This window comes from Pseudorasbora parva, chromosome 17 (assembly GCF_024679245.1).
Source record: "Pseudorasbora parva isolate DD20220531a chromosome 17, ASM2467924v1, whole genome shotgun sequence".
In the NCBI taxonomy this organism is placed as follows: domain Eukaryota; kingdom Metazoa; phylum Chordata; class Actinopteri; order Cypriniformes; family Gobionidae; genus Pseudorasbora; species Pseudorasbora parva.
The window spans coordinates 31,386,603-31,454,966 of NC_090188.1; the positions used below are offsets into that span (position 1 = coordinate 31,386,603).

Here is a 68,364-nt window from a genome sequence, read left to right on the forward strand (position 1 = left end):
CTCTGACAACTACTAAAATACTCTACCATTGTGATGGCACATACATATTTATATATACTAGTTTATATAAAAAAAACTAGTTTATAAAAATAGCTTTTAAAAATAGTTTATGTGCATGGCATGTGCATCCTAAGCAACACAACCCTTGACTGCCCTCGGCTGCTTGAATTTTGAATCATTGACCACTAGGTGGAGACATATTTATAATAATCATAATTTGAATGTATCCCTCACTGTCAGCTTACGAGCAATCACATCTGAAGAAGTATTGACTCTCAGTATGCAAACCAAGTGCTGTAGCAGTGACTTAAACTACGGTAAAAGTAAAGTGAAATAAAAGAACCAGACATGTCTATAATGATGATAATCTACACTAAATCAGTGGATCTCAATCCATACCACACAATTTATACCCAATAAAATTATTTGTTTGGAATAATTAGAAATATGTATATCTAAAAATAGCCAAATACTAAGCCATGTCTTGATTTTCTAGTTGTGTTAGCTCAATTTAAATGCTTGTTTTAACTTATTTTAAATAAGTTTTAAGTCATCCTGAGATCACTTTGAAAGTCTGTTGAGGCCCTCTAATGGGCCCTGGCCTCTTTGGTCAGAACCACTGGTCTAAATAGAACCATATCAAGGGGCTAGTGCACTCCATCTATTATTTTTTTCCAAAAAAAAAAAAAAGGTTTTAAAGAATTGTACTAAAAAATATTGTGACAATAAGCACTCATCATGAATGCAGTAAGTTTATGCACAAGGGTATTGTGTACCCACCTCATGCTGGCCGGCATATTAAGATCATAATACAAAGCAGCAGTGCATTCTAACAAAATAAACTATTTGCCAAGCTACATACAAATGTGTATATACATGTTCATTAAAGGGGGGGGGGGGGGGGGGGTGACATGATGTTTCATGCATACTGAGCTTTTTACACTGTTAAAGACTTGGATTCCGATCCTAAACATAGACAAAGTTTCAAAAACTAATATTGGACGTTTGATAGAGTATTTCTGTGTCAAAAATACTCCTTCCTGTTTCTCACAAGTTTCAGAGAGATTTTTTCGAGTATGGCTCGGCTTGACGTTAAAAGACCGGAAGGTCCTTGTATGGGCCGTACGGGCTCTTCTCCCGGTAGGGTGCGTGCACGCGTGATTAGAGCGAGATAGGAAATGCACGCCGTAAACACTCACTGAGGTGCAGATCCAGTCATCGTTATAGTCCGCGCCGCGCTCCACTTTATTCCTATGGGTGACATCAAGTGACTTCAACGCTTTAGCACAGCATTCCGGGAAGGCAGCTCTGCATTTGAACCGATTTGAACGCAGAAATGACGAATGGAAGCTTCACAACATTGCTTCTGTCGCGTTGCAAAGTGGATTTCCACGGTCACTGCTGTCAGGACTTTACCAAATCTTACCAAAGAAGTATGTTTTTGACGGAGCGGTCCCAGCGATAAAGGTTCGGTCCTGCTTTGGAAGCGGCCGGTGAGTAAAACTGCTTCAAATGTCTGTGCTGTTGGCTATCGTCACGTGAGTAAACATCAGGAAACGTCACGATCGCGTGCTTCGTCATTCAAATGCGCTAACGGACTCCATTGTTGTTCTATGTATGACGTTACACTAGTCTGACGTGCAAAACCGTTTCGCTTGCTACTGCTAAGGTTTAGTTGCATACAATAGTCCATAAACCGAATCATGTCCTCATAAACTGCGAGTAAACGCACATAAATGTTGACAGGACACTAAATACAGTACATACCACAGAGACGGACGTCCTGCTGTTGCTGTTTCTCCTGTTCAATTTATTTCAGCCTCAGATTTGATTCTGGATCATATCTATTAGCTGAGATAGCCATGAGTTTCTCCACGCTTGAGGACGTCACCGCTTTGCGCTCTCGTCATTATTTAGCTCCGCCCACACGATACGCCTCCAGGCGGTCGTTTTTTTCCGGAAAGACTCGGTACAGCCCATATTTCTTTTATAAATATAATAAAACTAAAGACTTTTCGGAGATATGAAGGATACAATACTACTCTATAGGTGCTCAAGATTTACATGAGATTGACTGAAACTGAGTGCCCCCCCCCCCCCCCCCCCCTTACCCGTGAAATGGACAGGCGATGTTTTTTGGTGCCATCCAATGATACGGAAGCGCCGAAGCTTGTGTCAAAAACAAACAACATATTTCACATTAAAGGGATAGTTCAACCCAAAATTAGCCCATGCTTTACTCACCCTCAAGTCATCCTAGGTGTATGTGACATTCTCCTTTCAGATTAATATAAGAGGAGTTATATTAAAAAAGCCCTGGCTAATCCAATCTTTATATTAGCAGGGGTTTTTGATGGGTTTTCTGTTTTTGAAGTCCATAAAAATGTATCTGTCCGTAAAATAGCATGCTCCACACGACTCTGGGTGGTAAATACAGGCCTTCTGAAGCAAACCAATGCATTTGTGTAAGAAAAATTATGCATATTTAAATCCAACTGGGGAAAAGTGTTGAAAGTACTTTCTCTGAGTTCAAGATGCGTACGCGATGTCTGACCAGCGTAACTGGTCACATAAGCCTTTGAACTGCAGAGGCACCTTCAACCCTTTTCCCATAAACTGAATACGGAATGCAATCGGCTGAAACTTTACTTTATATAGTTTTAAATATGAATATTTTTCTTACACAAACGCATCAATTCACTTCAGAAGGCATTTATTAACCTCCTGGAGCCGTGTGGCACAGTTATTTGACAGACAGATACCTTTTTATGGACTTCAAAAACAGCGAGCAACTGTCCCTGCCATTATAAAGCTTGGATTAGCCAGGACTTTATTCGTCTGAAAGAAGAATGTCATATGCACCTGGGCTAATTTTCATTTTTGGGTGAACTACTATAGCTTTAAAACACTGTATCGGAACATGATTTGTTTTGCCAAAATCATGTGATCTATGACTTCCAAAGCTTCATTCATCCCCACTTTCTCCTGACCCTGACCCTGACCCTGACCCCTAATCTAACCTCAAAAGCATGTGATCTATGACGTCCAAAGCTTTGTTCACCTCCACTTTCAAATGAAAACTACCTAACTGCTTCAGTATCTGGTTAAAAAGAAGCAAATTATAAGTTGTTTATGAAGCCCAAATGAACTTTGCCTATATGAAATAATCGAATGACTGAGGCAGAGTTAAAATAAATCACAGATTTAATTTTATAATTTATGTTTCAATGTTACTTATTTTAGTTCCAGTACACTGACACAAATTAATTACTTTGACAATGACCATTATTTATAAGCAATACAATAAAATATATGTTGTGTAACGGAACACAGCGCTTTGGTGCTATTCATTTTTATGACCATATTTATACTACATATTTATGTACAATGTGTTTTAAAGCTTCATGCAACACTTTTAAACACATGAATCAATTTTGTGTTTCATTTGACAGGAGAGCTTCACAAAGCTTCATTTATCCATCACTACCATCCAGCATTATCAAGCCACCTTCCAGGGGTTAGTCACATGGCATTTACGGCTCATGTGATTGGTTCAAAAACACCTGTATCCAGATATCATTGACTACATCCAAATATGCAAACTTCCCTAAAACATTCAACAATGAAGGTTTTTCAATGGCATTGACAGTTCCGTGAAGAACATTTATCCTCCACGGAACATTTCCATTCCACAAAAGCTTCTTTATAACAGAAAAGATTTCTGTGGATTACTAAAACATTATTTACACTAAGAAAAAAATAGTTATGAATTTTTCAATAATTTTTCAAACTGAAATAAAAGTTGGCATTGCTGCCTTTGTAATAAGGCAGGATTGCCTTTTTGTTTTTAACAGTGGCTTGGATTAGGCAAAAAATGATGGCTGAAATCACAGACTTCCTTACTGTATGTAGGTGAAAAACATGTCAAATGAGCAGAATATCCAAATTTTAGAAAATTAATACTCATGATAATTCATACTACTCAATCATACAGTATAACACTTATTTGATCTGTCACAAAGTAATTATTTCAAAAGAATTACCTACTCAGGATGCAGCAAATATGTGAAAATATTAATGTATCCAAATCCATTGATATTAATGGTAATGCTAACATGCTGCTTTCTACTGGCCCTGTACCAACTAGAATGGTTCAGGGATGATGTCAAAACCCGGAAGACTAATTCACCCCCGGTTCCCTTGAGTTTATTCTATGGGATTTTATAATGGGGTTTTTCAATGTATGGTTAAAATAAGGTCTGTGGTAAACATAAATTTAACATTTTTAAATTTTTACATTTTGTTCTACGACGTAAATTGCACACATTTACAGAGCTTCTTTCTCATGCCCCCTGCTGGATCCTACATGGTGTTAACACAAAATCCACCTATAGCTATACTAACAATGCTAGGTTATTAGCACATCTTTCACATCTTTTAGCACATACAGAGTATTCAGTCCTTCCACGTACTATCCCATAATTCCTCTCAGCTCTCAGAGGAAGCCTCCTGGCTCGTCTCTATGGCATGGGCAGAAAAACGACTCTGTCCCGATTCCACCCTATAATCAGTGCTTTTAACAGCTCTCATTTTCTGCTGTATATATAACTGTAATTGTCAGGCAATACTCCCATGGCAATGCATATGTTCTGCCGTTTGCAGTAAATTTAAGAGCAGAACTGTGAGGGACCAGACAAATTTACTGACACACACACACACACACACACACACACACACACACACACACACACACACACACACACACACACACACACACACACACACACACACACACACACACACACACACACACACACACACACACACACACACACACACACACACACACACTATAACACAAATGCTAAAGTATGACTAAATCATGTAAGATAAATATATGTTTGCAGAGGGAAATCACAAAAATCCAACATTTATTTATATTAAATATATAAGTAACTGTAAAAAATATAGGATCAATAAGTTATGAAAACATATGTTTTTAAGGTAATTTAACTCATCAAAATAAGGTAAGCAATTTAACCTTTTTATTTAAGTTATAGAAGTTATACAATAGTTTAAATTGTAAAGTCATTTGTTGAAATGACTTGTACTTTTAAGTTGCTTTAACTTAAAAATGTAAGGCAGCAACTAAACTTATTTTTTAAGTTGAAATAAGTTTTTTTACATTGTATAAATGAGTAAATACAATTCAAAAAGATATATAATTCATATGACATATGAATATGAACATATGAAGTAGGCCTACATATGAATAAAGCCAGAACACATTACACTTTTTACAACATTTTCTTGATAATATATTACTTGACTTTTTAAAGACTTTTCTTTATAATTTGATTAAAACATACATATTTAATTTTAATGTTTGTGGTCATTCTGTATTAAACTTTTCTTTCCATGCAGTGAACATAACTAAGCCACAAAAATGACTGTAGAACTGTCATACACTCTCATAAAATGATCACACATCTGCTGATCAAATATAGTGTGTCTTGTGTAGAATAGACACATGCATTGATGTGAGGGCTGGACTGTGATATGTCTCATGAGTGTGAAATGCTTTCAGTTAGACAGATAATGTGAATGTGCACAATGTTGTGAATTTTTTTTCTGGAAAAATGTCTTGTTTGCCATCTCAGCCTGCCTTCTGAAAATCAGGGTCCATATTATTAAAGCTTCTAAGAATCCTCCCAGAAAGCTCCTAATGTACCTTAAAAATCTTTTATGTAGGAATCTTATCTAATGAGGGATCAGGACCAATCTAAAAAGCAAAAAAACAAATTACAAAAACTTTTGTCTTAGTGAGGAGGTGGGACAGTCTTTTGAAGACCGTGATTGGTTGGTTGTCCAAGAAGGAAAAAAAGCACTTAAGTATAGGGTCTATATAAACCTTTACTTTGAAATTACAGGCGTAATTTTTCCTCTTTCACCGTACCGTGTGTTGTCACAAGCCACAGGGTTTAATGTGGATTTCTCTGTGCATGTCTTTTTTAAAGGGGTGATGAATTGAGAAATCAACTTTCCCTTGAGCTTTTGATATATAAAAGGTCATGATAATATAAGATTATCCTGTAAGTTTCAGAGCTGAAACCTTTCTTGTTAGTCAAAGAAAAGCTTTTATGGACACCAGGCCCAGAAAACAATCATGAGCTTCATTCTTACGTCATAGCGCTACGAAACACACCTCTACAGAAGTGTAATTCAGTAGCCCCGCCCACCGACTCATAGAGCTGATCAGTCGATCACAAGCCAGCAGCAATAAACATGTGGAAGAAGATAGCAAGTAAGATATTGTGGAAGAACACAGTCGCTGCATAAGCTTCCTTCGGATGATAATATTAGGAATGTGTGATACTATATTTATTTTTAATGAAGTTCCAGCACATGTGGGGAAGACCGTTTGTGTGTTCGCTTAATTTCACTGCGGAATCGTTTGTAAACAAGTCTCAAGAGTGGGATTTGCAGACACAATGCTGTGCCTTCTATATTAAATCCGACATGAATGGTGCAACAAACTTATGTGAGTAAAAAGTATTTTTTTATGTGTAATAGTAGTCCTGTACCAGACCAAAAAGTACGCCCATCAGCAGAAATTCTTTCTTGATCTGGGCGCACACGTGCGTGTGTGTGTGTGTGTGTGTGTGTGTGTGTGTGTGTGTGTGTGTGTGTGTGTGTGTGTGTGTGTGTGTGTGTGTGTGTGTGTGTGTGTGTGTGTGTGTGTGTGTGTGTGTGTGCGTGAGCTCGTGGTTCTGCAAGCGTGCTGTGAGCGTCTCGGCTGCGTGCCGTGTCCGTTTTTATTTCAGCTCCCATGCTAACGGGTTGGAGCTTGCACATTTCCTGCATGACAGGCTAAAAATAGGAGAGACAACTGTACATCAATAGCAGCAGCAGCGCCGTGTCAGACACGAGACAGAGAAAACGCCACCCAACCACCCCGCGGCTGACATGCAACAGAAACGCCACGCTCGCAGTGTGTCTCCAGCATTGTATCGACCGATCGCGCGGGCCATGTAATACAATCGCGGGTGGATGAGAAATAAATCATTGTGTTTATTTGATAAAGACAAGTTGCAGTTGCCGCTTTCAAAATAATCCCTCCCTCGCTTATTACTTATTAGTTATGTTTTTGAATGAAAAAAACATGAATGTCATTAGTTGACCTCAGACAACATTATAAAAAAAAGAAAAAAAGAAGCCAGTTCATGACACCTTTAATGTTTTTTTTTACTGTCATAGAATAATGGCATGGCAGAAAAAATACATTGCTTTAGTTTTGGTTAAGCTTGAGTGAAAAATAAGTTAAAGCCGCACTTGGCTACTTTTGCTCTCGGGGTCCCCCCACAGTTTGGAAAAAATAATGTCCTCAACTACTGTCGTAAGAGCTGTCATCCTACAACAGGGGATGCCATCGCGCGTGCATTTGTTGACATGACAACCCTGATAGCCCTGAACTAGCGATGCGCGGGTCGTCTCATAACCCGTGGACCCCGTATGTCTATTTAATGGTCGCGGGTGCGCGGCGGGTTGTAAAAATACATAAAGTGGTGCGGTGCGGGCCAAATAACTTCATAAAAGCGTCCCGCGGGTCGGTGCAGCACTAACAGTTCCCCTGAACACTGCAGGAGGATTTTAGAGTTCTTCTGGTGTCGGTGTGAAATGTCTTCATCCCAGGTAACGTTACAGTCAGTGGCATATGTTTCAGCATGTCATATGAATATAATTTCATGGGTTTTATTTTTTTCAAACGCCAAATAATCACGATGCTCACGTTTACAAGCCAGCGTCATTATAGTAGTCTATTGGTTACCGTTTTACAGAATCTATATGATACTTCAGTTCAATGTTTGAGTGGTAGCTCACCGTAACAAGCAGGACAGCATCGGTCGGGCACGCCTCCTTCAGCTCACGCCGACGAGCAAACGCTGGTCACATGTTGATTCTCGTCCTGCCTTTAATCCCATCACTTTTTCATTTCCTCTTATTGCTTTCCTCCAACAAAACCTTTTCTTTCTTATTTGTCTCTGCTGCTTCGGATATGACTATATTATCCAACGAACAAAGTTGGGCTCGCACGTCTGAATGTAAGGAAGTGTGAGTGTTGGTGGAAGTGACGTATATGCCGTAAAGCAGTCGAATTTTGTAGTTCTTTTTTTTTCTCGGGTTACTACCCGAAACCCGAAGTTTAAAAGTACGATTAAAAACGATACAGACCCCATCAGGCTATGGCAGACGTGTCATTCAACCTATTGTAAGTCGATTTATCATCACAAGAGTCTTAAAAAGTATATTATGAAGGTTGAAAAGTTACCTAGTGCTACTTTAAAGCATTTTAAATTTGTATTAACTGTATGTATTTTGTGTAAAAGCAACCAGAAATGTGTTAACTGTATAGCCTACACAGACAAATTTTGTGCTAAATGCGTAAGTTTAGGAAAATTGTTAAAAAAAGTATTGTGGAAAAAAGGGTCATAGAGATTGTAATAAAAACCTATTTTACAAAAGCACAAAGTTTTGTTGTTATTGTGAGTGTACACAAATAAAAGTAGACAAGTTATAGTTTATAATTATGCCTTGCACTTATCTGTATGGCTAAAAATGACAGTATTATGAGTTGTTTCCGCTGTGAGGAAAAACGCGGCTGGCACATTCTCGGCCAGAGGATTGAAGAAAACGTAGCCTATGTTTAAATATTAGACAATTATATTTTTTATTTATTTACAGTTATTTTTTTATTTAATCTACCGGTATGTTAATTATATAAAAAATTGAACAGCACGAGTAAGATAAGCTACATCACAAGATGCGCATATGTCAGCAAATATGGAGTGGGTCATGATTTTGACAACTTCATTTAGTTTTGTTTTTTATAAAGTCTTTTTTTTAGTGAATTTCATTTTGTATAAATTGTATTTTAATTTTGATCAATGTTTCATCAACTAATTGCCAGTATATTTAATATACTGGCAATTAATTGATTGGTGTATGAATGAGTGTATAAATGGGTGAATATGTGAGGCAATATGTAAAGCGCTTTGGATGGCCATAGGGTCTGTTGAAAGCGCTATATAAATGCAGTCCATTTACCATTTAATAAATTAGAACCAAGAATGTTGGGAATGGATTGACGTGTTTTTAAAGATGTTGTTATAACGACATATCTCTTTATTATGACAATTGAGTGGAGGGAAATATGAAATAAAGAACAGCATTTTATTTCAAAATGAAATCTTTTGTAATACTATAAATGTCTTTGAAACAAAAACACAGTCTTTCACAAAAACACATTTATTGATAATGGAGTTCCTGTGCAATGGATCATGAAAAACAGATAAAAGGCAGCTAATGAGACCCGATATGCCATATGTATTCACATTTGAGAACAGTTGTTTGCATTGACCACTCTAACACTCATCACGAAACAGTAACAAGAGTTTTACATCACGTTGTAGTTTCTGGAATGATTTTGGTATTACTTTACCATTTATTTGTGTCCTGGCAGTCAAAGTGATCTTAAAAATAATTTTGAACACACATATTTCATCCCTGAGAGTATTGCAAATTACAAACTACTCCATGAAAACTCCCAGAAAAGTGCACAATTAGCACCAGAGGATAATAATATTATATATAAGCTTGCTGTGAATTATGGACTGAAATCAATGAATGCACCAATATAATATTAATATTAGCATATGGTAACATGAAACTCATAAAAGTATATAGGAGAAATAACATATCAAGAGTAACATGTTGAAAGTAAAGGTACAGAGGCACAGAATAAGTTTGTGATCTTACAAAAACAGTGAAAAGGTAAAGTACATAAAGTTGATATATGCACAGAAAAATGAGCAGATGATTCACTTAAGAAAAATCAACTATTATGGATTATACTTTAAGATAAATAACATGAGGATTTGAGATAAACAGTAGGAACAAATTACATATCAGTTCATCACATGCACAATAACCATTGTTAAACAGCGTCTTGTACTGTGCAAATAATTACAAACATAAAAATGTATACAGTACAGCTAAAAAATGACTTTATAGACTACTTTAAGACCATATGTAATGCTCTGGCCCATAAATGTTATTCACTAAGTTCAAGCTAGAATTGAACTCATCATTAAATGTTGTAGTGAGCTATTCATAGTATTCCTGGCATCCCTTTTATGCTTTACACTACCTTTTCCCCCAGGACATTGTAACAACACACACCTTTTTACTCATAGATGTTAAAAAAAAAGTTTCAAAGTGCAGACTAGACTAAGAAAAAAAAAATCCATTCATCCACAAATCAAAGCTCCAAGATGTTAAAAGAATATTAAAGCATTCAACCATTTAGCAAGCATTTATTAATACTATAAACACTCATTCAGAAAATGTGTTTAGCAATGTATTAAATAAATTAATCTTCAACACACAAAACACCCATTATATTTTAGAGTTCAGGAAAGTCACCGAAACATGAAACAAACAGAAGTGTGTGTTGAAAGATGGTAGTGAATGACCCATTTCTACCAGAATACTGAAGGTCCATCAATAAAGTGCATAACTTAAAAGAATTGAAGTTAGATATAAAACTCATAAATGAACAGAAATAGTGAACAAATTGCATTTGGATGACATAAAATAGATCATATTGGTAATATTAAAGACAGGTAACTTTTTTTGGGGGGGCGGGTCGATGAAAAATGTAAAATTATACAGATGCATTTATTCTATAACAGCATTTATTCTATAATTATTCTATAATTTCTGGAAATAAATATGTGTACATATAGACAATTAAATAATTTTCTAATGCTAGTCATATGGTCTCAAGAAATACAAAAGTTGTATGGTGTTTTATTTTAATCAGATAAACTCACAACAAATGATACTTAGTCTATGAAAACAGCATCCCAGTTACTCAATGGATAATACCTAAGGGATCAGTTCACCCAAAAAAAACAAAAAAAAAAATGCAAATTATAACTTTATTTTCCTACTCCAAACTTTCTTCCTTAGAACACAAAAGGTGGATTTTTTGAGGAATATTCTAGCCACTCTTTCAATATAATGGAAGTGGAAAAAGACTGACTACCAAGCTCTAGGATGACAAATGCACTCTAAAAGTATCATAAAAAAGTATATTTTATGTCATTTGATCCAAAGTGATGTTTTATTGCAGAATTTTGATTTATGGGTGAACTAATCCTCTAATCTTCTATTCTTTCCATTGATTTCCAAACATCTGCTAGACTAAATTCGATTCCATGAGAAAACCATTTAAAGGGGTCATGACATGAGTACATTTGCTTTGATGTTTCGAGGTACAAGAGGGCCCACTAAAACATCCTCCTCATTATAAACAAAGCGTGTATTTAATTAAGCTCCAAAAATGGCTTGTTTGGATGTTGTGGGATTTGTTGCATCACACATTCAAATACATTTGCATATGCTTGCCTCCAGAGCAAGACATTGACGAACAGTTTTACATCATCACCACTGGCGTTCAGCTGCTTGATGGCTGACATTTGCCTGCACTGTGTGCGAGTGTCTCGTCAAAATCAAATTGAACTCATTATAAAATCACTGACGCTGTCTACACTAGATACAGTATACAGATGCACGTTCACTTTCTGACGTATTTCTGACAAACCATAAAGGAGCCACCCCTTAAAAACGGACATATCGATCAGGCATATCATTATGACCACTGACAGGTGAAGTGAATAACATTGATAATCTCTTCATCACGGCACCTGTTAGTGGGTGGGATATAATAGGCAGAAAGTGAGCATTTAATCCTCACAGTTGACGGGTTAGAAGCAGGAAAAATGGGCAAGTGTAAGGATTTAAGCGAGTTTGACAAAGGCCAAATTGTGATGGCTAGAGGATTGGATCAGAGCATCTCCAAAGCTGCAGCTCTTGTGGGGTGTTTCCAGTCTCCAGTGGTCAATGTCTCTCAAAAGTGCCCCAAGGAAGGAACAGAGGTAAACCAGCGACAGGGGGTCATGGGCGGCCAAGGCTCATTGATGTACATGGGGAGTGAAGGCTGGCCCGTATGGTCCGATCAAACAGAAGAGCTACTGTTGCTCAAATTGCTCAAGAAGTAATGCCGGTTCTGATTGAAAGGTGTTCAAATATACGGTGCATCACAGTTTGTTGCGTATGGGGCTGCATAGCCGCAGACCAGTCAGGGTGCCCATGCTGACCCCTGTCCACTGCTGAAAGCATCAGACTGGACCACAGAGCAATGGAAGAAGATGGCCTGGTCTGATGAATAATGTTTTCATCACATGGATGGCGGGGTGCAAGTGTGTGTGTGTCGTTTACCTTGGGAACACATGGCACCAGGATGCAATGTAGGAAGAAGGCAAGCCGGCAGATGTAAAGTGATGCTTTGGGCAATGTTCTGCTGGGAAACCTTTGGTCCTGCCATACATGTGGATGTTACTTTGATACATACCACCTACCTAAGCATTGTTGCAGACCATGCACACCATTTCATGGAAACTGTATTCCCTGGTGGCTGTGGCCTCTTTCAGCAGGATAAAACACCCTGCCACAAGGCAAAAATGGTTCAGGAATGGTTTGAGGAGCACAAGAAGTTTGAGGTGTTGACATGGCCTCCAAATTCCCCAAATCTCAATCCGATCGAGCATATGCGGGATGTGCTGAACAAACAAGTATGTTCCATGGAGGCCCCACCTCACAGCTTATGGGACTTAAAGGGTCTGCTGCTAACATATTGGTACCAGATACCACATCACACCCTCAGGGGTCTAGTGGAGTCCATGCCTCGACAGGCCAGGGCTCGTTCGGCAGGAAATGGGTGACCAACATAATATTAGGAAGATAGTCATAATGTTGTACCTGATCAGTGTATACATATATTAGTGCCGTCAAATCAATTAATCGCAAAAATCAATTATAATCTTCACAAATCACTCACTTCTCGACTGAATAACTTTTCTTTTAATAAGGATTCATCTGTATTATCATTTATGCAGTGAAGAATGTCAAGTGTCTGATAACTTTAATCAATGTCTGTATATTTTCTACCTGTAAGATAAAATATATATAAAAAAATATTTATGTTGTTTCTACGCTAATTTAGAGATTATCTGTGAAATTATTACAATATTAAAAATTATTTAAAAAATGCTAAACTTTAATGTTAGGTGTGATTAATCACGATTAATTACAGACAATTATTTTTTTTAAAATTCTAGCGATTGACAGCACTAATTATAAGTGGACCTCAAGGAATATATGAAAACAATAATATAAACATAAAACCCACATCATGACCCCTTTAAAAATGAAGCAGATCTCTTCCACTCAGTGATGCTACTGGTAGACAGTTCTGAACTCACTTGGGAAGATCTCTTTCTCTTTCACAAAGTTTATTGTCCACAAGGCCACATTTCCAGGATCCATTTAACATCCCCTCCTCTCACCTCTCTTTACTAGGCTCAGATGAAGTTATTGCTGATCTGACGCTGATGTTCAAATAAATCCTCAATTTCAGCGCTGTAGGCATCACCTGTGAAAGAAGAGTGCATCAGACAGGGAATTTAGAAACTAGTGCGCTTGAGCATGCATGCCGTGAATCATTCATTGATATGGGGATCATACCTGCATGGCAGCCATACATAAACACTCTGTGTCCATCATATCTACATCGACAACGCATGACGTTGTTCATAAAGTCTGATTCAGCCATGTCCAGGGACGGATTTACCTCAACCTGACAAAATACACACAAGAATGAATAGAGCTGTTCAGTAATTAGGTCAATTTGTACGACAGCCCAGAAGGATAATTGGGAACCATGAGTTCCCTCAAGAATTGCTGATGGATTTGTAAAAAAAAATTGCAGTTTAAGGTCTTGTACTTCTACACCCTGTACTTCTGGGGACTCGACCGGGTAGTTTTGAGTTCTGTAAAATGGTGGCACTTACGGTTATTATCTTTGATGTTGATGTCTTTTCTTCTCAACATTTTTTTAATGACCCTGCTAGCGAAGTATTATAATTTAGTTGTTTAAAATGTAAATATATCACATTAAAGTGGATGAATGAATATATAAAATTAAATGCCTGAATCAGTGTGCCATATACCATTCACTTTGAGACTACTGTATTGGGTCACTGAAAATGTATTCTTTCCATGATGTTAAAGTTACATGAACACATTTTTTGTTTAACATAACTGATTCATGTATGATCAATATACACAATTAAATGTTTTTCACTTCCAGCCCTTAAAAATTATATATCACTTATAAATGATTACATGCAAAAATTGGTAGTAGTTATTAAAGGGATAGTTCACCTAAAAATGAAAATGTGATGTTTATCTGCTTTCCCCCAGTGCATTCAGCATGTAGGTGTCTTTGTTTCTTCAGTAGAACACAAATGAAGATGACGGCACACTGATATCTCAAGACACAAAACGATCAGTTTGTGCTAGAAATCCAGCCTTACTTATATAATTTTTTTACCTCAAATACAACGCTATATCCAACAGCCTGGAACGTGCTTCACTTCCGATAAGTCAATATACTCACTCTGTCGTCGTGTACGAGATTGACTTCTGGCGTTGGCGTAAACTGCGCCAGATTGTGTATACCAGAAGTGATGTCTTTACACGTAAGCATTGATGGAGTGTGTATATTGACCTTACCGGAAGTGAAGCACATTCCAGGCTGTTGGATATAGCGTTAAATTTGAGGTAAAAAATTATATAAATACTTGATTTCTCACACAAATTGATCGTTTTGTGTCTTAAGATATCAATGTGTTGTCATGAGCCTCAGGGCTCTTTGTGCATGTTGCCTTTTTTATTTATTTTTTGCTCTTATAGAATTGTTACCCTTTTCGCATCATTATATGACTGGCACACAGCAACGGTTGAGGCTAAAAATCTTCATTTGTGTTCTTCTGAAGAAACTAAGACACATACATGTTGGATGCACTGGGGGTAAGCAGTTAAATAACATATTTTCATTTTTGGGTGAAATATCCCTTTAAAAATGATGTGGTTTGGAATTGGAAAAAAAGAAAACTTCCCTTCCTCATTTTGACCCAAAACGAATTCAAAACAAATAGTGTTCATCGGAGTGGTCCAAAGCCGAAGGACGTTTGTCGAACTTAAATAAGAAATAAACACAAAAAATGTACTGAATTCAAGGAGATTTGTGGTTGAAATTTCAAAAAGTAAGAAATCCATCCCTTCCGGGTCAATTTGACCCCCTTAGGAATGATTCAGTATACAGAGAAAAAACTAAAAGATTCAAACGAAAATAATTTTATAATGTCTACATGTGTATCTGAATGTATACGGACGGGAAATTACTTTAGGACCCAGCGGAAAGCTCATTTGCTCCATTGAGTCATGAAATATAATGCCAAAGACACCCAATGTAAGACTTTTGAGCTGAATTAGAAGGGTTATCCGTGTGTATACGAGTTATTTTGAATATTTAAGTTAAAAGAATGTTAAAAAAAAAAAAATCTTACATTTTTATTTATTGGAAAAAGAATCCAATAAATCCAAATCCAAACATTTTAAGAGAAAAAATAATAATAATAATCTTACTGGACAAAAAAATATATAATTTTAGGGTTTCGGGTCATTTTTGATTTGTTACAAAGTGCAAGGAAGGGATATAGACGTTGTTTATAATGCCAACCTGAAATAATACTATTGGTATCTTTTTATCGTGGCATTGTAAAAGTTTCACAGTTGCAGACACGCAGAACCAATAAGGGCGAGAAGCTTGTAAGGAAACGTTATGCAATCAGGTTGCTCATCAAACCACTTTACAAATTGGGTTCACCAAACCAGACTCCCAAATTACTGTTATAAAACGGCAATATAATAATTTAATAGGCCAAAAAGATGCTGTAAGCAGGGTATGAAGAGGGTCAAAAGAGCATCTTTGAGCTCCAGTGCTTTATAAGTTTAATGTGATTATGCCTTCTTGGCTTGAGAACTTTTTAAACGCTGATACAACAGTTTTATTTTAAAAAATAAAAATAATTGTCCTAGTAGCCTAAGGTAATTATTCTGAGCACATTCAAATTGCGAGTCTCACTTAGCTCTTTTTTTGTGCACTTTTAATGACAGTGTGTAACTTTAACTCTGGACTATAGAGATCTGGATCTGTATGAGCATATGTTTGAGAGAAAAAGCGGGCGTAAATTCCTCTGAATCTAATTGACCATGTCTAATAGAGGTGGATATAGCACGCTTTTCTCTTCCAGCAGGGGAATGCTTAGCATTGGGTTATTTTTGGTGTAGAATTAACTCAAGGAAAGAGCAACAGGTTTGCCTGGTTCATGAAGTATAGATGCTTCATTTACACAGCGTCTTTGCTCAGATGGGGTTGGCATGGGATAGCTGGAATCATTCAACATGGTGATGGGAACGCTGACTTTTTTAGTATCACCACGGCTCCTTGCTGTGACATACATAGCAGCAGCCTGATGCCGGTTTGTAATTAGCATCTGCCAAACGTGCTTAAAATACATGCAAATCTATCATGGCGACATTTCGAGCAAATAAATCTTCAAAAAGGTCAATGCTTGAAGGTACACTGTAATTAAAATAAAGCTTCACATCAACCTATATTTTACAACTGGGAAGTATAAAAGGCCACTTGATTGGCCCCTAAAGCGGCTCTTTGATTGGCCGGCGCATGTGAAGCTCAGCTGCGGAAGTGCCTCACAGCGCCCACAGTGATTTAGATGATTAACACGTTCTAAAGTTAATGACAGAGAAAAAAGTGGATAAACTGCATCCTGAAAATGAGAATCTACTCTTGAAAGAATAGTGAAAAATGTTGTGTGCGTGACTGCCGTCTTCAGCAGTTCAGATGTTCTGAATCTTTTCACCTGCATGATGTAGTCTCCAGGTCTCACATCGGTGATGTCTATCCACTGGCAATCGATATCGTGGCGGTACGTGTCCCAGCAACCCACTGAAATGCCTTGATCCCCATAATTGTAACATGAAAAGCGTTTGTGAAGTCCTGAAGATAAGCACAAAGCAGCTATGAGTATTTGCACTCGCAAATCGCATTCGGACAAGGTTTAACATAACTAGTCTTTTACCATCAGGACAGTAGGTGTCTTCCAGACAGAAACTGGCTTTGTGTCCTTCGGCCACTCTGCTTCCGTTGAGTGTGAGGAGGTCATAATGTGTGAACACTTCAATGCTGTGATAATGCCTAAAAATAAAACATAGAAAATCTTTTAAATCATGCAACTTTCGAATATGATATTTAGGATGCATTGAATGCAGATCTGAACGAATTGAACCATAAGAAATCCAAGAAGATGGTGTGGGCGGAAACCTGTAAGATTTAAACTACTTCTTCTCACAGCACGAAATAAAACTGCTCTTACCAGCCGCCTACGGTTCTGCCAGTGCGCAGCGGCGGCTGCACAATGTCATGTTGCAAATAAGACAACATCTGTATTGCAAACCCCTCTATATTGTGGTTGTTGTTGCTGTTTTTATCTTATGTCTACTAGCACAACATCACTGCCATAGAAACCAGTGCAGATATTCCAGAAAACAAAAGAGCTGCATGGACACAGTGTTGATGTCAAATGTTTAGATCAGACTCCAATCGGATACACAAATAATTGGATATGTACTGACAGTGTGAAAATGGCCTAAGTTAAGTGGTCTAAATGTATTTATATGTATATATACAGGTGCTGGTCATATAAATAGAATGTCATCAAAAAGTTTATTTATTTCACTAATTCCATTCAAAAAGGGGAATTTGTATATTATCCAGTATTCATTCATTACACAGACTGATAGTTCAAATGTTTATTTATTTTAATTGTGATGATTATTATTGACAAATAAGAAAATCCCAAATTATCAGAAAATTTGAATATTGTGAAAAGGTTCAATGTTGTAGACACCTGGTGCCACACTCTAATCAACTCAAAACACAGACAAAGGCCTAGATCTGTAGGCTACACAATCATGGGGAAGACTGCTGACTTGACAGTTGTCCAAAATACGACCATTGACACCTTGCACAAGGAGGGCAAGACACAAAAGGTAATTTCAAAAGAGGCTGGCTGTTAACAGAGTTCTGTGTCGAAGCACATTAATAGAGAGGCAAGGGAAGGAAAAGATGAGGTAGAAAAAAGTGTACAAGCAATAGGCGTAACCACACCCTGGAGAGGATTGTGAAACAAAACCCATTCAAAAATGTGGGGGAGATTTACAAAGAGTGGACTGCAGCTGGAGTCAGTGCTTCAAGAACCACTACGCACAGACTTATGCAAGACATGGGTTTCAGCTTTCCCATTCCTTGTGTCAAGCCACTCTTTAACACCTGAACACCAGACAGCATCAGAAGTGTGTTGCCTGGGCTAAAGACAAAAAGGACTGCTGAGTGGTCCAAAGTTATGTTCTCTAAAGAAAGTAAATGTTGCATTTCTTTTGGAAATCATGGTCCCAGATTCTGGGGGAAGATAGGAGAGGCACACAATCCATGTTGCTTGAGGTCCATTGTAAAGTTTACACAGTCAGTGATGGTTTGGGGTGCCATGTCATCTGCTGGTGTTGGTCCACTGTGTTTTCTGAGGTCCAAGGTCAACGCAGTCATATACAAGGAAGTTTTAGAGTACTTCATGCTTCTTGCTGCTGACCAACTTTATGAAGATGCAGATTTCATTTTCCAACAGGACTTGGCAGCTGCACACAGTGCCAAAGCAACCAGTACCTGGTTTAAGGACCATGGTTCCTAATTCCTACCCCGTTCCTAATTGGTCAGCAAACTCGCTTGACCTTAACCTTAAATCTATGGGGTATTGTGAAGAGGAAGATGCGATATGCCAGACCCAACAATGCAGAAGAGCTGAAGGCCACTATCAGAGCAAACTGGGCTCTCATAATACCCGAGCTGTGCCACAGACTGATCGACTCCATTCTACGCCGCATTGCTGCAGTAATTCAGGCAAAAGGAGCCCCAACTAAGTATTGAGTGCTGTATGCTCATCCTTTTCAGTTGGCCAAGATTTCTAAAAATCCTTTCTTTGAATTGGTCTTAAGTAATATTTTAATTTTCTGAGATAATGAATTTGGGATTTTCCTTAGTTGTCAGTATAATCATCACAATTAAAATAAATAAACATTTGAAATGTATCAGTCTGTGTGTGATGAATGAATGAATATAATATACAAGTTTCACTTTTTGAATGGAATTAACTAACTGAAATAAATAAACTTTTTGATAATATTCTAATCATATATGACCAGCACCTGTGTATATATCGTCTATGGATGGTGTATGTAAGACTGAAAAAACTAGTATATGCCGAAATGTCTGAATGAAGAACAAAGACTCTCTGAGAAAATAAGGAAATTAACATCTGAACTGTCCCTCACACACCACTGGAGACGCAAGTCTCACCTCACTATCAGCTAATCTACATCTTTCCCTATTGACTCCCTCTCCCCCAATTCATTCCCTCTCTCATGCTGAGATCACTGAAAATGCATCCAGAATCTCTATATTACAATGTCAATCCACACGATCGAGTATCATATGTGTTTGATATCGTTTGAAATGTCTCAGTGCGACTGGTACAAATATCTCAACTCCACAGAAGTTAACCAAAAGATAATCAATGTTTTAAGAGTTTAAAGATATCTTGTCTTAGTTTGGTGGGTGTGGCTTTCAGCCATTTGGCCTTTACATCAATACAAGTCTTGATCAATGCAAATTCCCATTGTGCACTCGTGTTTACATTTGAAAGAGTTTGTGCATTTGTTTCTGGGTATTTAAGGAAATGTTGCAAAGAGCTCAAGGCTTGACACTTTAAACCGGTCAGCCCGTAATGCTGGATGTCTCGAGATAGCCAGCATTATGTAATTTTCAGAAGTCAGGTATACATTTCATTCTTTACTTCAGAGTATTTGATGTTATATATGGATTACCTTTGAATTGACTATGTAATTGGCTTTATACATTTACCTGACTGTTAAATAAATTGTTACACTTTGATAGATTCTGACTTGCTCTGGAATTATTCAGGTTGGGTATAATTTCAACAAAGGGTTAAACGGAATAATTAAATGTGTAGTTAAACTATTAAAAATGAATGACCAAATAACCAAATGGCATTCTAACCTAAATTCTAAATTATCATTAAATGGAGTCAGATAACGAGGAATTGGAATAAAATCCCCTTTTCCCCGCTGAAAAGACGAACGCGCAGTGACCTTCACCCGCCGATCGTTAGCCTTCATTGGGACGATTTGGGCGGCCTTACAGTGTAGGACCATAAATTGTTCATCCAATCATTGCATTCGGTTTGATTGCAAAAATACGTTGCCCTACCTGCCTGTCAACACATGTATTTTCATACAGCCACCTTTTACAGCTCCTCCTGAACCAAAACAACAAGCTTATGCTGCGTTCATGCCATAACTACTGTAATTTGTAAGTGATGAAAATCTGACGTTACACTCAGAGCAGTTTGAGATTCGAATTTATGCATTGCAATGGCAACACTATCAACACCAGAAGTAATCTGCAGCAGTCAGGTGGTACAGGTCAGAGCTTTTTAAGTTGTTTATGTTCTTGCTTATTGTAATTGCTCCTTGCTGTACACGTCAAGGAGGCGTGGCTTTGGAGAAGCTCTGAAGGGAGGGTGGGATTTTATGCTTTCAAAGCTAGCTTGCTAGTGCTGGCCTAAAACCTCCAAAAATCAAGAATTGTTCTTTCTTTCAAGGTAAACTTGATGCCGGGGTTACACCCCTACTGTTTTCTGAAAAGCCATCCTGGGATTTTTAAGGACCACAGAGACTGAGGACCTTGGTTTAACATTTCATCCGAAGGACGGCGCTCATTGACAGTACAGTGTCCCCATCACTATACTGGGGTGTTAGGACCCACACAGACCACAGGGTGAGCACCTCCTGCTGGCCTCAGTAACACCTCTACCAGCAGCAACCTAGTTTTTCCCAGTTGGTCTCCCATCCAGGTACTGACCAGGCTCAGCTCAGCTCTGCTTAGCTTCAGTGGGAAACCAGTCTTAGGTGATATGGCTGCTGGCCAATAGAAAAGTGCAAAGCACAATATGGCGAAATAAGTCCCGCCTTCTAAATAAAAGAGCCAAAGGAGATTGGTAAAATGTAAGGCTATTTAGGCATAAGAGACAACATTTATGGAAAAGTTCATGTCAGATTTGGTCAGGATTCCCCCATTCAAATAAATAGGACTTGGTCTTGGATGCCTGAATTAGATGCCCAGAGGTGTTGCAAATATTGGTGTCGAGCGAACAGACTTTCTTTGAAAGAGACTTTGATACCACTCATCTACAACACCCTAGAAAAGTTTTTCACAGACTCTTTTCCAGAATATGTAAAAAAGTAGTTGACTTGTATTTCATTCTGGCTTGTGAACATGGGCAGAACAAAGGTTCACTATGGACCACTGTCTAATGACCTCACTGCTCCTACATGAAGGTGTTGGCTGCTACGCTAACACCCTTTACCGGAAGTTGTTGTTATGCTGACAGGGTTACGCTTGCAGAGTTGTTTATTCAGCTCTTCTGAATAGACTGCTTTCAAATGCCAACTTCTCTGGTGTTGTTTTAAAAGATTAATAAAACAGGTCTGGCCTGCAAACACGCAAAGCCCACAACAGAGTGCCTTGTTCCCACAGAATGGGTTTGCAATTATTTTCAGAACACATGTAAAGGGAGTGAAGGTGCTCAAAGCAGCTAATTAATCTGAAAGATGACGGCAAGTGCTGGCCACCCATGACCTGTTTTATAAACAGGAGTGTACGTTTCTTTCATTGCACATTGAAATGACTGACTGAACTGAACTGAAAGGAAAGGAAATGTAAGCACAAATACTCTTCTAGGATGAAATAGTGTCAAACATCAGGGTTGTGCTGTCTGCATTATTTTAGTACTGGAGTTATTAAAAGAAAAATTGTGGAGGAGGCAGCAGACTACTGTGATCTGATCAATGTACTTTACTGGGACTGTACACTGTCACCGACGCAATGCAGACAACTGCTCGTGACTACATCACATTTGTGGATATATGCTGCACTGAAAAAGAGCAAGGGAAACTAAAACACATTTAAATGATTTTTTGATATAACAGGGTTAGTTCACCCAAAAATGACATTGATGTCATTAATGACTCACCCTAATGTTGTTCCACACCCGTAAGACCTCCGTTCATCTTCGGATCAAAGTTTAAGATATTTTATATTTAGTCCGTCAGCGTATCCAAGTGTATGTACACTATACTGTCCATGTCCAGAAAGGTAATAAAAACATCATCAGAATAGTCCATCTGTGACATCAGTTAGTTAGTTAGATTCTCTTGAAGCATTGAAAATACATTTTGGTCCAAAAATAACAAAAACTACGATTTTATTCAGCATTGTCTTCTCTACGCGTTTGTTTTCAAACCTTAAATAAAAGATTCAAATGGTCATGAATCAGCGTATTGATTCATAATTCGGATCGCGTGTCAAACTGTCAAACTGCTGAAATCATGTGACATTAGCGATCCGGATCATGAATCAAAACGCTGATTCATGACCGTTTGAATCTTTATTTGAGGTTTGAAAACAAACGCGGAAGAGAAGACAATGCTGAATAAAGTCTTAGTTTTTGTTATTTTTGGACCAAAATGTATTTTCGATGCTTCAAGAGATTCTAATGAACTAACTGATGTCACAGACGGACTACTTTGATGATGTTTTTATTCCCTTTCTGGACATGGACAGTATAGTGTGCATACACTTGCATACGTTCTCGGACTAAATATAAAATGTCTTAAACTGTGTTCCGAAGATGAACGGAGGTCTTACGGGTGTGGAACAACATTAGGGTGAGTCATTAATGACATCAATTTCATTTATGGGTGAACTAACCCTTTAAGTCATTAAAAAAATAAATAAAAGTCATTTTAAAATTGATTGAAATGAATAAACAGGAAAGAAAAAGAAAACTATAAAATTATATGAAAAAAATTAAGAACAATAATACATTAAAATAATGTTAATACTAATAGCCATATTTATTTCTGAAAAACAGCTATGCAGTATATATATATATATATATATATTATTATATTTGCTGTCAAATCGATTAATCACAATCACATCTAACTTAAGTGTGTGTGTGTGTGTGTGTGTGTGTGTGTGTGTGTGTGTGTGTGTGTGTGTGTCTGTGTGTGTGTGTGTGTGTGTGTGTGCGTATGTGTGTGTGTGTGTGTGTGTGTGTGTGTGTGTGTGTGTGTGTGTGTGTGTGTGTGTGTGTGTGTGTGTGTGTGTGTGTGTGTGTGTGTGTGTGTGTGTGTGTGTGTGTGTGTGTGTAATATCATAAAATGAATACAAGATAATTATTATTAATAATAATAATACACTCAAAAAAATAACTCATTGGACAAACTCAATTTAATTGAGGGCAGGTTTTCCATCCAATAAATATGTGTAGCCCCAAATAATAAAAATCTAATTCATGCAATGAAATGTAATTGAGTTGGTCAAACTCAATTTTAACAAATACAGTTTAAGTTATATTTTTATACTTATAACATTATTTTTTTTTAAATTGTCATACTTTCATCATCATACACAATGTATGTAATGAAAATTTAATAAAAGGGTGATGTAGTGCCTAACATTAACATAGATCCCTCAAGCCCAGCCACCACTCTTCAGCAAAATGGTAACCACAGAATTAAAAACATTACAGAAACTCCTCTAAATGTCCAACATAACTGAACATTAAACACTAGCATTATCTTTTTTCTTTACAGAAAACCATAAATGAACACTTTAATCCCTAAATTTACTCATAATTTAGTCCCTTGCAAAGCATGCTGGGAACTACAGATCCACAACCCAGTTAGTTATGTCAACACAAATATTGCATGTAGTTTTAACACAAATAATACGCTGAAGAGAATAAAAATAACATTAATAAAATAAAATTAAAAAAGGGCTATTTGAGTGCATTACCCACCTGGTTAAACAGGCTTGCTGTTTTTTTTTTTTTTGTTTGTTTTTTACTGAAACATCAGTGGCACAAATGTTTTGTGAATTTATACTGAATTTTTTTTTTTTTAAATTGGGGTCTAGTTTCCATTACGCATCATACTGTTTTCTCAGCAAGGACATCTTTTTATAAAACAAGATGACCAAACATTTCAGTTTTCCCAGCAGCTCTCTGACTGCTGGTTCATTCTGTATAAACATTAAAACAGAAGAAAGAAGCAAACCCCCACCTGTGGCACTGGTGCCAGGTCCAGGACTCTCTTGAGGCACGTGGACGAAAGTCGGCTCTGCCCAAGTTCATGATACGAGAGGAGAAACGCAGAAGGCGCCGGTGCCCGTACGGCCACTGCATACGGCTGGCAGAGGAGGAGAGACAGTTCTCCTCATGTGCACAGGTGAGCAGGTGCAGAGGCCGGTCTTCCAGGTAAGCGCTCTCCTGCACGAGCTGTGCATCCAAAACCAGGTCAGGTGCCGCTAAAACAAGATGCGGATTCATTCAATTCGATCATTCAACACAGAAAAAAATGATAACCTGCATCAGAATTGTCATTCCAATCACTTACTTTCAGAACAAGTGACGCCTGCTGCTTTAGCCCCGCCTCCTCGAGGGCAGTGGACGTAATTATTCCGACGGCACTGCTGGATGGACATTTCTGTTCCCACACAGTGAGTCCCACTCAACAACACTTCCTCTGCCGCAGGGTCTCCTTGCCAATAATATGTGTCCTATACACAGGAAGGCCAAATCTTAATTGTCTGCATATGAAATGCTACACTTTTACATTATGTATAGACTTTATGAATCAGAATAGTTGAAATTAAATACTTTTGAGAAGCTAATATGCCCTCTAGTTCTATGTTATGGATAATGTTAACTATTTTAATTCAGCATTTCTTACTTATTTATACTTATTTATTATTTGTACCTACTGCCTAATTAATTAATTAATTTATTAATATAATTGTTTTGTATGGAGCATTTACTAGTGAAGTAAAGCAACAAAGTGAAGACAACAAGTTAATAAAAAAATAAGACTTAGGAAACACACCTGCGTATTTTTATTTGTATGCATTTTCAGAGGTGGACAAAGTACACAACTTCATTACATGAGTAAAAGTAACAGTACTATTGGTCAAATATTGCTCCGTTACAAGTGAAATTTGTAAAAACAGATTTTTACTTAATAAAAGTACAGAATTATTTGTTTTTAAAAGTACTTAAGCATCAAAAGTAAATTTCCTTTATGTCAAAACATTATGTGTATTATTGTTGTATAAATGCACACTATGCCATCATGGTTTAAGCCAGTCAGTGATGCTCCATCTGACATACTAGCATACGACTAACTTAAACTCATTTAAATACTTGTATAACAGTTACAAAGCTTTATAAAGCTGCTGTCACTTTAAGACTGAATGCACGAATCCAATACACTGATACATATCTGATATTCTCCCAACTGTTTACCTTCACTTAAAGGGGGGGTGAAATGCTGTTTCATGCATACTGAGCTTTTTACACCTTTAAAGACTTGGATTCCCATCCTAAACATAGACAAAGTTTCAAAAACTAATGTTGGACGTTTGATGGAGTATTTCTGTGTTAAAAATACTCCTTCCGGTTTCTCACAAGTTTCGGCGAGTTTTTTTCGAGTATGGGTCTAATTGACATTAAATAGCGCGGAAGGTCCTTGTATGGGCTGTACGGGCTCTTCTCCCGGAAGGGTGCGCGCGCGCGTAACTAGAGGGAGAGAGAGGAAATGCACGCTGTAAACAGTCTCTCAGGTGCAGATCCAGTCCTCCGTGAACACTTATGTCGCGCCCCGGGAAGGCAGCGCTGCATTTGAACCGATTTGAACGCAGAAATGACGGGAAGCTTCAAGGCATCGCTTCAGTCGCGTCGCAAAGTGGATTTCCACGGTCACTGCTGTCACAGGACTTCACCAAATCATACCAAAGAAGTGTGTTTTTGACAGAGCGGTCCTGCTTTGGAAGATGCCGGTGAGTAAATCAACTTCAAATGTCTCTGCTATTGGCTACCGTCGCATGAGTAAACATCAGTAAACTATACCATCGCGTGCTTCGTCATTCAAATGCGCTAACGGTTACTCCATTGTTGTTCTGTATAACGTTACACTAGTCTGACGTGCAAAACCGTTCTGCTTGCTACTTTTAAGGTCTAGTCGCATACAATAGTCCATAAACCGAATCATGTCCTCATACACTGCGAGTAAAGACACAGAAATGTGGAGAGGCCATTAAATACAGTAACTTACATACCACAGAGACGGACGTCCTGATGTTGCCGTTTCTCCTGTTCAGTTTATTTCAGCCTCAGATTTGATTGTGGATCATTATCTGTATTAGCTGAGATAGATGGGTTTCTCCACGCTTGAGGACGTCACCGCTTTGCGCGCTTGTGATTCTTTAGCTCCGCCCACACGATACGCCTCCAGGCGCTCGTTTTTTTCCGGAAAGACTCGGTACAGCCCATATTTCTTTTATAAATATGATAAAACTAAAGACTTTTCGGAGATATGAAGGATGCAATACTACTCTATAGGTACTCAAGATTGACATGAGATTGACTGAAACTGAGTGTTTCACCCCCCCTTTAAGACATAATCAACTTTGTTTATGTGAATACTTGGGGGGAAAAAAATCAACATTTTGACATCCGTTTTCTTCCATTTTGCTATAAACTATAAATCAGTGTTAAAAAAATGCTGTGAAATCATTGAAATTCACGAGACTACAAGAGTGATTCCTGAAAGGCTTTCTGCAAAAACCCAAACACCTTTTAAAGAAGAAAAAAAAAATCACCCACTGACTTTCAAAGCTGCTACAGAAACGACTTTCGACTTCGAGGACCTTAATAGAAATGTAGTGGAGTAAAAATACAATATTTGTCTTTCAAATGTAGTGAAGTTAAAGTCATACGTTTCCAGAAAAAATAATACTCAGGTAAAATACAGATACTCAAAAAGTGTACTTAAGTACAGTATTCGAGTAAATGTACTTAGTTACTGCCCACCTCTGTTCATTTTAACTTAAAATCTTACTCAGTGATTTTAGGCTTGCTGGACATTACTTTCATAAAATAGTCCGGTTTAGTGCTGCACATGTGCTATAGCGGCATAATTAAGGTAAGCAGCGTGAAATAAAAGTATAACTGTCTTTATTCCTGTTCTGAAATATTGCTAAACCTGTCCCACCTCTTCATCTTCACAAAACAACTACTGTATAACACTAATGTTGCCCAGAAATATATCCTGCCCCCTAAACATGCACGGGAAGCTCTCAAATGCACACAGACTGAGGCGACCAAAGCAACATATTCAGAGCGATTATGGGAAAACACAACATTCTTCAGCAGTCTCACCTGATGGGCACGCGAGGCGAACCCGAAGCCCAGTTGCCTGCACACCACCATGGCTTCATTTATTCCCCAGTTCTCACTGCAAATCGTCCCCCAACGCTTTCTGCCCCCCACCTCCATGAGCACCTCCACACGACCCTCAGCCGAGTCCCTGCCCCCTGCCAACCGCACCTGAAACACAAACACGCTCATAGGAATGGATTCAAACACTTTTGCTTTTTTGAGCTTTTCGCAGAACTAACTTCACTTTTCTTGTGAGGTTTTGTGTATTAAGTGTGTATATTTAAAATAAATGCCATATTATTCATTTGAATGTATATTTGGCAGATACTTTCATTATAAGCTTATCTAAGTATGTGCATTCCCTGGGGGTTGAACTCATGACCTTTGCATTGCTAACACTATGCTCTACTGTTTGAGCTACAGGAATGAATAACTACAGACATTTTAAAAGACATTTTAAATGTGGCCAAAAGAGGTACTTCACCACTGGCAAAATGGGCTTCCAATAAAACTATACAAGGTGATACTAAGAAAAGTGATTTTTTTTTTTTTAAGAAGAAAGAAAAAAGTTCTAACTAGAGAAAAAAGAGAAAAATGGCTGCTGTCTTCACTTTTGCCAAAGCAGCAACCTCCCGCGGTCTCTTGTATCCAACACGGAAGTGACTTAAACTGCAGTTTATCGACTGGCCACAAGAGGCAGGCTCCAAAAGGGAGTGAAATCTCCCCCATGTTAAGAATGTCCAACTTTACAGCAGAAAAAAATGTTTAAAGCTAATTTTGCCCTTCATGACACCTGAAAGAAGGGTGATATTTTTTTTTTGTATAACTCATCCATTTAAATTATATTAAACATTAAAGTTCGGCATAATTAAGGGTGTGGCCACTTGAGTGACAGGTGGATTGTCACTATGGTCAAGGTGGGCGTAGTTTCAGCAAACAGGCACTTCAGCTCCACCTGTGTCCTGCCTCTTTACTCATTTTCAGTTATCCTAGAATGATGCGTGGTGACATGCTACCAAGATGGCGACTGCCGGCTCCGTCAAATTTAGGCTTCAAAAATACTCTTCAGAAATCTCCGGGTTATCTCATGATACGTCCATATTTTCTTACAGTCTATGCTTTTGCCAAATAGGTAAAACTTTAAAACCCATAATGCACTAGGCATGTGGATTTGCTTACAAATACCGCCTTGCTTTAGTAGGAAATACTTCTTAGCAAACGTTTAGTCATTATGGTGGTTACCTGTATTGTATCCGAATGCAAGAATTCAAAGAGTAAACGTTTAGCGGTGTTTAGCGGAGTCTGTCGCCATCCCAGTCAACACGTGAGATCATTCTCATATGGTGACACACACAGTGTGAGTAATATGTGAGCTCATTGAGAATTCAAAATGTTGAGCAGGGTGAGAGGAGGCTGCTCAAATATCAGTCACCGGGGTGACATTCTATTTCCTTTTTCTCAACTCTATCGCAGAGTGATATCACAGTGGTCTCACATGGTAAGCTCAGACTGACGTTATTTCTTTCAGACATTTACACAAGCTCTTTTTAAGAATTATCAGAGGTTTAGATGTTGATGTGTTATTGTTTCATTTGATGTCACCATTATGGTAATCAGTGTTTGCTTTAGTTGGGCATTATAGAATTAGCGTATGAATCTCAACAATGATGACACTAAAAAGCTTCATGCTGGATACCTAGTCTTTGTGCAGTAAATGCACTTTGACCTCACAATGTGACCATAGTATGAGCTTACATTAGAGGTTGCACACTGTAAAAAAAAATTGTTGGTTTTTGTTGGTTTAACTTAAAAAGTAAGTAACCTGGTTGCCTTAAAAAAAATTGTTTTTTTTTAAATTAAAAATTTGAGTTGATACAATGAAGGAAATTTGTTTAATAAATAGAGACTCAAAATATTACTTTCTATTTATTAAACAATAAAGCTCATGTTGAGATCATTAAGAGATCAAATTGTTGACTGGAATGGCTAATTTAAGGCGGCAAAGAATCATAAATATGGACAGAAATGAGGACAGAAAATCTCTAAAACCTTCATGTTTGTAGTCACCATTTCAAATTAGATGACCACAAACAGTGTTTTAGGGGGGGGGAAAGGTAAGAAAGCTGTTGCCATAGTGTTCCATTTTTCCCATAATGCTGCTTAAAGTGTAGACAAAGTACAATCATTTCAGTGATAATACAATACACTTACAATAGCTGTTGTTAATAACCCTCTGTCGATCTTACTGTCCGTGGCCAGGTTTACAAAAATGCAGAGGAATAATCTGTAATTTTTTTATGATAGCTCTGGAGCTTTATAAAGCCTTTTTGCTGACAAATAAATGTGATTTTCTATTTCCAGGTAACACGGAGAATGAGTAAACATGATTTATTTACATATAATACCGACCGACATTGTAACAACACAAAGCAGGTTGAAAATCGACTGATATGAGCTATCTGAATTATATCAGAGAAACCTGTGATCGTTTTGCTCACCGTGGTCTCCATGCCTGTCTTAGGAACATAGCACTTGACGGAAGCATCCTGGCTGTGTTTGAATGTCCAGGGAGGGACTTCCTGGAAGTAACAATCTAAAATGGTGCGCTCTGTGCCAGTGCACTGCACTGAGTTCATGTGGATTGGCCCCGTCCCTGTAGAACAAACACACAGTAAATATCACAGGGGAAATCACAAGTTAAAAGACTCAAATATTCAACAAAATAATAAACAGCAGGCCTGTTTGAGTTCTTTATGCCATGGAGAACACTAGATACTTTCTTACCGACCATTTCCAGAAATTGCCTGAAAAAAACATTACTGACCAACTGCCATCTGTCACTTTCTCAAACTAACCTTTAATCTTTACTGATGCAAATCTATGAAGGATCATTACTGAGTAACTGAACAATTTATTGTTATATAAATAAAGATAAAATAAGTTTTACATCATCACAATTCATCCAGCCCATGTAAGAATAATATCTTTTTTATATATATACAGAAAACCATGTTGCCTATGGATTTATTCTTATGGGCAGTGTTTAGGGGTAATGCATTACAAGTAACGTGAGTAATCTGATTATGTAATCAGATTACTTTTTTCAAGTAACTATTAAAGAAAGAAAAAACATTACTTTTAAATTTACAATAATATATCTGTTACTTTTTTCAAAGTAAGTCATGTTACATTTTTTCCCATTTATGTATAGACTGACACCTCTCCTTCCCCCATGTTGAGAGAAATGTCTAATATTATGAAAATCTGTGAAAATTAAATGTTAAATTACACAAATATACTTTATGTATTTAATCTCAATTTATTAACCAATGTCTTTGTTGCTAACCTTCCATGGTCCAATTCAACCACACTAATAAACAAAAAAATATTAATAGCTGAAAGATTTGTTTGAGTTGTGTCCTCTACTGTTCAGCCGTGAATTTGCATTTCCTTTAACCTGAGGCTTATTTCATTTCACTTTTGGTGCGAAAGGTTCTTTACATTTGCCAAACATTCATAACAAACCAGCAAGCCCAGCCTAGCCCAACGCAGGTGAAAAAAAAGTATCACAAAATTGGTCCCACTTTATATTAGCTGTCCTTAACTACTTTGTACGTACATCAAAATTATAAGTACAATGTACTTATTGTGTTTATATTATTAAACACACTTTAGGGATATGGGTAAAGGATACTGAGAAGGGATATGGGTAAAGTTAGGGACAGGTGTAGTGGTGTGGGTCAGTTTAAGGGTAAAGTTAGGGACAGGTGTGATGGTGTGGGTCAGTTTAAGGGTAAAGTTAGGGACAGGTGTGATGGTGTGGGTCAGTTTAAGGGTAAAGTTAGGGACAGGTGTGGTGGTGTGGGTCAGTTTAAGGGTAAAGTTAGGGACAGGTGTGGTGGTATGGGTCAGTTTAAGGGTAAAGTTAGGGACAGGTGTGATGGTTTGGGTCAGTTTAAGGGTAAAGTTAGGGACAGGTGTGATGGTATGGGTCAGTTTAAGGGTAAAGTTAGGGACAGGTGTGGTGGTATGGGTCAGTTTAAGGGTAAAGTTAGGGACAGGTGTGGTGGTATGGGTCAGTTTAAGGGTAAAGTTAGGGACAGGTGTGATGGTGTGGGTCAGTTTAAGGGTAAAGTTAGGGACAGGTGTGGTGGTATGGGTCAGTTTAAGGGTAAAGTTAGGGACAGGTGTGATGGTTTGGGTCAGTTTAAGGGTAAAGTTAGGGACAGGTGTGGTGGTGTGGGTCAGTTTAAGGGTAAAGTTAGGGACAGGTGTGATGGTTTGGGTCAGTTTAAGGGTAAAGTTAGGGACAGGTGTGGTGGTGTGGGTCAGTTTAAGGGTAAAGTTAGGGACAGGTGTGATGGTTTGGGTCAGTTTAAGGGTAAAGTTAGGGACAGGTGTGGTGGTGTGGGTCAGTTTAAGGGTAAAGTTAGGGACAGGTGTGGTGGTATGGGTCAGTTTAAGGGTAAAGTTAGGGACAGGTGTGATGGTGTGGGTCAGTTTAAGGGTAAAGTTAGGGACAGGTGTGGTGGTATGGGTCAGTTTAAGGGTAAAGTTAGGGACAGGTGTGATGGTTTGGGTCAGTTTAAGGGTAAAGTTAGGGACAGGTGTGGTGGTGTGGGTCAGTTTAAGGGTAAAGTTAGGGACAGGTGTGATGGTTTGGGTCAGTTTAAGGGTAAAGTTAGGGACAGGTGTGGTGGTGTGGGTCAGTTTAAGGGTAAAGTTAGGGACAGGTGTGATGGTGTGGGTCAGTTTAAGGGTAAAGTTAGGGACAGGTGTGGTGGTATGGGTCAGTTTAAGGGTAAAGGTAGGGACAGGTGTGGTGGTATGGGTCAGTTTAAGGGTAAAGTTAGGGACAGGTGTGATGGTATGGGTCAGTTTAAGGGTAAAGTTAGGGACAGGTGTGGTGGTATGGGTCAGTTTAAGGGTAAAGGTAGGGACAGGTGTGGTGGTATGGGTCAGTTTAAGGGTAAAGTTAGGGACAGGTGTGGTGGTATGGGTCAGTTTAAGGGTAAAGTTAGGGACAGGTGTGATGGTATGGGTCAGTTTAAGGTGTAAGGGAAGTGTCAACAGTGTAATTCTAAATGCAATACAGAAATGAATTACAGATGTAATTACATCAGATAATTTAAAAAATGTAAGGACAATGTGAAAAAATAGATGTATATACCGCACATAAAGTCCATTGTATCAAATGAGTAATCACATAGTTAAGGCCACCTAATATAAAGTGGGTCCAAGTAACACAATTAGTTACTTTTTAGGGATTAACACAATATTGTAAGAAAATGGAGACAATCTAAATCATGTGTAATGTTAAAAGCAAAATTCCTCATCACACACCACCAGAGGGTCACACATGAGTCTGATCAAATTCAAAGGTGTGCGTTTTTTTGTTTTTAAAATCATTATCATCACATTCTTGAGGTTCTATGGAGATAAAAAGCTTGATAAATAGTATCAGATATCACGGTTCATTTCCCTCTTTGTTTACTGTGACGTAAAAGCAGTGTGCTAAAACTTCAGATATGAATTTCACAAGCATGAGAAATTCACTACACAGCATAAATATACCAGAGCAACATTAGTGTAAGAGTAATTAGTTTTCCCCATCCCAGAAATACATGCTGGGGGAATTCAGGGTAAATGAAGTAGAAAGCTGCATGAACTGCTGAGGAAAACAGTGATTATGTGCTACTGCGCTGCTCCCGGCTAAGTTTGGTGATCGTGCTGATCAAAAAGACAGATTTTCAAAATGAGCAATGAAATAATGACCAGCTGTTTAGTGTTGAAGCAAAAATGATAGAGCCCAAAAGCAAACACAGAACCCTTTTTGGCTGTGCATCTGGGAAGCAAATTGCTAGAAGTTGGCTAAAACCATGACGATTAATATGGAAATGTTCCCTCACAGAGAATATTATATATAATCAAAGATTCAAGCAAAGATTGGAGACCAAACCCATTGAGCGACTACAGAAAAAAAGAGAAACGTAAGAGACATCTAATTATTGTTCATGTCATTTTTCCAGACATGATCCAGTAGACAGTATGACATCATAATTTCAACTCAAATGGCTCAATCAAAACTTCAATATATATATATTGAAGTTTTGATATATATTGTTTTATATAAGTTTTGATATAGTGCAGTAAAAAGTGTGACATTATATATTATGCTGTGGAATGTAGTGAAGTAAAAAATTTCAAAAGAAAAACACTGATAAGTATATACTTGAAAAATTTACTTGAGTAGACAGTAAAAATGCTTCACTACTGTCCACCTTTGTTTATACACTCTAAAAAAAAAATCAGGTCTCCAATTGAAAATGTTCAAGTGACTGATTACATCTAATTTTTTTAATTGGCTGAATTGAATTTCTGTGAATTAAATTGCACCAATTCACAGAATTTCAATTCGGCCAACTGAAAAATGTATTAATTCACAGAATTTCAATTAAAGAAGTAGCCTACTTCAGCGCTGGGAAGATGAATCTGTATTTAAACTGGGTCATTAATGAAGTAGAAATATATTATTATTTTTTAATTTGGTGTTTTCTAGATTGAGAAAAGACAGAAAATGTATTTTTGTCTCATGGGGATGAAAGACAACAATTCCCAGAATCCTTCGCTGCCCTACGAGGCCACTCCCAAAGCCACCGCTAATAGATTACTGAATCACTGATCACTTTCCCGCCGCGACCGCGTTCATTTTCATGAAATCAGTTTAGTTAGAGAACAGACACTACAATTAAAAACTGAACGTGTGTGTTCAATATGTGATTTAGACGTTGAGGTAGTCTCACAGCCCAAAACGCTGCAGGAGTCAGATATATCATGGATGAGCTTGTGATGAGAGCTGAAGTAAACGCGTCCGCGGCATAGATTCACAGCACATGTTCAGTCTGGCACATTTTCAGTTTATGCCTTTGGAAGCTTAACTTTCATAGGAATTAGTTAAAATCTGGGTTTACTAAAATCTAAGATTTTTCCAGTTTTTTTTTTTTTTTTTGTGTGTGTGTGTGTGTTATTTTAATAAAGTCTCTTACATTCACCAAGGCTGCATTTATTTGATCAAAAATACAGAAAAAATATGTAATATTGTGAAATCTAAAATGGCTGTTTTCTATTTCAAAATACTTGAATTTTCAGCATCATTTCTCCAGTTTTCAGTGTCACATAATCCTTCAGAAATCATTCTAATATGCTGATTTGGTGCTCAAAATACATTTATTGTTTATGATAATTATAAACAATAAATGTATTTTGAGCACCAAATGAAACTGCTGAAAACAGTTGTGCTGCTTAATATTTTTGTGAAAAAAATGTGAACATTACATGAACATTTATAAATGTGTTTATGGTTACTTTTGATGAATTGATAAAGAATAAATATAAAACAGTGCATGCATAAAATAAATGACAGGAAAAAAAGAAGCAAAGACCAAGTATTCCAGAAGTGGCCGATGGAAAGGGAGTGGTTCTGTGACTGACTGCAGTGAATAGTTTCACTAGAGTGTGGTTTACGGAAAATGTTCTTCTCCCTAAAATAAAACAACATATATATTCCGCATTAATGGTGTTTTCCTTTCACGGAATGACTATAATCCCTATTTTAAGAGCAGATTAAATGGCTATTTAATATTTCTCTTAGCCAAGTGCATGTCAGCATCAGTTTAAAGCCAGAGGAAAAACTTAGTGTACTGCATACAAAAATATAGGGTGAAGAGGGTGAACGTGACTTGAAATCCCTTGTCTAAAGTGTCTGACTCAAGTAAAAGAGCTGATACAGCATTTGAACAAATCTCAAAACATGAAGTCATCGAGGGACGCTTATACTTTAATCTTACTGGGAGGTCAGACTTCGAGAACGCCTCAAAAGAATGTGTTGCTTCACGCTGCATTGGCCTTAAAAGATCTACTTTATCATACAGAGTTCACGCTAACTCCACCATAAAACCATTTCTGAACAAAAATAAATAAATAATCCACAGACAGAATGTGCTCCACAATGCAGCCGCAATGACATCCCATTTTCAAACTTGTTTGCACATTAAAGGGATAGGTCACCCCAAAATAAGAGTGAGTATGATGACAATTTTCATTTTTTGGGGTGAACTATCCCTTTATGTTATATTAACTGTCTGGAAAACCAGGCAGTGCAAAGAACACTGTACCAACACCATTATTCAGGATCTTTTCTAAATATGGTAACCACAGTCTGGTACATGTAGCCCATCTCAACAGATTTCCTATTTTTACTGCCTGTCCCAAACAGTCCAGCTCTGTTCTGTCATTGAAACGCTAATTTGTGTCTTCATTCACTCACTATATATTTTTGTGGCCTCGGCTGCACTGGAAAAATTATACACAACAACTAAATACCTAAAGACCTCAATGCTATAGATGGACAGAAATCATAAGCTTTGATCTCAAGTAGTCCTACATTTAAATGGTTGAATTCAAAACTCACTTCTAAGAGTCACTTTCTAAAATAGCTTAATCTGCCAATGAAGGGAGATTAAGAATATTTAACATTAAGATGTAATTTATATTATTTGTTTTATTTAAAATGTATGTATTTTTATTACTGTTGATCAATCGAATGCATCCTTGCTGAGTTTACGGACCCCAAACTCTTGAAAAAAAGTGTATATTAGTAGACTGGGTAAACCCAGCCTGGTCTGCCAGTGATTTGATTTCGCCCGGCAACTCAGTCTGGAAACCCGAACATTAATTTCTACTGCTTATGTTATTCTTTTGCAGGACCCAATCACAGGCTGGCTTATCCACCTGACATGCTATTGACAAATGACAGATAGAGAAGCGATGAGTTGTTGCCTGTTGATCACACATGTTGTGGTCTGATTGGTTGAAAGACTGTCCAATTGCGTACAAAATCATTTGAATAATGCTAGTTGATCACGCCTCTTGTGCAGTAAAAATACAGAGCAGACTCCCCAGACAAATGGTCAATCTTAAATTTAAATTGGTCTGGTGATAGCCAGACAAGATATTAGCTTACTTATTACCCTTAATAAATGACGATTCAAGTGTGCTATTAGTATACTTCTTTTAAACTAAAAATAAGAACACTTTCAGTCAACTTTTTATGTAGGCTACTTCTCAGATACTTAAACTTACACTTCAGGGTGGGTGCAGCAGTGTGTACTATTTTCAGTGCTTTATTTTCAGAAATGCAATATGATATACATAACTTTTCAGAGGTGTATAAACATAATATACCACTATGGTTTTATTACCTTAGAATGAGCTGTTTCTATCTTCATACACTGCAGATCCCCATACATTGAAGTCACCATTTTGGGGCTCCATGTTTCTACAGTACTTCTCTTTCAGAGCGCTAGCTACTCTCTGCTGTCGCAGATGGCATCTTTGTCCTGTGTCGGCCACTGTAGCTTCTCTGTGTGCTTCAAAAAGGAAGCACACCTCACTGCTAGATGCTGCTAAAATTTACAAAGTGCGCTTTTAAGTAAACTTGAAATATACTGACTAAAGACTGAGAGTCAGTGTATTTGACATATACAGATATGGCCTATACTCAATAATCGAGATATAGCTGTGTTTACTCTTTTGATTTAGGAGCCTAATAAATGTTTTTCAGACTGTCTTACATTGTTTGAAAATATTAATTTATAAAAAAAAAAAAAACGATAGATGTTCCCGTTTGTTAGTATCTGGATTTTTGTGTAGTCCACTGGTAGTGTACATTAGCCTAGAAATCTAGACGCACCCTAGCGGCAGCAAATCGAATCTGCCCGCGAGTGTCATCTAGCAACTCTCAATACACTTCTGAGCTGTAAACGCACGCCAAACTCTGGTCGGGCCAATCACGAGTCGGTGGGCGGGGTTTAACATAATGACAGCAGAGTTGTGCTTGCGTGCTTCTAGTAAACCCAGAAACTGGCGAACGGCGGTCTTTCAAATCAGCTTTGACCGCGACTCTGGAAGACTTAGAGTTAAGCTTTTCTCTGAGAAAAGAACAAAGAACGGCACTAAAGTCATTCTTAAGAAGGGAAGATGTGTTCGGAGTTTTGCCGACCGGATGCGGCGAAAGTTTAATCTTTCAACTAGCTCTGGTTGGTTGTAGCGCTATCCAATTGCGTGCACGCTGTGCAGAGGGAGTTTGAAAGACAACCGTTAATCCCGCCCCTCGGATTGAGCTCTGTCTATGGTGAGTTTCCAGACCAAACATCTTGAAGGGTACAAAGGAATTTACTTCTAATCTGCCTAAAGTACAGATAAAAAGTTAAAGTATAAAAATGTATTCTAAATAGGAACATTACCAAATAGATTACCTAAAGTGAACTAAATAAATTATAAATAGTAAACTATAAGTATAATGTTAAGTTCAATTTAAGAAAACGTGCAACTAGTAGTTTACTGACAGTAGTGTACTTTCATAAACTAATATGTACTTAAAATAAGTATTATACCAACATATCATTTATACCAAAAGGTCACTTGTTGTAGTTGCAGTACAAACGAGTATTTTTACTGATAATTTACTACTGTTACACTTAAAGTATACCTAAAAAAGTATACTTTTGTAAGCTAAAAAGTAGGCCAATTTAGTCCCCAGTAGTACACTGAAATAGAAATTACATACAACTAGTAAATTGATAGTATACTTATAATTAATACAATACACTTGAAGTATACTTATTTTTTGCAAGGGTACTACTTAAAGGGAGGGTGAAATGCTGTTTCATGCATACTGAGCTTTTTACACCTTTAAAGACTTGGATTCCCATCCTAAACATAGACAAAGTTTCAAAAACTAATGTTGGACGTTTGATGGAGTATTTCTGTGTTAAAAATACTCCTTCCGGTTTCTCACAAGTTTCGGCGAGTTTTTTTCGAGTATGGGTCTACTTGACGTTAAATAGATCGGAAGGTCCTTGTATGGGCCGTATGGGCTCTTCTCCCGGAAGGGTGCGCGCGCGCGTGGCTAGAGGGAGAGAGAGGAAATGCACGCTGTAAACAGTCTCTCAGGTGCAGATCCAGTCGTCCGCGCCGCGCTCCACTTTATTCCTATGGGTGACGTCGAGCGACTTCAGCGCTTCAGCACAGCATTCCGGGAAGGCAGCGCTGCATTTGAACCGATTTGAACGCAGAAATGACGGGAAGCTTCAAGGTATCGCTTCAGTCGCGTAGCAAAGTGGATTTCCACGGTCACTGCTGTCACAGGACTTCACCAAATCATACCAAAGAAGTGTGTTTTTGACAGAGCGGTCCTGCTTTGGAAGATGCCGGTGAGTAAATCAACTTCAAATGTCTCTGCTATTGGCTACCGTCGCATGAGTAAACATCAGTAAACGATACGATCGCGTGCTTCGTCATTCAAATGCGCTAACGGTTACTCCATTGTTGTTCTGTATAACATTACACTATTCTGACTCTGACGTGCAAAACCGTTTTGCTTGCTACCTCTAAGGTCTAGTCACATACAATAGTCCATAAACCGAATCATGTCCTCATAAACTGCACACAAAGGCCCCTAAATACAGTACATACCACAGAGACGGACATCCTGATGTTGCCGTTTCTCCTGTTCAATTTATTTCAGCCTCAGATTTGATTGTGGATCATTATCTGTATTAGCTGAGATCATAGACCGTAAAAAAATATGGACGACTCGACATCATCCGTTTCCGCTTGGCAGATTTGAAGCTTTCAGGCGGCCTTGCACGGCGCGGACATCTTGGGACCGAGTCTGCGCAGTAGCGATTTCGGGACCGGAGTTGCGCAGTAGAGCGCACGAAGTAGAGCAGGAAGTACAGTCGCGATATCAAAAGCCCGCCCACACTCTCGCAGATGCAGAACAATTAACAATGTTGGTGTGAAATAAACAGTTATGGAAATGTAGAAATTAAAGCTAAAGCTCCAATCTGCTCCCAAAAATTTCGAAAAAAGTCCGTTAGTGCCTCAGTGACAACTTCACTCAGAGAAGCCGTCAGTCTCAGCTGTCAATCATGACGTCACACCCCCCGTTTTTATAGCATCAAATAACTAACTCAAAGTAAACTTATTTTTAAAACGAACACCTGAAATGAAATCATCGTGATGATAACTGCCTTCAGTGACATAAACTAACTTTGGGGAAACATTTTTGAAGTGTAATTTTATTATTTTGTTTGCCTCGCGTCCATTAGAAATCACAGAGGGGCGGCTATACTGGGACCGGTCACCGGGGGGCGATCGAGGCACGAAAGCTTCAGTAAATGAGAGGGAGACTGCAGGCTTGGCTGAGATAGATGGGTTTCTCCACGCTTGAGGACGTCATCGCTTTGCGCTCTTGTCATTCTTTAGCTCCGCCCACACGATACGCCTCCAGGCGCTCGGTTTTTTCCGGAAAGACTCGGTACAGCCCATATTTCTTTTATAAATATGATAAAACTAAAGACTTTTCGGAGATATGAAGGATGCAATACTACTCTATAGGTACTCAAGATTGACATGAGATTGACTGAAACTGAGTGTTTCACCCCCCCCCCTTTAAATATTAATGTATGGAATATTTCAAATATTCCATTCGTTTGAAAAAAAAGAAGAAAGTTGTACCACTTAACAGCTATTTGCTTTGAATTTAATTTTAAAGGTGCCATTCCTAAAAACAACATTGTCAGCCAGTAACAGGCAAGTAACATTATAAAGACTATTTGTTCTTACAGAATTTGGCACTTGACAAGTGTTAAATTAAAAATCTTGATTGGATTATTTTCAGAAGATGAAAGTGCATGGTCAGCCTTATGCAGGTTCATTTTTAAGAGTCTGTACTTTCATACTAGTCACTGGCCTACCGGTGCATTACAGCTTATATTTTAAAGTAACAGAGCCCTAAAATTGTCATAATCCATAAATCAACATTTTATCCTTTAATTTTTTTGAATGGTTTAATTTTCTTTGAAACACCTTGAGTCAAACTTAATTTCTTAAAAACACTGCACAAAAGTAGTGGCTGTGTTTTTCATCAGTGCGATATCTGCAAGTCTTTCATAAATTGCTACCGTCATCGCTTCACTCCGACAAGATGGGATAATTGCTCTGCCAAAGGGAAAAGATGCCGCTTGTAATACAGATCGGCGTTGAGTTTTGTCTCACTCAGCTAAAGTAAACTAACACGCAGTGTGGATCTGAGGAACAGAAAGTTCAGGGAAAGTTCCGCGGCTTAAAGAATCGTCATTGCCAACATTCATGTTTTGTACCTGAAGAGTGTGATATTGCGTAATGTAAGATCCTCATGTCACGCCATAGACTGCTTTTATATTCAGCTGCAGACAGGCGTATCCCACAGATAAGCAGAGTTTTTTTTATTAAGCTCAGACTACTCAGAAATCATGTGCCAAACTCAGTAATAACCACGCTTGTATTATGAATCACCTTCTTCCCAAAAACACCATATTGGCAGATTAAAGGAACACCTCCTCCAAATATTCAAATTCTGTCATTTACTTACCCTCATGCGGTTCCAACTGGGATCAGAATGAGGGTAAGTAAATAATAACAAATAATATATATTTTTTTTATTTTTGGGTCAACAAGCTTAAACTACTGTAATTCTCACCTTGACCCATGTATGCTCCGGTAAGAGCCTCTTTGGCAGAGCCAAAGCCCAGCTCTCTGCACACCACGCTGGCTGAGATACGGTCCCACAGGTGGTCAACCACAGTTCCCCACTTTCCCTCTCGCAGAACCTCGACTCTGCCTTCTCCCAGACGTGGCCCTGCCTTCAGGCGCACTGACAGCTATGAGAGGAGAAAAAAGATGGGCAAGGTTACTTTCAGGAAATCTTATTTTTCCACCTCAGGCCCAAAGTACCAGGGTTGTTACAACCACAGTAGACATTTGAGGACCACCAATGAGACTGCCTTCCCAAATCTTCAGATTAGTGGTCAACAAATGTATTATTATTATTATTTTTTTTTTTGAATGGCGGCTTCTAATAGCCCCAACCCTAAATATCTGTGTAACCCATGACATTTCTCCCATGACAAAATGCAACTGTACACATTTTTGAAAGTCTAACTTCACGAAAGTTGCATTTATTAGATGAAAAATATAGTAAAACACTACATTATGACATTCTTTTTATGATATACCATAGTTGTTTGCTATTCTAATATATTTTAAAATATGTAGTCCTAATCTTCAGCATCATTTCTCCAGTCTTCAGTGTCACATGATCCTTCAGAAATCATTCTAATATTGATTTGGTGCCCAAGAAAGAAAAAAAATAGTATGTTGAAAACAACTAATTAATATTTTATTTTGGAAACTTTTGATCAGTATTGTTTATGCCAGTTCTGTTTCATTCAAAACATCAGGGTTGAAAATATTCAGGGTTGAAGGTTTGTAGATCAAATCATTGCGCCTCATATTATTTACATGGTAACACTTTAGTTTAGGGTTCAATTGCTTATTAGTATGCATATTAGGATATTGGCTGTTTATTAGTACTTATAAAGCACATATTAATGCCTTATTCAGCATGACCATATTTGACCCTATTCTACATCCCTCAATGCTACCTAATAACTTCCTTACTAACTTTTAATAAGCAGTACCTAATTAGGAGTTTATTGAGGCAATTTAATAGTTAATTAATAGTGAGAATTGGACAATTCATTCTAAAAACTATTTAATATTAAATACCCCAGAGGCTATTTACATAAACTCCACCCACTGACTACTGGTTGCGTCAGACAAAATGATAAAAGAGATCCTGGATTGTTGACAGTAAGGCACATGGCAAAGGTTTTGACGCAAATCCGCCTTTTAACGAACGTGCTCTATTCCCTTTTCCCATAACATATCACTTATCACATCAGAAAGGTATTTTTTAATAATAAAAACTGAAGAAAACATTGGAAAAGTGGAACTCTAAATTGTGTTTAATTTTAAATCAGATTTTTTTGCTGTCCAGACTATCTAAAACCGGATAAAAAGATAAAAGCCATCTGGATAAAAAAAAATCTGTTTTTTGCTGGCAGTTTTAAGGATTACCTGCACAGGGTGAGGTGCCTGGGGTCTGCCAGAGGACATACGAGCAAATTGTGGTCCTGGGACACAGCGGGCCACAGCATGGCGACCGTTCTTACAGGGGGCGGGGCTTCGAGGGATTGACAGCTGGGCGTGGCACTCCGCCAGGCTGGGCTCTGTACCCAGACAATGTACTTTCTCAACCCAGAATCCTTTTTTCTTAGTCATCTGACTCAATCTAGGAGACATCAAAGTTCACAAGACTATATTAAGAGAGGGAAATTAAGAGTAATAAGATGTTCTGATGCAAAGGAACATGCTTTAGTGTGCATGCAGATATGTGGCAAAGAAGAGTAAACTGAATTCACCTGGTTGTTGAATCCTTGACTTTTTTATCCCAAATTTTTCTGTAAATGGAAAACGACATGTTGAAAATATCTATAAAAATTATGCAATTTATGATGCTGTTATTAATTTAAAAATAATATTAGAAATATATATTTTGCACTGGAAAAAAAGGCAAATAAACCACACAAGATTGTTGTCATCCAGGCAGTTGGAGGAAAAACTCACTTTTCCAGGTCTTGACCGGTTCATTACCATTTGTGTCTTTATTTAAGCTACTTTAAAGATTCATCTGTTTACATTGCTGTTATAATAATAAAATGTATGGCCCACAGACACAGACATCAAAGCACATATGTTTTAACTTAATCTACCACTGAACTGGCTTTCAAATATGTACATTCTATAAACAGATATTTCCACCGGCATTTTGGTATCCTGAAATGGACACAGTAAGACTTCCCAAAAAACAAACTGAGACAAACTTATACTCAGAATATGAGAGAGAGAGAGAGAGAGAGAGAGAGAGAGAGAGAGAGAGAGAGAGAGAGAGAGAGAGAGAGAGAGAGAGAGAGAGAGAGAGAGAGAGAGAGAGAGAGAGAGAGAGAGAGAGAGAGAGAGATTCACCCAATGACACCTGCTCTCTAACGCTCCTGTCATCAGAATGACACATTATATAATCACTGTCATCATCCACCACCTGTACAACTAAATGTGGTATTTATTAAAGATGTGGGGTGTTAACCCAAAGGATTTTCCTCAGATTTTGCTGAATCTGAACTACAGACATAAAAGTGTTTATCTACTAAAAGTCTGCTTAAGTCTACTTAAATAAGGACTTTTCAAGTACATTCAATACAGATTTAATAGACTCCCTTTCCTGACGTCTTAACAAATGAAATTCAAGAGAGAATATCAGTCAGCAAACTAAAGTACAATGCTGTGTGTGATCTCCAGTTTAATGACCTCATTAAAGGATCTGGATGTTTCTACCATATGACACTATGTAGCAGAGTAACACTCTCGTAATTCAGGTCTACAGCTACAGAACTAAAAAAAACGATCCTTTACAGCTAGCATTCAAATAAATAAATCATTTATTTTATATATTAAGCTAGCCTTATACATATCAAATGTAATGCTCTGAACATGAAGAGATACTTTGGACAATAACTTGTATATATTTGTTCTTTTTCTTCTTACAGTTGCTGGCGCTGAAATACCCACCTGCTCATGTAATTAGTCCAAGAGTTCCACCCTTGGTTTACTGCTGAACCAAGAAAACTTAATGATAGAGAGAGCTGGTCTGTTTGGAGACAACAATCATGCCACTGTTTTAAGCATTAGTCTATGCACATACACACAAAACTCTTTCTCTCTCACTACAGCTTAGTTATGCTGTTTAAGCATTTATTTAAGCAATAGGGTGCTAAAGTAGTAGAGCTAAACGACTAATCTCTACAGTTATGACATAATAGAATACAAGGATGCAAGTTTTTGGGAATATACTATAGTAATATTAATAGTAATATTTACACACTATATTGCCAAAAGTATTGGGACACCCCTCCAAATAATTGAATTCAGGTGTTCCAATCACTTTCATGGCCAAAAATCAAGCACCTAGGCATGCAGACTGCTTCTACAAACATTTGTGAAAGATTGGGTCGCTCTCAGGAGCTCAGTGAAATCAAAATTGATACCTGGATAGGTACCTGTTCAATAAGTCCATTCATGAAATTTCCTCACTACTAAATATTCTATGGTCAACTGTTAGTGCTATTATAACAAAGTGGAAGCAATTGGGAACAACAGCAACTCAGCCACATAAAATTACAGAGCGGGGTCAGCATATGCTGAGGGGCGCTGTGTGCAGAAGTCACCAACTTTCTGCAGAGTCAATAGCTGTATACAGACCTCCAAAGTAGCTCACAATAAGGGCCGTTTCTAGCCTTTCTGGCACCCTAGGCAAGATTCATATCTTGCACTTTTTTTTTGACGATACTGAGCACCTGATGGCTTTGACCTCTTCATGATGATGAAACTAAAACTCTTTACGTTCCCTGCCGCCCTGTACATGATCTCATTACAGAAGCGCCACTATCACCATGGCGACTTCACTCCAATAATTGCAACTAATCATAATGCCTCGAAATAGCAAAAGTACGAAATATTAATAATAAAATATATATGAAATAACTAAAAAATCTTACTGGCACCCCCCAGCTGTTGGCGCCCTAGGCGACCGCCTAGTTTGCCTATGCCTAGAAACGGCACTGCTCACAATTAGCTTAAAAACAGTGCGTAGAGAGATTCATGGAATGGGTTTCCATTGCCAAGCAGCTGCATTCAAGCCTTACAAAGCGTCAGATGCAGTGGTGTAAAGCATGCCACCACAGAACTCTAGAGCAGTGGAGACTTGTTCTCTGGAGTGAGGAATCACACTTCTCTGTCTGGCAATCCGATGGACGAGTCTGGGTTTGGTGGTTGCAAGAAGAACGGTACTTGCCTGACAGCAATGTGCCAAGTGTGAATTTAGGTGGAGGGGGTTTATGGTGTGGGGTTGTTTTTCAGAGGTTGGGCTTGGCCCCTTAGTTCTAGTGACATGAACTCTTAATGCTTTAGCATACCAAGACATTTTGGACAATTTCATGCTCCCAACTTTGTTGGAACAGTTTGGGGGTGACCCCTTGCTGTTCCAACATGACTGCACACATCAAGAACCATAAAGACGTGGATGAGCGAGTTTATTGTGGAGAAACTTGACTGGCCTGCACAGAGTCCTGACCTAAACCTGACAGAACACCTGTGGGATGAATTAGAGCGGAGACTGCGAGCCAGGCCTTCTCGTCCAACATCAGTGCCTGACCTCACAAATGCGCTTCTAGAAGAATGGTTTCTATGGCAACCCGAGCTTCCGCTGTGACTAAAAATAATATGAATGAACCGTCTTGTTTAATCTTAAAGTTCTGCTAGTCAGATTTGGCTCACAGAGATTATGGCAAATAAATAATGCTAACGTCAACGGCAATGGCACTGAACGAGCAATCGTTATAAGTTCAAAAGGGCAAACAGTCAAACTTATTATGTGAGTTAACTCGAGTCGAAATGCAAATCTGCAAAGACGCATAAATCGATCACCGTGACATAAAGTGGACTTTACAGCTGAAATGATGAGTGAATCAAGCATGCTTTGAACACAAGAGAGGAATATTGTAGTACATCACAATCAGGTACAAGGAAGGAAGACGATGGCTACAACGCTAGGTATATTTGGACCCGTGAAGACCTCTAATGTGCAGGTTATGTATTTGGCCATAGCCTTTGATTAGATGAAAAATGTTTTGCCTCATCCTGTGATATAATACAACATATAAATAATAAAAAATTATGACAAATCTCTCACACCACACCACTGAATGTTGAATGTCTAAACATGAGCATAGATGCTGATTATGATGCTTGAACCTCAAAGGTTATTCTCAATGGATTGAAAATTTAAATTTAAATTTAAAGTCTGCAATTAAATTACACTGAGCCAAATATTACAGTACAAACTGATTTTCTTTAAAAACACTCTTACTGGGGCACTGCTTTAGACTGAAAGGACAAAATCAGACCTATTATGTATTTTTTTTCTTGTGTATTTTGTTTTCTAAACTGTGGTTTAAGTCTTTCAATTTCCTCTGTGACACAGAGTGTGTCCTGCTGACACAGCAGCCAAAAGGACAGGCTATAATTGTAATCTGCCTTTCCCTTACTCGCCAGAAACGTGGAAATCTTCTGAGGGGCTCAACATTTAATTACAGCATCTTCAGCGGACGATCCAGAAGAAGCAGTGTCAGGGCGGGGTGGCTCGCGATCTCTGAGACGCTGAGTGGGAGTGTGAGAGATCGCTCTTCAGTACATCTGCCAAGTCTGGTGCTCTTTTGAGACGAAACGCACGTACTACATAGTGAGGTCAGGTACTGGGCACGCTCACAGACGAGAAAACGCCAAATGGAGATTCCCTAGGATGTAAGCCACAAAAGCCACAGCCAGCTCTAAAAGCTCTAATTTAAGTTCAAACAGCATCTTCGAGTTGCTGTTTGTGGCATGTCTTTGAGTCATGCATAAACAAAAGCTTGCTTAGGTCTTCCTGTGACCTCAAGATTAGGATTCTCAGGAAAAAGGGCACAAAGCCTTAAAAAAAGATAGCAAAAACCTGTCAACTATCTTATCTGCAGGTTAAGAATTTGCTTTTGCAGAGCATAAAAAATGAAAATTGCTCAACGCTCATGCACATTTATCAGGACATATTGTTTTGCAACAGCAGATAGACCTTGAAGGAATCATCAGCAGAAAGCACATACAACACTTATACCGCCCCAGCACAAACCTAAAAAAGCTTTTAGGCCGCAGACCCATAAGAATAAGGTGGTGCTTTTTATAATGTGCACATGGGACAACATGCCAGCACGGCCAAAGTCCATTCAGACGATTGGAATGAAATAGCTGTGCTGTGAGTGTGGTAACTCAAAAAACCACAACAGCATCCTATAAGAGGAGCAAAATAAGGCAACAATAAAAATTAAGTAAGAACATGAATGAGAACAGCAGGTAGTAACTGTTACACAAACTATTTCAAGTTAAAGTAAAACCTGCTCAGAGTTAGATGGATTTACTGCTTGTGAAATAAAATGTGTTTGTGCTACAGACAAATAAGAAGGTTAGTAGGTAGGTAGGAAGGAGGGGAAGAAAATAAATAGGGAGGTAGGCAAAAACTGTAGATACAGTGGATGGGGGTTAAGTGGTTTTTGGTTAAAAAAAATCAATAAAAAAAAACAAGGTAGCTAGGTAGGTAGATAAAAAGGGTGGATATGTAGCAAGTAGGTGAATGATAGGTCACCAAGAAGGTAGGTAGGCAGGAGGGTAAGAATAATGTAGTAGTTAGGTAGGTAAAAAAGGTAGGTAGTTAGGTAGGAGTGTAAAAAATGTAGTTAGAAGGTAGGTAGAAAATTAGGATATTAAGAAGATAGGTAAGCAAATGCTAGGTAGTTGACTAGGTAGGTAAGTAGGTAAATAACTAAGACAGTAAAAGCCTATAATAGCTGGCAAAGGGACGTTCAATGAAAACTAGCCTTCTGGCTATTTTGGGTACATTTACAATCATGAATGTTGATTAATGTACACTGACCTAAGACCAGGTAAACCCAGCTCGATCTGCTGGTGATTTTATTGGATTTTATTTCGACACTGTGGTGTGACAGGCAGCGGGGCGAGGGACCGCGAGAGCGGGCCGGTGATTAATGTTCATGAGTGCCAGCTGCATGGCACACCGGTCTTGTCTCGCGGCCATGTGACGGGAGCATAAAAGGAGGGGCAAGGCTTGCGGAAGACGAGAGAGGACCAGGCCTGGAGTTTATGTTGAGTTATGTTTTATTAGGTTTATGTGGGCAGTCATCCGTGAGGGGCTGCCCACGGTTTATTGAGTGGGTATTTGCGGGCAGTCGTCCGTGAGGGGCTGTCCGCGGTTTTACTTTCGTTTTGTTTATTTATTTGTGAATTAAAGTTTTGAAACATTCGCCGGTTCCCGCCTCCTTCCTTCCCATCTAAGATTTGTTACAGACACCTGTATATATTTCTTAGCCTGGATGCCAGCCGAACTTAGCCCCGCCCACAAATTTTTTAGGTCGAGCAGTTCAATCTGGCCTCGCTCCATAGAGGAGTAATTATCCCCGAACAGAAACTGTTCGGACCAATGAAATCATCAGGGCGGGCTTTAGACGATGATGGACAGATGATCAACAGTAACGTAATCATGCACGTCATCAAAGGGGCTTGGATTATATTTTTTTCGAATCCTAAATGGAGAGCTTGTTTCTATATGCATTCACCTTCACAATTTCTCTCAGAAATTATGATCATGTTGGGTAAGTACTGTGTGTATCATTAAATTATTTTATTTTTTTACAACACCGGCAAAGATCGTGTATTCCAGCCTGATTTCAGCGTGCGTGCAGACAGGGTTGCCAAGTTTTTACAACAAAACCCGCCAACTGCTAGCCCTAAACAATAGCTTCTCGGGGGGTTCTCCGGGGGGGAAATGGCGTTTGGGGGGTAAAATGTGTGTTATTTTGGCACGGTTCCCTACTAAAATTCACACTAATGGGTCTATTTCACATAATAGTCGCTCCAACCCGCGAACATAGAAAACAACCCGCGGGGAAAAAAACGTGGACTTGGCAACACAGTTCAGTTGAGCTCTGTTTGTTGACATTTGACAATTCGTCGCTTCGTTGCTCTGATTGGTTGTAGGTCTATCCAATTGATGTCTTTTCTGGTTCGGTTGAAACACGCCCCATAATCACAGCCCAGTGGAGCAGTTTCAGACTCATATTCTGACTAGAATTGAGTTTGACCACGTCAGACTACATTTTTCTATCCTGCCTGTTACAACTTTACAGGGACCAATCACAAACTAGCTTATCCACCAGGCGCGCTATTGGCAGGTTGAACACAATGACAGATAGAGAAACGATGGGTCGTTGGTCTGATTGAAGGACTATCCAATTGCGTACTGAGTCATTTGAACTATGCTTGTTGATCACGCTTCTTTTGGTCTGATTGGTTGAAGGACTATCCAAATGCATACGGAGTCATTTGAACTATGTCAGTTGATCACGCCTCTTGTGCCCTGATTGGTTGAAGGACTATCCAGTTGTGCACGGAGTCATTTCAGCTATATTTGTTGATCAAGCCTCTTGTAGTCTAGATTGGTTGAAGGACTATCCAATTGCGTATGGAGTCATTTGAACTATGCTTGTTGATCACGCTTCTTGTGGTCTGATTGGTTGAAGGAATATCCAATTGCATACGGAGTCATTTGAACTATGCTTGTTGATCACGCTTCTTGTGGTCTGATTGGTTGAAGGAATATCCAATTGCATACGGAGTCATTTGAACTATGCTCGTTGATCACGCTTCTTGTGGTCTGATTGGTTGAAGGACTATCCAATTGCGTATGGAGTCATTTGAACTATGCTCGTTGATCACGCTTCTTGTGGTATGATTGGTTGAAGGACTATCCAATTGCGTACGGAGTCATTTGAACTATGCTCATTGATCACGCTTCTTGTGGTATGATTGGTTGAAGGACTATCCAATTTTGTACACAGTCATTTGAACAATGTCAGTTGATCACGCCTCTTGTGCAGTAAAAATACATAGCAGACTCCCCAGACCATTAGAAGATTAAAAGATTGAGCTTGGTCTGGTGTTAGCAGACAACACTGACCCTTTAAAAAATTAAAAAATAAAGTAATAAAAATACGCTTCATCTAAATTAAATATTAGTGGGTAGGCAACTGGGTTGCAGGAGACAAAAATAAGTAGGCAGGCAGGCAGGCAGGCAGGCAGGCAGGCAGGCAGGCAGGCAGGCAGGCAGGCAGGCAGGCAGGCAGGCAGATAGATAGATAGATAGATAGATAGATAGATAGATAGATAGATAGATAGATAGATAGATAGATAGATAGATAGATAGATAGATAGATAGATAGATAGATAGATAGATAGATAGATAGATAGATAGATAGATAGATAGATAGATAGATAGATAGATAGATAGATAGATAGATAATGTGTATAGGTTTATAAGTAGTTACCGAAATTAACATTTTCTGAAAAGAGCAGTAACAACTCATCTCTGATTCTGTATTTATACCACGTCACACCCCTCCTGATCCCACTCCACTGGCTCCCAGAAGTGGCCAGAAGTTTAAAGTTCTAACACTGACTTTCAGGATTCCCACAGGAACAGCTCCCCCCTACCTCAATCAAATACCACAAATATATTCTCCCTCCTGCCAGCTGAGGTTACTGAATGGGCAATGTCTTGTTGTTCCCTCGCCTCGAGGCAAAAAGTCACTTTCCAAAACCTTCTCTCACTCTGTTCCTCTCTGGTGGAATGAGCTGCCAATCTCCATCCGAACATCTGAGAACATCACATATTTTAAGAAGCAACTGAAGACGCACCTCTTCCTGTCTGTAAGCCTCTAGCTCCAGCGGACTCGCATTCACAGTACCATCACTGTTATATTTAAACCCATTACACAAATAGAGCTCTTGAAGACAACCTGTAAAAATGGCCTTTTAGAATAAGAGCTAAAGGTAAAATACAGCCCAGACACTCCCAAAATGAATGTGCTGTTTACATAATTAAAAGAGCTGAACAAGAAAGACAACAATGTGACAGGAAAGCTTGGTTCGCAACACTGTTCAGGGAAACATTCTGTGAGAAGGCAGGAGAAAATCAAGGGTGACAATGTCAATAAAATCATTAAACAAACCCGAAGCCCTTTCTCCAACAACAGACACTTTGAAGGCTTTAAACTGATGTCCCTTTCCAATAACAATCAGCAGGAATATTAGACTTCTTACTTAAATCTAAGCGTTCAGAAAAGACCGTTCATTTCAGCAACACTGAGGTCCAGATAGCATCAGTACGTTTGAAAGATCTTTTAATCATCGCTTAAGTGCTCAGGTTTGTGAAAGGTGCCTGGGGAACAGAGATAAGGGAAACAGACGGGCTTTTCCAACCAACAGAGGAGGTGAATCTTTCACTTTCCACTACATGCAGAGACAAACATCTTTTTAGTGCTAAGAAATTAGCTTTTTCGTCATGCAATATCATCCTCACTACAGCCTGTGTGGTCCAACAAACATCCAAAACAAACAAAACAAGAGGGAAAAGAATAAAGATAGATAGGATCCCTTGAAGAAAACGGCGGTCTCTCTATATTTTTTTTCTTAAATTATACTGAAATGAATATTATTAAGGTTATGGAGTATATTTTCATTGAAAAAAAATGTAATTTAAAAATATATATACTGTATATGAAGACTTTAGATGCAAAAGCTAATAAGTTCGTCTGATGTTTTTCTTTAAAATTTGTATTTTTGTCAGGCTGTGTAGGTTTTTAAGTACCGGTACTTCTGAATGGGCTAAGGCTGTGATTTTGTGGGTTTAAAGTAAAAGTATTTTTTTATAGATAAAAATACTATAAAAATACTATACTTACTAAGTAAGTATAGATTTTTAACTTTCTCCTCATGTAAAATATTACAACAACAATATATTAAATGATTTCTGAAGGATCATATAACTGAGGCCTGGTGTAATGATGTACAAAATCAGATTATCCAGCACAGGAATACATTACATTTTAAAACAGTTATTCTTATAATATGTTAATATTTCAAAATATTACACTTTTTATTGTATTTTTTTAATCAAATAAATGCAGCCTTAGTGAGCATAAACGACTTCATTCAAAAACCTAACAGACCCTGAACTTTAGAATCATGAAGTATATAACCTAATTTCACCTATATTTACCCAAACCTAAAAAGCACGTACAAATAAAACTCTTGCTGGCTGCTACACTTCTGCAAGATGTAAGCCAGACAGTTTTTCCCGCACAAGTGGGCAGATTTTGGACAGAATATGCTGCAGTCTGGACCTGATTTTATGTTGTTAGTCAAAAGTCTGGGAAACCCTAACATAATGAAATTTACAAAACTAACATTAGCCAATAACATTGAATTAGCACTAAAAGTTGTGTTTTAATATAATACTAATTATCTCAAAACCAAAACCTCAGAGACAAATGCCAGTGCACATGTTGTATTTATCATTAGAAGTGCAGGACTCACTTGTAGGTGTTCATGTTGGGCTGCTCCGCGTCCGGAAAGCCAAGCATCCCACACACAACTCTGCTGCTATTCAGACTCCAGCCTTTATCACACACCTGTCTCCATCTCCCAGCATGCTTTACTTCCACCACACCCTCCGTGACAAGAGTGCGCCTCTTTGTAACCATCAAGACTGGCTTGAGACGGACTTCTTCAATCCTCACCCTACTGGCAGACTAGAGGAAGATTGAAAACACATTTTCTCATAAACATACCTGCAATGGGAATAGTTTTCCCAACAATGAAAAATCTGCCACCGTTTACCCGCATATTGATCAAAGGTAAACGTGACTTTGTCAAGTACATGTTCAACTACATACATCTTTGAACAACATTCCAATCAACAATCAGATTAAGGGACAAGTTTACAGTTTATGTCAAGTTTAGGCTTACAATCAACCAGGGTTAGTTGCTTCTACATCAGTGTTATTTAGCTATAATTTCCCAGATTTTAGGGATAACTTTTGGGTAGGCTTAGGTTTAGGGTGGGGATATGGTTAGAACAACATTTTCAGACAGGACTGTTGTTCCAGGATCAACAAAATATGTTGATCTAGGAACATGCCGTACTTGACCAAATTATGTTCTTTGTACGTGTCATGCATAAAAATAGCGCAAAAGTACTATAAAAGTATTGGAAATGTGGTCAAATGCAACTAGTGCCCTATATTCCAAGTTTTTAAAGGGTATTCATTAAAAAGTATTATGTTGTGTTCCACAGAAGAAGGAATGTAAGATGAGTTTAGTATGACACAAAGATGAATAAATGCTTTATTTAAATGTTCAACTCAATCCTAAATTTAAAGAACATGCAGATGAGATTACTTCTGAATTAAAACTTCACGGTCAGGTTTCAGTTTAGAGTTAACCGTAAGCATTTCAGATCTACTGCAATCTGTTTACCGGATTATGAAACTGCTGTCTGGAGAATTGATCCCATCCGGTATGATCCTGGGAATGTCCGTTGCCTTGTCTGAGATGTGAATGTGTTCTTGAACCAGAGTAAATGTCCTGCCAACGATTTGAGGTGACTGCGTTTGGTCTGAGAGCGATGGTGTGCCCTCTTCTGGTGACTCCAGGATGCACTTGGTCCAGCCTTCTTTCTGGACTACAGACCACCCCGAGATCCTCAGTGTGTTTGCAGTCATGAACACCCCACCCATTCGACTTGCAGTCTTTCAGAGTTTTCTCTGTTCCTTCACACCTCACGTTATCCATCCAAATGGGGCCTGGGACAGTTGTTAGCGGTTACAAAAGCATTAGATGAATAAAACAGCAATGATGGGTCTTAGAGTACCCTTATTAAAGGACAACTCCGGGGAATTTTTAAGTTTATCTTGATCTTTATATCTTTGTGAGTACAGTCTATAGAAGAAGAAAAAAACGAACCGGATTGGTGCTTGAATCACGGATCTATTACAGTTAATGCCCAGAGCCCCCACTCAGCTATAATGGCAGCTTTGGGGGCATAAACGTAAAGGGAATCTTTGTGCCTCTTAACAGACACAAAATGCAGTTAAGAGTTCTGTCCAACATAAACAGGGCCCTTACATGACAGCGAGATGCATTTAGCCACTTAGCCGTTGTATAAATTCACGTAAATAGTGTTTTAGACGGCTAGCTGCAGTCTCGCACTGAAGTCCCGTGGGAACGCAGTTGTAGCCGAAAAAAAGGCAAATAGTTGGAAAGAGTGTTGTGTGTAAAGCATGATTATTTTAATACTGCACATCTTTCCTCAAGCCGTGTGTGCCCAAATGAAAGGATAAATAAAGTTTGCATTACCTCCACAGTGGTTGAACCCATCTTCGACCACGGAATGGCATTTTTCTTCAACCGGCCCCGCTGTTTTGCTTCTGTGTAAGTTAGTCAAGTGTTCGCTGCAAATTTTCACATTCTGTTGCCACAATTCGGAAAGGCACAAACGTGAATCATTTCTTCTTCACTTTTGAGCCCGATCGGATCATCACTCTAGTTCTCTCACGAACACATCGTTCTTTTTAACCGGTTCTTTTTAGTGAACCGGGCAAACCAGTTCACCATTTTGGACTAATGTCTTGAATTATATGTTGTAACTCCAACCGTTCACTGAACTGAGATATGTTTTGCTGAGAGATCTGATGATCTGATGAACTCACGAGCAGCTGATCCTGAGCATGAGCGTGTAACTGAAACTACAGCGGTTCTCGGATCAGCAGTACAGAATCGAAAACCATTTCTTTCGGACATGTTCAATACTGAGAACCGACGAGCCAATGAGCAGTGGCATTAACTGTAATAGCTCCGTGTTGCAAGCACCAATCCGGTTATTTTTTTTTTTCTATAGACTGTACCCACAAAGATATAACGATCAAGATAAACTTAAAAATTCACCGGATTTGTCCTTTAAGCTTCTCAGATATTACCTTTCAGGTAGTGTGTAATATAGCTGGTTGTGAATGTAAAATGTCTTGCAAAGTTTCAAAAGACCAAAGTGCAAGACAAATGGAAGTGTGTGTTAGAAATCAGGAATGGTGAGAGAACATTGTGCTTTGCGTTTTTCGTAAACTCTCCAGCTGACTTTAGCCACGCTTCCACCGAAATTACTAGGTACAATTTCTCCCAGGAACATTCACCCCAAAAGCTCTCAACTTTGAAAAAGTAGGGACTTTCTGAGGGGGAAATGTTTACCCTGATCCTTTAGTCCCTAATTCTTGGGGAAAGTTATTGCGTTGGAAACGCGGCTAAAGTTTCAATCCCTTCTGGCTAGCGCACTTCCCTTAATGTTTATGCATTAAGGTCAGTAGGCAGAGAATAGGCGTTTTTTTTTTTTTGTGGCTGTTCGAACACATTCAACCACTTGTGCATCTACACTACGAAAGCAATCTTGTCGAATGCGTTTTTTAACAACCTCTGGAAGTGGTTAAAGGTGGACTAGCTCAAAAAGTTTTAGACCCCGTTTACACCTGTATTTAGCTCCGTCCACTTGTAATACGATCAACCAAAATGCATCTCAATATCAGTTGTAAATAGGGCCTTAATTCCTACTCGAACCTAACAAATTTGGATTATGCCATTTATGGTCTTTATTGGACCAAAAATTGGACCAAACGTCAACTTTGACGTGCCCTCAAACATTATAGTTGTAGCTGAGGCTTGGAAAGGTTTGGTCTGTTTTGTCAAAATGTCAAAAAGACACCGTTTTATACGCTGCGAAAGCAAATCCCCTTTGCATGCACTTCCAAAGGATGAGGACTTAAAATTGATATGGTAAAACCAATGCCTTCACTACTGGCATCATTATATGGTAATGGATATTTTGTTTCTGACATGCACTGTAAGCAGTCGACCAATCACAATAGACTGGGCCATCAGACCAATCAGAGCAGAGTAGGCTCTCGTAAAGGAGGGGTTTAGTGACACCGCAACCTTTATTGAACCATTTCAGACTCCGAGAGGAAAAAGGTGATGCTGCAATTGTATATTAAGAAAAAAAAAATGGTACATATTACATAAGTAGCTTATAAAGCAAAAGTCTTCAGGCTTCACGTACACAATGCTTCTTTAATATGGGAAAGAAGTGTCCCCATCAAAAGCATTACAAAAGAGCTCTGGTGAAGCTGTCTGAAGGGTTTGTTTTAGTTTTAATGACAGCGTTGTCTTGCCAACTAAGTGTTATACATGCTTTGGGTTAGTGGCTGTCTTTATAGCTGCCTTAAAGTGAAATTACAGGGAACTATTTGGGCGACGTAAAGAACAGTAGCTCTGTACACTTGCACTAGTGAAAAACAGCTATTTTAAACAGCAATGCGCCTCCATACACAATTGCTCTCAAGTGTTTCACATAATCCACAGTTAAATGGGAAAATAACATTTCTTAAACCTTTGCTATTCAGACATGTGTTTAAAACACTTAAAGGGATAGTTCACCTAAAAACTCAAATTTGGAGAATGGCGGCTTTTATCATTTTTATTGTATGAAAAAGAGCAGCGCTGACATTCTGCTAAACATCTACCAAATAAAGAAAGTCAAACAGGTTGGGGACAACAATGGCTGTGATGACAGAATCTTAATTTGAGTCAAAAGAGATTCATAACCCACATTCCATGTATTTTAGTAGAGAAATTCACTCACCATCTCCCTCTCCGTACTTGGCACTGTGTGCCCATGTTATGCCATTTTGGAAACCCAGTTCCCTGCAAACCACATTAGCGAGTTTAATGTCGACATCGTCATCGCATACGGTGCCCCACGTCCCATTGTGCAGGACTTCAACGCGTCCCTCATTTTCTCTGTGGCCGATTCCTGCCAGTCGCACTTTGGCAGCGGGAGCACGCCTTGACCGGGCAGGCGAATCGGGACGTGCGTTCGTGCACAAAAAGAGGAGCGCAAAGGGAAGAACACACAAGGGAGATATGATCCGAATCATGCTTGCACACAGGTGAGGCTGCTGGAATAGAAAATAACAGGGGTCCTTGTTACTAAATAAACTACTAAATTAAATTAACAGTAATTTCGAAGTTGCACTGAGTAAGTGATAAGAGATAAATTGAGTAGAATTCGGCTGGTCATGTGATCTCAACATGGCAGCCTCCATGAGGTGACTCAGTAATAAACTACTTTTAATAAGCTACTGGTATCAGAGGAGTCTTTGTCTAAACATATTTTGCAAAAGCGATTTTTAAAGAGGTTAAAAAAATGTGCTCTATTAATAAGATTATTTTGGAAAGACTAAGTCTAATAGAGTCCAGGCCACATTTCACTTCTACCTCAAAAAAAGACCAACTTTTTGAAGACCATTAGGATTTTTCGCATTATGACAACTAATCTAAATAAAAAAAGATATATATTTTTTTATATTTTGTTTGCATCCCAAATGACACACTAAACACTATATGCACACATTATGAATTTATACTGCCTTGTGCCTTTATATGTAATCAGAATTATTGTAAAAGTTTTCTAGTTAAATATTTGACATGAATGCCCTCTCAAGTCGTTTTTACCACTGGGAAGCTCGGGGATCATTTAAATGCCCAAATTTATGAGTTGGGCGGGCCATAAGCTTTAAACATGGCAGAGAGAAAAATGATTTCTGGTGTGACTGATATTCTTTATATATTTTTTCCACAACAGCTACATTCACTGTAAAAAAAATATATATATTCGATAAGTTATGACAACGTGTTTTATTATTTTAACTCAACAAAATAAGTTACGAAATTTTAAACTTTTTTTATAAATTATACAAGAGGCAACACATTTTTTAAGTCAGTTTAACATAATCTAAGTTGAAATAACTTTGAAATATTTTTTTTTACAGTGCTGTCTTGTTAAAATAGTGTATATTTACATACATGAATAAACATTTGAAGCATACTTTATGTTTCATATACAGAAAATAGCATAGATTTGACAAAAATTCCAGAATTGTCAGTAAGCTATCTAGATGTTTATATGATTTTCAACAAATGGGACGCTAAATACAATTTTGGCTTTAATACGATTTTCCATATAAATAAAGAATAAACCTGGTGTCCTGTTTCTGACAACAAAGCATTTGAATCGACAGACTTGTAATCACAACTTTAGAAGTGGGAAGTAGGAAATTTCCAATAACAAGTAAAGGCAGCATACACTCAGCCATGAATTTTATAGTTTTATATTTTGTCAATAAAGTTGCAAACATCGGCGTCTAATAGCCCCTCCCCCTCCGCTACGTAACTAAATCTGCGACAGTTGAATGTGTGAAGTGTCCAACATTCCATCCTTGGTTTTTTGGAGGGTTAAAGGGATAGTTTATCCAAAAATGAAAATTAGCCCATTATTTGCTCCCCCTCAAGTCATCCTAGGTGTACACGACATTCTTCTTTCAGACGAATACAATCAGAGTTATATTCAAAAAGCCCTGGCTAATCCAAGCTTTATAATGGCAGGGATTGATGCTTGAGGGTTTTAAGTCCATAAAAATGCATCTGTCAAGCAAATAACCGTTCCACATGACTCCAGGAGGTTAATAAATGCCTTAAGAAATTAATTGATGCGTTTGTGTAAAAAAATATCCATATTTAAAACTTTATAAAGTAACGTTTCGGCTGATCGCCTTCCTTATTCAGTTTATGGAAAAAGTGTTGAAAGTGCCTCTGCAATTTAAAGGCTTACGCAACCAGGTACGCTCGCCGGACATCGGGTACGCATCTTGAACTCAGAGAAGGCACTTTCAACACTTTTCCACAGAAGGCGATTGGCTTGAACTTTCATTTTTAAAAGTTTTAAATATGGATATTTTTCTTATTGCTCCTCCCGGAGCCGTGTGGAGCACGTTATTTGATGGACAGATGCATTTTTATGGACTTCAAAAACAGAGCAACAATCCCTGCCATAATAAAGCTTGGATTAGCCAGGGCTTTTTTAATATAACTCAGATTGTATTTGTCTGAAATAAGAATGCCATATACACCTAGGATTACTTGAGGGTGAGTAAATCATGGGCTAATTTTCATTTTTGGGTGAACTATCCCTTTAAGTGCATCATCCAGGTATTTAAAGTACACTTTTTATTTGTGTGAACATGCTATTTATACTATTACACACTATTTTATACTACTACATTATAATCTCATAGAATAGTGCATATGGCAGGTATGGGAATTGAGATGCACTTTTAATACCCCAAATATTATTTCTGATTTCCTTTTTTTCCAGTTAATTATGACTCATGTCATGCTCTTAAATGTTTTGTAAGGTATATGTAAAATATTTCACCCGCAAAATTAGGCCACTTAGCTTTAGGGCACACGAAAGGATGGACAAAAAGTTTAGAGATCTAGAGGCCTAAGTAGCAACATGATTAAGTATCCAAACAACAAACAGGAATAATAAGCTATTACTTATCAATATCTATATGGAGACACAAAATTAGAGATACAAATATATTTCCCTGTTCATAACATATTTCAACCTCATTCCAGTAAGTGGCCAGAATTCAAGGGCTTAATTTATGAATCAATAAATAAACCCCACTATGACATAAAGCAAGAATAGAGAGAGATAGAGAGCACATATTCAATCATATCATTAGGAGCCAAAGAGTTAAGTCAATTTTCACTCACCTGGCAGCCACGCGTGAGTCACGTCAGTCACGGACTGGAGGAAAATGAATGAAGGAGAGAGTTGAACATACACTCTGTCCCTCTCCTCCCCCTCTCTCTCTCTCTCTCTCTCTCTCTCTCTCTCTCTCTCTCTCTCTCTCTCTCTCTCTCTCTCTCTCTCTCTCTCTCTCTCTCTCTCTCCCTCTCCCTCCATCACTTCAACATCCCTCCCACAGATGTCTCCATCTTTTATCCTCAACGTGTTTCACATCAATGCCTCTCTAACAGAATTGTGAAATTTAGCAGTTGTTTGCTTTTTAGTATATTTGCACTAAATTGTAAAATGTATACAGTGCATACACATTATAACCTTTTAAAATGTAAATTGTCATATGTACCATTTATGTACTAATTCGTATACTTTTGGTACTAGTATGTACTTTTGAGGATACTTATCTGTACTCCTTAGGTACAAAGGTGTACCTTTATAAAGGGTACCGCCCCAGTGAGAGCTTTTGTAGTTTTTTTCTGAGTGTGTATATATACACGTGTGTATGCGTGTGTGTGTCCTGATAAACCTTACATTATGGGGGCAAAATGTCCCTACAAAGATGACAATATTTAAAATCGTTGTCCCTGCCCTTATGAAAGGAAAATATATTTACCAATATATTACTTGAAATATATTATAATATATTGTAAATTCATAGAATAATATATTAATGGTATTATACAATATATTATATATTCCTGTAATATATTGCAAAATATGCAAATGATTGCCGCTTTCATATATTGCAATATACTGGAGATTATAAATATTAAATCCCATAAATGTGAATATATTGCCTAATGTATTACATGATATTTTCCAATATACTGCAATATATTTTTGTTTCGTTACAAATACATTTTTTGGTCCCCATGAGGAAAACCGCTTAAAAATTGTGTGTGATGTTTTTTGAAAATGCAAAAATGTATAAAGTTTATGTGATGGGTTTAGGAGTAGGGTTAGGTTTAGGGCATATAATACAGTTTGTACAGTATAAAACCATTATGTCTATTGAAAGTCCCCATAAAACATGAAAATGTGTGTGTACTTGCTAATATTACATTGTGGGGACCAAATGTCCCCAAAATGTATTATAACCCTGAGATAACCTACATTGTGGGAACCAGCCAGCAGTCCCCACAATGCAAAAGAATTTAGAAACATACTAAATAATGTTTTTTTGTAAAAGTAAAAAGGTAGCATGTTTCCTGTGATGTGTAGGTTTAGGGGCAGGGGCAGTGTGAGGGGATAGAAAATACAGTTTGTACGGTATAAAAACCATTACGCCTATGGAATGTCCCCATATGTCACAAAAACAAACGTGTGTGTGTGTGTGTGTGTGCGTGTGTGCGTGCGTGCGTGCGTGCGTGCGTGCGTGCGTGCGTGTGTGTGTGTGTGTGTGTGTGGGTGTGTGTGTGTGTGTGTGTGTGTTCATTTAATTCTTCTGAATAATGCATGAAATACTAAACAGATTTTCCGTCAATTAACCAGGCTTTTGTAATTATCTGACTATAGCAGTTATATGTTTCTTATAGTGCATATGCATGTTGCTTTATAGGCTCATCTGAACTTTAAACTTTCATAAAAAAGCAATTCATTATCATTTGACACTGCATTTGAAATGATGATCTGCTCACACTCAAACGTCTTAAGGCCAACTTTGTAACACGAAGCCACAGGAAGATCTCGAGTCCTGAATAACTCCATATGTCACAATTCCAAGAAACTAAAAGAAGCTGCATAACCACATATGTTTCTTCAGTGAGGCGACCACAAACCTCACTCCCAAAAAAGCAAGACATCCCTCTCTTGAAACCGCAGCAAGGATTGTCTTAAATATCTCGAGACCCGTTTTCACCTCATCCATACTTCGTTTGGTCACTCGATAAAACAAACGGCACCGGACAGCTACTTGTTTTTATTTGTACATACTTGAAATGTTTACATGTCTGTGAGCTTTATGAGAGAAAAGTTTGTGACCAAATTAGCATGTTCTGTTGATAGTGTATTTCAGTTTTAACAAACCGCAGAAGGACCATTTTAGGTTCACAGGCATATTTCTAGCAAATCACATCCATAACTGTGCACAAGGTGGGCTGCACCTCGGCAACAATTACCGTAACTTCCACAGATTTAGAGACAAACAAGAGAAATTTTAAAACGCCCGGAGGGAAAAATGCCCTACCATCTTGAGAAAATATTTAACAATTTCCTTAATTACCTAACCTCTGTTCACATATTCGCTGTCAATTGAAAACTAGCAATTTAGTTGTTTTTGTGCCAGAGCTGGTGTGATTGTGTGCTTGAATGCAGGTCCTTCCCACTGGGTAAACCAAGACAGGAAAGAGCTGCTAATCAAAGAGAAATCTTGCCAAATGCCCAGAAGAGAGAGAAAAGGAGCCAAAAATATGCATCCAGCACCTCAAATCAACAAGATTGCTATTTCTACCTATATACATGTACATTATATGTGACTCATGGGTGGCATACACTGGCAGCCCAAAGTTTGGACACACCCACTCATTCCTTATTATTACGTTTTCCCTCCTTTTAAAATAAGGTTAACGTCCTATGAAATAACACAAATTTAATTATATTATGATTAAATCAAATTAAAAATATATTTTAGCTTTCTGTCACCACCCTTTGTCTATAGTATTCTCTCAGAGTTACATTGTGAGTTATAAAATTGCAACATCTTGAGAGTATATTTCAAAAAATGAGATAACTGGGTAAATGCTCCATAGTATACGTTCATAAAATACTTTCACTCCTGCCAAATCCCATCCAAAGCACATTCAGAAGTACTTGGGTAGAAAACTGAACCCTGCCAAAAATGCTTATTTTAAAGAAAAACATCAGACGGATTTAGAGGCTTTTGCATCTGAAGTCTTCATTTGCAATTGTATGTCAAAAGAGTCTGGGAATTATAAAGTCACAATTACACTGAATATATAAAGTAGCAATTGTGAGATTAAGTTGAAATTACAAACTTTAAACTAAATAAAAAAACGAATCTGAATCAACTCAACTAGTCTATTTAAAAAATAATAACATATGCTATAGGTTCAATTTAAAAGTTTGGGTCTGTTTTATTTTTGAAATATCTTTTTGTTTTTTTTCTTCAGAAAGTGCACCGTATATTAATCAAACTCAAATAAAACATCCAGAAAATTTTCCACTAAAACATTAAAGGTATAGGCAAAATTTGCGGAAAGGCTAGCAATAGCGAGCTAGCTATGAAAGCATGAGATCCCGCCCTCCCTTGAAAGCGTCTCCAAAGCCACGCCTCATTCAAAACCAACGGACACAGCAGAGTCTGCAAAGCGTCGCGAGATGGAGTTGAATTACCTCATGTCTCAATGAACATAGCATTACAATAATAATGAACGTAAACAACTTACAGAGTTCTCTACAGAGTACTCTAGTTGTACCACCTGACTGCTGCAGAATCATTTCGCCGGTAATAGTGCTGACATAGAAATGCATAAATCCGAGTCTGAGGACGCAAACAGCTCCTGGTAGAATGTCACGGGTAGCCATCTTGTAATTACGGTTATGGCATGGCAAGAACGCATCCGTTGTTTGTTTGAGCTCAGTGACTGTCTGTCCTCAACTCTGCGTTCTTTGCCTTGTGGAACTGAGACTTCCACAGAAGATATATGACAGGGTTGCCAACTTTTGAGTTCAGGTTGAAGTGAGACTTTTTTTTATTTATTTTTATTATTATTATTATTATTATTATTATTTTTTAATTTTGGGGGGGGGGGCATATCTATCTTGATTCAGTATAAATTTATATGTAGTATATAGCATACTATACATAATAAGAACACATTTGTTTGTCTTAGCACTATTTTAAAACTATACGTTTCTTGGGACAAATTACATGTGCTCGCATTCATTACTTTTCACTTGTGTGTGCTTGTATAAGTATCATTATTCATAAAAAAAAAATATTAGGATGCAAATTATTAACGTTTTAAAACTTCACATTTAAAGAAATATAGTGTTTCATCATATCTAAATATGTATTAAAATGCAAGACTACAATACAATACTTTTTTGAGCAACTAGATTAGATAGCCTACATGTATATGTATTAAATAGCCATAAGGCACCTACTGGGTAATGGCATTACAAATTAACATTATTATATTATGGCCACAAAATGACTCTAATTTGCCTCTTTGAATTGGAATTCTCTATTTTAACCTTAACTACTACACTAATTGTAATATAAATAATAACAATATTTTAAGTGGTCATTAATTGACAATAATTATTGCAGAAATAGTATTTAGTACTTAAAGATCTCCTCAAAATATTCAATAAATATTATTGAACTAAAATATAGAACATTTATTTAATTGAAAAATAGTTATGGTGTATGGTCACATTTGTCATCAATGAGTATGAGTGTGACCAATTAGTAGTAATACCTGAGGGCTAAATACAAGAATAACATTAATGTTACAATGTTGCATCTCTATCACTCTCCATAATAAAACGATCCCGTAAATATGGTTGACTTAATAATCAATGCACACTATGCTGTACTGTTTACCAAACTTGCTGCAAACATCTGTTTAGTGAAACTGTTGTGTATCCCGACACAGCACTAGAAGTATTGAGTGCTCCATGAGCCACGTGACTGCGTGCGCCACCGCCGCAGACGAGAGCATGTCGCAACTCTGTTTTCCAATGCGTCTGGCTTTAACATTATGCCACATTAGTGCCAAAACACTATTTATTGTTTGAATTTCGCATTAAAACTTTACAAAAAATTCAAAGCTTTGTTTAATATCAGAAGCTAGTTTTGCGTGTTTTCAAGCGTGTGTCTCACACCAAATGGGTGAGAGTTGGCAACCCTGCATATGATATATGTTTTAATATTTAGACCACTTAAATTATTGATTGCTATCAGGATGTAAAGAGAGTTTCAACAAGTAAAAAAAAAAAATGTTTTTTAAATTGCCTACCCTACCTTTAAACAGCAGTCAACATTGATAATAATCATAAATGTTTCTTGAGCAGCCAATTATCACATAAGAATGATTTCTGGAGGATCATATTATGTAAGACTGGAGTAATGATACTGAAAATGTAACTTTGGAATCACATATATTATAAAATACATACAAATAGAAAGTTTAAACTGGAATAATATTTCACAATATTACTGTATGCACTGTATTTCTGGTCAACTACAGTAAATGCAGCCTTGGTGAGCATAAGAGATGACATATTATTATTATTAAACATATTACCGACCCTAAACTGTTCAATGTTAATGTATATTTGTCTGCCAAGTACTTTCAAGCATTTAAGCATAAATCTTTACATACAAAATTATAAAACATGATAAACAAATTCATCCAAACTTTGACTGTTAGCATACTACGCATATAATACAATGCTAGAAGCATCATTAACAGGTGGCATCTTCAGCATAATGATGGTTCCCCAGCAAGTGTGTGCAGTGCGTCTAATGGATATAGATGGCAAGTCCTCGCTGACTCTGTGTGTGTGTGTGTGTGTGTGTGTGTGTGTGTGTGTGTGTGTGTGTGTGTGTGTGTGTGTGTGTGTGTGTGTGTGTGTGTGTGTGTGTGTGTGTGTGTGTGCTAGTGTGTGTGTGTGTGTGTGTGTGTGTGTGTGTGTGTGTGTGTGTGTGTGTGTGTGTGTGTGTGTGTGTGTGTGTGTGTGTGTGTGTGTGTGTGTGTGTGTGAAGGGAAAGCAAAGGCTCTTAAGAGACGCTGCTGTGGTGGGGCGCTGCCTCAAGCTCTGTAATTACCCACCGAGACCCGGCTCTGCCCTTAGCCACAATTTGCGGTGCCATGAAATAAATACATGCTCTTCAACAATAAACAACTGCCTTTTCAAATTATAGCACCTCCTCCGGTTTACCCCCACCATCGCCTCCTGTTTTCGCTCTCTTCTCATGAGTCGCAAGTTTCATAACGCAGGCCTCGCATGTCCATGAAGGGCACCACTGTCTGAAAAAAATACTGCCGTGCTTTTCACAAAGCACTGCATAAAGCACTTGAGTTTGTTTTTTAAATATACTGACTTCAGAGCAAAGCAGTAAATTGCAATACTCCTGATGTAACTAGAATTAAGTGAACGTCATGTGACTACTTTAAAATCTCTTCTATTGTATTTGTTTCCATCTGAAGTTGTGAATTTGAAATCATGTGTGCTCCAAACCAATGACAAAATTTGCATTTAAAAAGATATAAGCATTCAAAATTTTGTCTTTTACATTTTGATGACATCAGTCTGCACTTCAGCTTCTCATCCAATTTTTCCGTCCAATCAAAGACTCTCTAGAATCTAAAGCGTCCCGCCCCCTATATTATAATAATCTGGTGTTACATTAATGTCATGCGAATAACCACAGCGTTTCAGAGACATGATAGTACAGGTCGGATCATATGCGCTAGTCAGCAATGACCAGAAAATGTTTCGGACCCATTTGAATTTTGGTTTAAAGCGTTATGAGGATGTAGCAAACACACTCTCAGAAAAAAAAAGGTACAGTGCTGTCACTAGGGCGGTACCCTAAGGTACAAAAGTGAAATGGTATTAGTACCTTAAAATGTACATATCAGTACTTTAAAGGACAACTACGGTGAAAAATGAACCTAGGGTTAATTAACACATGGTTACCGAGTAGAACGTTCTCTGGGATGCGTTTTCATGAAAAATCGAATGTAAAGAGTTTTATCTCTAAAAACAGATTAGCTTATAACGCTAGTATATGAAATTGAATAAAATTGAATCGCTAGTTAATATCACTAACAAGGCTCAAAGTAGCCTCACACTAACACGGTAGCATAATGAGGGTCCCTACATGCAAACCGAAGCATTGAGAACTTTGTAAGTGTACAAACAGTTCAATAAGAAGATACTTTAATAAGAAGAAGAAGATACTACAATAAGAAGAAGGTTCATTTTTCGCAGGAGTTGTCCTTTAAGAGTGCATATTAGTACCTTAAAGGTACATATTAGTACCATTTTGATTTTGGACCTTAGGGTACTGCCCCCGTGACAGCAATGCACCTTTTTTCTGTTGTACCTTTTTTCGCACCACACCAGTCTCGTATCTCTCAGGCAGGAGCTGCAGAAGCATAAAAGGAGGAGCGACAACAGAGAAGGACGAGAGAGGACCCCTATACTTTACGTTGTGTTTTGTTTATGTTTTATTATGTCTGTGCAGCAGTCGTCCGTGAGGGGCTATCGCTTTTACTTTCATTTTGTGTTTGTTTATTTGTTAAAACTGTTAAACGTTTGCCGGTTCCCGCCTTCCGATAACAACAGGCGGAGGAGGATCGAGCCGTCCACCGAGGAGCATCCAATACCATCACGCAAGAGTCTCTCCGCTGGCTGAGGACCCAGCGGCAGTGTGTCTGGAAACCGGAGCTAGATTTTGTTTTCTCTCTCATCTGTCGCTTCTCATGCTTCCGTCTTCTTTTCTCTCACCTCTTCTGTCCTTACCCCAGGTGTCGCAGCCACCGTGATCAGGAGGGGAGGAGATGGGGGGGGGGGGTTAATGTGGGTATGTGGCAAGGGTATGTGGCAAGCAGGGCGGGCCCGTGATTGATAAGGAGTGCACCAACTACGCACCACACCTATCTCGTATCTCTCACCAAGTAGATACGGAAGCATAAAAGCAGGAGCGACAACAGTGAAGGACGATAGTTGTCTGGCTATAACCAGACCAAGCTCAATTTAAAATTAAACATTGGTGTGGGGAATCAACTGGCATATTCAAATAACTTTTTTGGATAACGTTTTTGGATAGTCCCTCAGCTAATCAGACCACAAGAGGCGTGATCAACAGGCAACGGCCCATCGTTTCTCTATCCGTCAACGTGTTAAACCCATCAATAGCGCTCCAGGTGCACCAGTCTGCATTTGGTTCCCGCAAACGTGTAAGGGTGCTTTAACACCTGCCTCATTTAGTTCGGTTGAATCGTACTAGAGTTCGTTTCCCTCTTTGGTGCGGTTCGTTTGGTCAGGTCTGAAAGCAGCAATCGCACTCGGGTGGGCACCAAAAGCGGACCAAACAAGCGTACCGAGACCTCCTTGAAGAGGTGGTCTCGGTACGATTTCAAACGAACTCTGGAGCGGTTTGTTTGTGGTGAGAACGTGATCCGACCTCGAACAGAACCAACTGCAAAAGTACTGATCATTTTTGGACTGAACCAGCTGCCGTAGTTAGCTGCGCTGACATTGTGTGCATGATATTATTACCTGATAGATTGTTGGCAATATTTTCGGGAAGATGAGCATGTCAAAAGTTAATAATTAATGCACGCCTCCTCTTGAAGTGATGAGCGATGCGCGTTCGCCGTCTGCAGTGCATTAGAACGTTGTTTATACGTCGCATCCGTGCTTCATTATAGAAAGGTATTTGCATACTGTGATAAATACACACAGTGTAGTAGATTATGGCCAGGGACAAAACCAGCCCGCGCAGTCGTCTCTTCATAATGTTATAGTTTGCTGGCTTTGCCTCTTCTGCTGGAATATTCCCACACGTAAATTCTGACCAATCAAAAAGCAGTTTAGGAAATACGCCATGGCCAATGAGTGATGTGTATGTTGTCACGTGCTTGCGTTTTGGTTCGTTTCAACTGGTTTGGACCAAAGCAATCAGTGTGGTGTGAAAAGGAACCAAAAAAGCTGAAAAATGCAACAATG

General features: G+C 38.2%; 1 protein-coding gene across 1 annotated transcript; it reads right to left on the reverse strand.

Annotated features, from left to right (window-relative positions):
• Positions 1 to 13,121: 13,121 nt before the first annotated feature.
• Positions 13,122 to 59,662, reverse strand: loxl4 (lysyl oxidase-like 4). Its single transcript, XM_067421944.1, has 15 exons — positions 59,628 to 59,662; positions 56,650 to 56,965; positions 53,442 to 53,767; positions 52,500 to 52,714; positions 42,830 to 42,868; positions 42,486 to 42,699; positions 41,047 to 41,227; positions 29,960 to 30,114; positions 27,462 to 27,629; positions 24,643 to 24,805; positions 24,310 to 24,553; positions 17,130 to 17,245; positions 16,911 to 17,047; positions 13,648 to 13,759; positions 13,122 to 13,555 (listed from the first exon to the last, which is right to left on the reverse strand). Exons 2-15 carry the CDS (start codon positions 56,942 to 56,944, stop codon positions 13,485 to 13,487), a joined length of 2,436 nt encoding a protein of 811 aa, XP_067278045.1. The 5' UTR covers positions 56,945 to 56,965; positions 59,628 to 59,662; the 3' UTR covers positions 13,122 to 13,484.
• Between the last annotated feature and the right edge of the window lie 8,702 nt (positions 59,663 to 68,364).

Coding starts and splice junctions, on each gene's coding strand:
- loxl4 (XM_067421944.1), bottom strand. CDS start 56,944: ATGATTCGGATCATATCTCCCTTGTGTGTTCTTCCCTTTGCGCTCCTC. Junction 42,869..52,499: donor CCCAACATGAACACCTACAA/GTGAGTCCTGCA, acceptor TTCCATTTACAG/AAAAATTTGGGATAAAAAAG. Junction 17,048..17,129: donor AGACACCTACTGTCCTGATG/GTAAAAGACTAG, acceptor GCTTATCTTCAG/GACTTCACAAACGCTTTTCA.